General features: G+C 41.7%; 1 protein-coding gene and 1 long non-coding RNA gene across 9 annotated transcripts; one reads left to right on the forward strand and one right to left on the reverse strand.

Moving 5' to 3' along the window:
• Window positions 1–23,216: 23,216 nt before the first annotated feature.
• Window positions 23,217–37,722, reverse strand: LOC111245435 (uncharacterized). 8 transcript variants are annotated; one of them, XR_015321284.1, is made up of 8 exons: window positions 37,158–37,718; window positions 34,705–35,440; window positions 31,840–31,997; window positions 31,063–31,451; window positions 29,604–29,943; window positions 28,754–29,284; window positions 23,817–24,136; window positions 23,217–23,408 (listed from the first exon to the last, which is right to left on the reverse strand). XR_015321284.1 is itself a non-coding variant. In XM_022793806.2 (6 exons), the coding sequence occupies exons 1-6, from the start codon at window positions 34,769–34,771 to the stop codon at window positions 23,403–23,405; spliced, it is 1,491 nt and encodes a 496-aa protein (XP_022649541.1). In that variant the 5' UTR covers window positions 34,772–37,151; the 3' UTR covers window positions 23,217–23,402. The 8 variants fall into 8 exon arrangements, 1 of the variants encoding a protein (XP_022649541.1); XR_015321285.1 differs by lacking the exon at window positions 37,158–37,718 and adding an exon at window positions 36,969–37,151 and having other exon boundaries at window positions 34,705–35,220; XR_015321283.1 differs by lacking the exon at window positions 37,158–37,718 and adding an exon at window positions 36,969–37,151.
• On the forward strand, window positions 37,191–52,571 carry LOC147757694 (uncharacterized). Its single transcript, XR_015321289.1, has 3 exons — window positions 37,191–37,302; window positions 39,290–39,345; window positions 50,166–52,571. It is a non-coding gene; the product is annotated as an uncharacterized LOC147757694 (long non-coding RNA).
• The last annotated feature ends 18,084 nt before the right edge of the window (window positions 52,572–70,655 follow it).

The raw sequence follows: 70,655 nt of genomic DNA on the forward strand, positions 1-70,655 counted from the left end.
CATCTCAAGGCTAACGTGTTGTACAGACAAATTCCCATAATGAAAAGACACAAATTTGACCGATGCTGCCACTTTTACTAACTAACTAACTAGGCACCAACTTCATGGACCTCTTACAAGTCATCTTGAGAGAATCGGTTAACAATTGCCGCCAAAAGAAGACTGCTGCCTCGAGCCCGTCAGCAACTTGTTGGGTTCATTGGTGTCTAGTATCGATCGGGTGTCCATTGCTTTTCTCATAATGATTACGATGAAGCATATCACCAAAGGTTCAATCGGCCAAACTAACTATAGCGAGTTTCGAAACAACTTTCTATCCATACTTGTATGTCCAACTGCACACGTGTACGCACAAGTACTAACAAACGACAAAAAACATCGTTCTTCTCTAAAATCACTGGTTGCTATTCATCTACTATTTGAAATCATCGTAACATCGAGGCGGTAAGACCTATCTCTTCACAGATCATAATCGTCATCACCTGAATATGACAGGGAACGCTCGAGGCTTCGCACCGATTTGTCGAACGGATTCGCTCAAGACATCCTGCCAGTGCCGCACCGTAAGGGCATCTTGATTTGCATCGAGCCTTTTGGTGATTACTGTAATGTATAATAATAATAATATGCCCTTGGCCTTTTCTTCTTTTGTTAAGCGCTCTCTTACCTCAGAGCTAGCATGCTACCTGTTTCAACGAGGGTGCGACAGGTGACGACAGATTCATTTAGCCAATATGTCGATATATACATGAGCACTTGAGGTTAGTAAGCCTCGTCAAATATTGAGCTGTCGAAAAAGTATTTATCGTTTTTATTGTTTAAAAGTCACATATCTCAGTCTGTTTGGGTCGCATCAGGTTAGCGCCATTCGGCACTAGAAGATGTGCTAAAATGGCTGAAGTGCCTTAAAAGATAAAACGTCTGAAATAAAGTAAACGAAGTGTTTACAAAGCTTCGTTTTATTACGATCAAGGCGTAAACGCTTCCCACGCCTATAAAAAAAAAGTGTGCTCTGTGTGGTCTAGGTACGTTACCGGACAAAATGGCCGGCAATGTTTCTGGAAATTTTGTAGAAGCTGCTTTCTGCAGTGGCCGAATGGGAGCTAGTGAGTAAAAAAGATGTCGTCTTTTACCATTGTACTACTAGACCACGTACCTCCTTAGCTATTTGGCAAAAATTGAGAGTAATCGGATGGGAAATTTTAGTGCATCTGCCGTATAGCCTGGATTTTGCTGCGTCCGATAATCAGTTGCTTCAGTTCCTGCGGAACCTTCTTAATGGTATTAATTTAGTTTCAATGGAAAAAATGCAAAAATAACTTGTTAAAGTTTTTCGCTCAAAAACCACAGTGTTGGGATTATGGTGTTACCAGAAAAATGGAAGAAGACCGTCTTTTACAATGGCTGTATTTAGCTTCTTTGACAACTTTTCCCCAATTTTCGGATTTAAACACGGCGCAAGTGACCGTTACCAGTCAAAATTCGTCATTCATACACATGGTCCAATCTGCGTCACTCTATTCAAACGCTTCGTGGAGGGGGTCGCAATACAAGCGGAAGCGGAAATATCAACTTCAGTGTCCGCCACGTGGCATTTGCCATTCATTAGCACACAGGCCCCCTGGCTCTATTTCCCGGAGCTGTTCATCCGCCAGCCCATTGGCCGCCCAACCGCTGGGTGCCCACATGACAGACACAACAAACAAACAAACAAACAACACGTGCCTCTATGGAATACGTTGTCATACAGAAGGCCTCTCTCCTTCGCCCTTATCTCGCCATGTGTTCTTATTGAAAACTCGCAGCACACTGGACAATACAATCTCGCCACTCTCCCGAAACGGTCAGGCAGCGGGCTAAGTACCTAGCGCACCCCCTGCACCAGAGCAATGGACGTGGCAGCACGACTCAGAGGGAATTTTATGAGTCGCAAACGCTGCTGCTGCAGCAGCAGGAGCAGCAGCAGCCGCCGTAGTACGGTGGTTGTCCGCTGTTGTATTCTTGTGAGAAGACGACGACGACGGCGGCGGCGGCGGCGGCGGCGACACGCCTGTGAAGGACGGTGGGATGAAAGAGGCGTCTCGACTCTGCTTGGTGGCCAATGTCGGGCACACTCGGGCCGGAAGCGCTGCTGAATTCACATGCTGCAACGGATAACCCAAAAGAAGTCGTACTGTTTGTCGCGTTTCGGATTCATCCATTGCGTAAGTTAGCCCTATGTTTGATGCTCACCAATGTTACTAAGGATGAAAGCATTTTTTTTTTTCGGGTGGCGGTTCTGTTTCGAGGATATGCCGGATGCCGTTGTAAGACGCACTCTGTGCAGCCATCGCCAAAACTAGCCAACGGAAAGATGCAATACTTCTGCTTGGCCTTTCATCCTGTTACAGCGTTAGCTCCAGCTGACACTTATTTGTGCGGGTATGCTCACAAATGAAAGAACGTTGCCTCTTAGTATTATATTCGCATAGTGAATAAATGAAAGGCTTCGATGGGAAATTATCAATTCAGTGGAAAGACTAGCTTTAACGATCACAAATTGTACTTAAGAGGTACACGAATAATGCAGTTTGTCGTTTGATTCCGTTTCTGAAAAGATGGTCTTTTCATCCTCAGTCACGCACCACCTCTCTGAGAACTGTATCTCATGTCATGTATTAGGAAAGTCAGGGACAACCGGATGTCAACGAGTCACAGCTTCTGCATACGCCGCTATTGGAAATTGTTTGTATCGACCATTACATAAACGGAAGAGAGAGCGTAAGAGGCAATAGTCACTGGAGTCGATAGATATGGGTCAGTGGCTTAGTCGTCAGTTCGTGATCTCCTAAATGAACCCCTTCGGTGCTCTCCGTTATCAATACAACTAGTTATGATCTTCAAGCTCGTATCTGAATAATTTTCAATGTTGGGCGGTAAGAGGGACGAATTCGGCGGCCGTTATATCACGAAGCCCGAACTACGACACGGAGAACATTGATGCTCCTTGCCACTCTATCCACTACAATGCTACTATTTACTGGCTATACATTTAATTTCCAATAAAGTCTTTCCGCCTTCTTAGCAAAAAAAGGAGAGTTTTGCCCCATGCACGTTACCCGGAAGCCTTTCGCTATCATTTGGCTCGAAAACCTCTTACTGTACACTTGTAAGCCTATCTCAATTGATACTAACAAAAATGAAAGAGCAGCCTATTGGCTATAGGTGATTACCGTGATGGGTGAATACTTAGAAAAGTTATTACTATTTTAGTTTTCCAGGAAAGTGATAAGAAACCTAATCTTCTTATAGAAAGCATAGAAGCCACTTATAAGGTAAGGATCCTAAGGGAGGACAGTAACATTCAAGTCGATATTTTGTCCTATTTTAGGCGCTGGAAATATAACATTTTTCTAAGTTCTTTCCGCGAAAAGGAATTGTTGGATACATTATCTTGTCCTTGCTTTCGACTCAAATCTTGCGTTGACTATACTGTTTTTGCAGCCACTAAGATTCGCCTGCATGTCTATTTGAAATCTTTGCACATATATAAGGTGTAAGTCGGTAGCTACCTCCTAGTAAAGATCTTTTTAGCTGTCTCCAAGTGGTGAAAATTTTCAGTTTGCTTTAGAGGTGTCTGCTTCTACGAGACAAGTTGTTTGCTCCTGGCCTCGGCTATGATCGTTGTGTTGACCGGTGATAACTGAACCCGCCACAGCAGCCATGATAAAAAAATTACCAGCACGATTGTCCTCGGTGCGCGTTACGACCCTTGTCATTATCGCCGCGACGCTTTGAATGCTATGCACGGTCCTGTTTTTGGTCCTCGGCGTTAATGTAAATCTCGTTCGAAGTACTTGACATCGAATGCAATTATTGTCGTAGAGAAAGCTTCCTACAAAGCCGATGATGGCGTACGGTTGGTTCTCTTGTGATGTGTCAAGTATTATGACGCTGCTGCTGCTGCTGCAGCAGATGCTCGTTCCGCCATCATCTTCTACCCGACTTCATTCTAGTCCATTATCGTTCTTTTTTTCCAAGCTTGTTTGAGCTGACCGCCTCTGTGCGCGTTTCTGTCTCATGTACAGCATACGTGTATGAGTGTGTACTTTTGCATTGTTGTTTTAGAAATGTTAGAGGGAAACAAGCACAAGAGGTCGCCTGTCTGCGGCAGGACTATGATGTCTATCACGCGGGGAAGAAAAAGGAAAAATCGGGCCGACGAGTAAGTGTGTAACTGACCCAATTCGCGTTCGTTTCGACCAGTACAAACATTATTGCTGCCGTTGTTGGTAACGTGGCATCTGCTCTATTCGGTCCGATATGGTTATTACTTTTGACATGCAGACATGCTGGACATCATAGAGCTTGGTTTGCCCAATTACTATTGCATAAGGAGATTGCAATCTAGTGTAGATCTTGACTAGCTGCTTAACCTTTGCCCCAATAGTCCTTCAATTTTAGGGGCCGAATTCTGACAATACGTTTACTATTATCACAAGAGTGCAATACGCACGATACTAATAGGAGCACTATAATTTTTCGAACAATTTAATTGTCTACCAGATAGGATCCAGATTGGTAGATGTGTGAAGTGGAAGCATTTAAGGACACTTCTTCAACGTCAAGCTTCGCGTTTATTGTTTTTTTTTTTATAATTACTAGAGTATATGAACATTTGTTGGATTGGCATAGATATTGGTCGCGCTTTCATTAGTGCTAAGTTTTTTGTCACTTCGAAAATTTAAGGCCAAATCCAGCCCGTTCAACCAATGCTCAAAATTCACTTTCAATCATTTGTCACATATTTTTAGCATAATCTGGAGATTTCGTTCGCATTCAGTAATAGTACTTCGAATAGACATCACTTTACTTCAGCGCTGTGGAAACTATTGATAATGGTTATGATATCAGTAAACTAGTTTTCAGGAATATCTGTGTCTTTATTTTAGGTCGTTTTGCATCGATGTGGGTTTGCGTACCCATCCAAACACCGAACAGACAATCCATTCCACAAAGTATGTGTAAATCTGAGACCAAGAATAACATTTCAATACTTTGCGCCAACATTACTGCTGTCGTCTGCTTTACCAAGCGCTGCTAAACCTTGCTTTTCTCTCCAATTCCTCACCAGTGAAGGTGTGGGGGGGAATTGTGTAAGTGTGAAACAACAACATCAATCGCTTCTTCGTCCCCTCAACGTTGGTGTGTGTGGAGGCATTTCTCGATGAGTTCTCTACCTAAGACTGCGTTCTCACAAACTCGCCTCGACCACTAAAGAGGTTTTCCAAAAGGATGGGATCAGTTGCGTCCGTTAAGATCGAGGGGAGAGGTCGTCAGCGCCGGTGAGGACAGAACGGGGGGCTTGGTGGTGGTTGATATTTTTGCACAACTATCAAAATAACAGAAAATCTACTCGAGTGAGGTTCGCGCCCTACCGCAACGGAGCTGAATCAATTGGGGCACCCCCAACTCCTCTCATGCTTTCTATCCTTCTTTCCGTCACCGGGTGGATTCATCCGTCAAAGAGAATAATTTGATTTACAATCCTCAAAGGATTCGTTGTCCGCAGAGCTAAGCCGTGCTTCTGTGATCTCTGTACTGACTAGAGCTGGAAAAACAGTGAGCCATCCCAGCCGTAGAAAGGCCATGGTTGTCTCTGTACGGAGACACGATGGTACGGTAAACGCACAAGAGCGCGGGAGGGGGCTTGGAGGGGCAAAAGCGAAACAGACGAGCGAGAGCATAAGAAAAAAGGAGAGCAAGAAAGTGAAAAGGGGAGGGGGCAGAGGACAAAAGAATGTTAAAAAACGAGGACCGACAATCGTTGAATAAAAATAGAAATTTTCGACTGTTCCTTAGTGCAAATGTTTAAAACGAAATAAAAAGAAGTAGTTTAAAAAATGGTGCTTTAAAAATGACAAATACGTAAACATAGCGAAATCGTCATTGAAAATGGATACCGTCACATTTGCGTCGTCCATCCAGTACTCGTAAAAAGTCGAAAATTATAGAATGAAAAAGATAATAATGCTTTTTCTACACAACCAACCCATTTATGATGGTTGCCCGCATTGCTAGCATTTCCCAGACGTAATCATCTTGAAGCGCTTATCTTGATTCTTGCTTATTATGACGTTATCTACTCTTCACTTGTGGATCTCAATGCGGTTCGAAGCGGGTAAATCTTTAACTGAATATGTCGTGTCGGCTGTGGAATGAAGCGTGATTAAAAATGATGATAATCCCGATCTTCGCGTCAAGGGAATTGACGTTGAAGGATGGCGGTGTGTTATGCTTCTGCGATTATTTCAGGATGAACTGCAGAGCAGGCCCGCTATCGACATGCAACTTCATTTCGGGGTTCGTCTACCTCAAGCGATATTCTTTTCTTGTTTTAGATGCTTCGAATGAAATAACTAAAAACTAAAAAAATTAGCGGTATTTTTTCTTGCAATAATATGTTGATTTGTCGGCCCCTCTCGCTTGCTTTCTGTATGATTTGACAATTATATAATTGTACAAAAAAGATAAAATGGTGGCTCGTTTCGTACGCCTTACTGCATTTACGTACAAGTGAATCTGTGTAATTGGCTACACTTGATTAGAACGCATGATGTAGAAGAGCTAACCTGAAGAAGGCAGGTTGCACTGGGAAAGCGGTAATAATGTGCTACAAAATAAGCCTTGTTCAAAACCGTTGTCTATTATACCGTCGATATTTTCAGACAAAAGTGCTACTCTGAATTGCTATATTGGTTTTCCTATAAAACATCTCATATATATTTTGCCTCTCGTAAGGAAAATTTTTGAGAGGAGCGAAATAAAGGGGACGATCCAGTTGGTGACACCATAAGGCAACAGTTTCACCGAACGCAATCTTACATCAATTAGTGAATATATTTCCCTGTGATCTTTGTCGTGTTTATGTGGCCTAACTTTGACGATCTGGCTAACTACAATTGGGCCTAAATCGTTCGGCTTTTACAGAATACACAGTAAAATTCGAGAGCGTCCTCTCACAGCTTTAAAAAATGCGAGTTCATGCCTTGAATAGTCAAGCACAGAAAAGGACGTCTTTTTTTTTCTAACAAAAACTAATTCTGGCTATTGCACAGCTTAGGTTAAGCTGTTGTTATTAACTTCCTTCGTAAGAAATACGGCTTGTTAGTAATTTAGATTTCTATATCAGTTTGATAATAAATATAGCAGACCAGCTAAACAGAACCTTACAAGAGTCTTTTTATATCCCTTGTAATAAGCTCAGACCTCGGTTGGTCCCGCAAACGGACAATGCAAATGGTCTATTTATTCCACGTGTATTGAGATCATTCAGAAACCCAAATATCTTCTCACAGGCAGCATATGTATGATGTCTACTGTGCGGGGTCCAGTGAAGTTTCAATTGGACAAAACGCGCTAGTATTTAAATAACGGCAGTATCCATTTCCAGGCGGCGATTTTGGAACGCTTGACTGGTCCCTAGAAGTGTCTATTTCCCTAGAAACACTGTCTATTTCGAAGCCGTTAACGAAGCTCATGTCAAATTTAAATGCGAAATTTTTTCTAGTTTGTAATGATGATGGCACAGAACTTTTTAATGTGTTGCTTTTCAGAGACGGAAAGGTTACGTTTTGACTTGATATAATTCAGTATCAATTTCGACAATCACCCCATAAATACAAAGCGGTTTTATGGTGTCTGTCCTTTATATAGTGCCATAGAAAAGATCCAGAGAAAGCAAGCATCGAGTGGATCGGGGCGCACGTTTGATATCACGGCCCCCATCTCATCCACTCGCATAGCTATTGAACGTTAAATGATATTGTATCTTGACATTGTCAAAAAGGAGAAGATGATCAAAGAAGTTGCTGGTACGCGTCATGCGCTACAGCTTGACGCCTGTGACGCAACCTATAAATGACGCTTGGTTTTTAATTCTTAAAACTGTCTCTGTACGATTGAAAATGCGATAGCTGTTTCAAAATAAATTGCTACTTTTATAGGTTTGGTTTTTGAGCCCAATGAGATCGTTAAATCGGCATCTACGGCGCTGCGCATTGTAGTGATTTAGTGATATCGTTGTGTCGTTCGAAGCTTCCTGGCCTAACTTTATGCGCAAACCTTTCCCGCTCTCAGGATCAATCGTCTTCTGGTTCAACGAGAGGTGTCGCTACGTTTTGAAAAACACCTGCAAGGCGCTGCTCTAATCGAACCCCATTTTAACAGCCTTTCACGGAAAACAAATGTTACTGCAAGTGTTATGTTGATCTTTTGAAGTTTATCAACTCTTGCTTCCTTTCAAAGCATATAATAGAGAGACGAACTCGACTTTAAACTTCCAATCCAGCCTATAGAAACATTTTGAAGAGAATATCTCAACATTGAAGCCATCACTGCCCATCAATCTATAATTTTTTCTAGTTTAAATATTTATACGTTACCATGTCGCCATCAAAACCTGCATTGTGAAATAGAAAAACAAAATTTTTTTACGCTGTATACACTGTACAATAATAGACAAAAGCACAATTGTACCGTGCGACAAGACACGCATCTGTGACATACAAAAGATATATGTATCCATATATGATCCACGCATCACATGTGTACAATGCAGGATTAACAATATTGGTTTTCATGTAAAGGATCGCATCTAGCTAAAGCATCACAATGACATGATAAACGTAACTATTATCTATATATTATTTAACGCCGGAGTAAGTGGTAAATCCCGCGCGATCTTCAAGGCAAATTGTTATCTTTCGACTTAGGGGTGTAATCGCTGACTATTAGACGTAACCACTCATGAGAGCGTAATACGAAGTACTGATTTCGTGCTTTGACCCAAAATTTAATGCGTTGTTTCCAAGAGCAATTGGAAAGGTCAGGGAGCAACTAGAAGTGGTTACTTCAAAGTTCCCGTATAGGCTCACCGCTTATACCGCGTTATCTAGAGGCGTGTGTCGCAGTACACTGTCAATAATCGATACTTGAATCATATTATCACAGTTAACCTACATATATATATATTCTTTTATTAACTTACAAGTTCTACATATACATATAATTTATCAAAAGGACAAAGTCATCATCGTAGTTACTATCGATAAATTTGGCAATAACATTACAAAATGCTACAGTAGCAATTAATGTTTGATACTTTGAACTTTCCTAGACGGGGTCCTCCGGAACCAGGGTATAGTAACTGCACAAATTATACCAAATTAGCACCGATCCTACCAGTAACTCGGCAGAAGCAGGAAAAAAGCTCCGTTCGGTAAGGGCTTTATGACATGAGGAAGTTCTCGTCAAATGATCCTGTAAGCAATAGTATTGTTTAAGCACTGGCACACCAGATACGGAAACATGCTCGGTGCTATCCTAGCGGAAAGAAAGGAAACATAATTTTGTGATTCAACTATTTGTTTTGAGCACTTTAGTTGTAAGACTTCACAGTCGACTCATGTGCTTCAAGGTGACGGGTAAAAACGATGCTAACAGTAAGTATATCGATGAGTATACCTGTAAAATCGACTGTTACTACCAAACGGCACATATTGCAATTGTCTATGAGTAAAGGCTTATATGTTTTATATAGGATTGTAGTACGGTCAAAACCCAATACTAAGACAGCAGATAGATAGGAAGGCAGGTATTACTGAAGTACGTGGGCAGAAGGGTTTGCAACAAGTTCAATTTGAAGACTCATCACAAACTGGCTTTAAGTTCATCTTACAAATGAACAGTGTACAAGACAACTATACGATCCCTATCGAGAATAATTTTTCAGAAAATTGAAACATTCCAACGCAGATCTTCAGTCCTATGCGCCAGATTACACTGGAAAGCCGTGTTCTTTCCCTAATCAACAGTGTCAATGGTGTAATAAATATGGCCGTAAACAATAATATTACGTTACGAAGATATGTGTCCTATTATGAGGGTCAAATAGACTGAATAGCAGATATTTCTAGCGGAACAGACGTACACCGACATGCCGGAGTGGACGGTTAAGCCAGTTCATTACGACAGCTTCAAAAGGTCTGTTATAAGGGCAATTGACTGTATTAACCGGGAGCTAAACACTGAATTCGCAGACGTACATGATCAGTATTTTATTAGGACAATAAAAATATAGAACGAAAACGATTCAAGACAAAATAGCGGATCTAATGCTGTAATGAAGAGCCCATAGATGTTCTGTAATTATCCACTACATCCAGTCAACATGCAGATATTTACTCTTTTCTCTCTTTAGCATGCAGATACTCTTGTTGAAGATATTTTACGACAGGTTTAGAACCATGTAACGAATACCGTTAACCACAAAATACCCCTAGAGGATTGCTGGTTACAATAAATACAAGCCATAGTCGACAATATCCGGAGATCCAGATGTAATGGTAGAGATAGTGCAAGTTAAAATAATGCTACCCTCAGAAAAACGAGTTAGGATTTCATAGATAATTTACTCTTTTTTTTTTTTACATTTACTCGCAAGCTTTTACGTCTGAATTGGGCAAATACACTAAAATAAATTGGGGCAAAAATAATCTTTGAAACCAGTTTCGCGCTATATTTACTCTAAAGCGGAGAAGGAATTCGAACGATCATATAAAACTGGTATTTGTGGGGAAGTCACTCAGAATTGTTACTCCAGGGATAATCATTTAGAGAAAAAAAGCAAGAGCAGATGACAGTCCTCGGAACCCACGCACCTATACACCTGGTGTGAACCGGTTATGGCCTTAGAAGAGATTAACGTCGCGATCGACTGTGGGCTAGAGGAAATATTTTTCATTACTGATAATCTCTGAGGCACCCTAATTCTGGAAACACATACTATTCCTTTCGAAGAATTTCAACTTTCTTTTGTAAAAATCATTTTTCGTACTCACCCTCTAGTTATTGCTTTGACACTTTTAGTGAATACGTAATACTACAAATAACAGCGCTCTACGTAACGGCTCCGACGATCTCTCCACAATCCATACAGCAGCTCGATAAGTTCGTAAGCTGTTCAGCAAACATACGTATACTCCCCGTAGAGTGTCGTGAGCATGGATCCGCCGAGTAAATTTCAGGTGCTTCTCGCAATTCATCTCATAACCTGTGTAAATATATAGGACCTCTTAAGACCTGCGACGTTGGCTCAAACGAACAACGGGTCTCATCTCCCTTTTCAGTATGGGTAATCTTTTTGGTTTGAAGCACAGCTAACGACAAAACAGCACGCCTGCCTCATGAGGCTTTTCGTGAGCCGGCACGATTACTGCTTCGTAACACAATGATTTTGTCCAATACACGATAACGCCCAGCGACTCACCCCTGACCCACGCTTAGCCACGGCGCGTTGCGTTCCGCGGAAGAGGTCCTAAAGGATAAGATCTGAGCCACTTTGTGCAATGATATTAGAAAACCTTTGTCCAGTGCATGCTCTTCACCTATTGTCCTTGTGAGAACGAAGCACGTGACGGCGCATTTTTGCATCGCGCTTAACGCCATTTTAAAATGAGATGTATGCCCAGTTCCACGAACTGGTGACTCCATGGATGACCTTTCTGGCCTCCGCTACTTCACTACTAAACATAATTAGCAGGTGTTAGCAAATCAATGTGCATCTAGGTAGGTAGAGGATAAAATTCTGCATGCGTCAATTCAAGCACATTCTCCTTGGCCTCGCTATCGGATCTACCGGCTAATGGATAGGGTTAACGGGGCCCTGAAACCCCTAATTATCCTTCTACACTTCCATAGTGTCAAATGCTGTTCTAGTCGTCGGACTTCGATACTCACATGAAACCTTTGTAAGAGGGGTCCATATTCACGTCAGATTCAGAACAGGAAATGCCGACTACAGCAAGGCATATTTAGTATAGTTTGGAGGCGAAGCTGCAGACGGACGCTAGTGTAACGGAGTGGCGTTGACTTGGACAAAGTGCGGAACGCGCAACGGAGGGATATATTTTTTTTGCATATAATAGGTTGAAAAAAAACGCTAGCGGTCCAGTGTCCATGCACCAGGTTCGTTTGGTATACAAGGCTGTTGGAAAAGCAGTGCTGTTTCATGTTTCCCTGTTCTATGCACAAGAACCTATAGACCTGCGTCACGCAGGGGAAAGATTGGGCATGTCAGCTTCTAAAAAACATTGCACCGCGTGTATCAGCGCTTCTTTGGCGGACTGAAGCCGCCAATCAGAAAGATTTTGGCCTGATGTGAGGTCTGTCAACGATGGAAACGGTACCGAGAAATCGTTCGATGCTGGCACCAAAACTTTCCTTCAAGGAGGTAGGCATATACTTTATGAACACTCTGAAAACCTTAAGACGGTAAGGCTTTTCACTTCCTGGTGACGGTGGATTACTGCACGGGTTTCGTTTAGCTTAGAAAAACGGCGTCCGCTACAAGCCGCTTTTTGGTTATCGAGCCATGTCAGCCATGGAACTCTTCGAATGCGGGTGGACACGTTATGGCATTATTCTAAAAAAAACTGCCTCTTCAATCAATCAGCGACAAGCAGTCGCCCGCTACAGCAAACATTATAAAAATTTGTTGCAATTTATCTTGAATACTTCGGTAACATGTGGCTGTGCTTCCTTTTTTGAGTTTCTCTTACTGGTCTTCAGTGGGTTCCTCTGTTGATTGCTTTTGCCTTCGTCAAACCAAACGAATCGTTTCTCTTCCCTCGGTCTGTTTCTCTTTCCTCTATTCGATTTGTCGTGACCGTTCGTTGTTGAGGTTACCGCCTGCTCCAGTGCTTTCCGGTTGGTTACATTTTCAGCACTGCCCTTGCCCGTACCAGAAGCAGTAGCTACCTGACTAGCCTGAGGCAGGCCCTCCGCATTGGATCTCAACAGTCACCGAGAGATGGGATCAGTCACTTCATCTCCTGATTTGGCAGCCCCCAGCTTTGGTCAACCAGTTAAGGTGTAGTGTGCTTGGAAATGGGGATAAATGAGTGCTCTAGATGCTCCTCTCCATTTGCTAAAGCAGCTCCAAGCAACCAGTTCGTCAACTGGGCCTGCACAGAGAGAGGTCAGTTAGTATATTGTCACTTCCACAGAGGACTCCAAGAAGAAGAGGAGAAGACGGACAACGAGCAAGATGACTGTCGCCTATATAGGTGTACACATCGATGGGTGCGTGCGTGTGTGTGTGTGTGTGCGTGACTTGATTGGCAAATTGAGCATGCAACTCGTTCCCTCGCGCGTTTGTGCCGAGCCCCTTCGATCCGCCCTGGCCTATCTTGCTGCTTTTGACTGTATGTCCAGCGCTCTGCCTCTCATACAAACAAGCGAAGATTTGTACGACTGCTTTGTGCCTTTCTACAACCTATTGATGAGCTCTGTGACGATGTTCTGTGCGGATCTTTATGTTATTTAAAGAGATGGTTGCTTGCTAATGCTGTAGCATTATGCGTAGTTAACCTTTGCACATATTCCGTCCAAAGATAAATAATCTATAATTAACAGCTAATGGCAATCTGTCACTGTCCTTTTTATATTTCTTGATCACATGATTAGACCCTATTCCTTGTTTAATTTTAATTATTTCTTAGAAAGACGTTGTATTAAAGGAGGAGGCACAATCCTATTCGACGATCAATCGCTTTTGTTGTCTACCAAATAAAGATAAAGGTTTTTTTGTCAACTCTGAAAATGTTAACCTTTCTTACGGTTTTACACTATTTCAATTTAGTAATGAGACGCAGTTGCTGCATATCTATCTATCTGTCTGTCTGAACTACTTACATACTGTCGCGTCGAGCGCTAACCACAGCCACCAGGTAGACAGATAGGATCGGGGTTAGATGGAAGTCAGAGGTGGATCGAGCCAAGACGAGGGGATTTTCAAGGGGTAAGGGCGGCCCATCGGGTAGGCTCGCGAAATAAGTTATGCTTTTTGCCTTTTCAGCCGCCGCGGGCAAAAGGGTAGCAGAGAGAGGGAAATGACAGCCAGAGTGTCTCCCTGCGGCCTTACGAAGCAGAAAGAGAAATTCAAGGGGAAACTAGTACTGCTTCTGCTCCTTGCTCTATTCGCTAGGGGCGAATAGGAACGTCCCAGCGCAGCGGAGACAGCAGATCATTGCACGGAGCGGACGAGTATGACGATGTGACGATGTGTCTGCCCCTCTACCCTCGTCTCCTACTCGTCGTTGTCGTCTTCCCCGTCTTCATGATATTCTTCTACTGCTGCTGCTGCTGCTGTTGTTGTTGTTGTCGTGATGGCCGACGGCTCTACCGCTTTCCCGGCTGCTGATGGGTGATGTTCCTAAGGATATTGCTCTTTGCTGCCGCTAGCATCGACATCGGAGCAGGAAAAAGGGGTCGAGTCGACGACTGAGCTGCGTCGACCTCAACGCTTGCGCTGGCAAGAGACACCACTACTCTAAGCAGAGTGAACAAGTTTGGCTAGGCCAAGCCGCCCGCCCTCGTCCCAAAGGTAAGTGCTACGTGGCTAGAAGTAATATACATAGATGTGGATAGTAGTGAGGATAGAAAAAGAATACTCACATTTTTCCTACTTGATCGTTAATTAGTTGTTGTTAGGACGTTCGACGTTGACACCACTCGGTTGACATAGAGTCGCGCAGATGTTTTCACTCGAACCATTTCCGTCTTCTTTTACATACACATCGTTGTCCTGCGCGCATGAGGTTAAGAGATCTAGCCAAACACAAAGCCTTAATGCATTAGGTTTTTCAGAGCTTCGACTCTAACAAAGCTAGCGACACACCCGCCTGCTTCAATAAGCAAGCCGACAATAAGCATGCTTCAGACAACGATGACAGAGTTCGACATTAAAAGCTGTCGGTTATCCAACTAAAACGTATATTTCTGACGACTGATGGAATAACCATATTTCAATTTGTTCACCTAGGCTGCAGGCAGCGAGCTAAACAAATATTTCCGTTATGTTGCTCAGTGTTAAAACTGCCTCCATGAAAAGATCTGAGCTGGCGCAGTAACAATGACAACACGTCAGCATGCTATGCCGCGTTCTATCTTGCATGTTTTCTGTTCTCACTTTGATCTATGTATACGTACATTATTTTTTGTTGCTATTATTATTTAAAACCCTAGTTAAATATGGCGCCTTATCGCCTGGCGTTTAGGTGCCACCACCGTTACGATATGTGCCGACTATAGACGACGTTTTATCGATAAAAACGAACAATCAGCTATCCTCGCGTAATATCATGCTGGGTATATCCCTTCTGTCAGCGTTTTAACATAAATCAACGATGAGAACCTCTTATTTGTTGCAGCTTTGCTTCTGCGAGTGCAGCTAGCAGAGTTGTCGTATTGCCACGGTAACTTTGAAGTAAGTTATTTTTGTGGTTTTTTCAAAAACGCTAACGAAAATACTTCGTATTGTGCTGGCTAAGAACTTTCCCAGCGAATAACTGGCGTAAAAAATGTATAAAAAATATGTAGGCGAAACCTCCGTAAACATAGTTTTTCGTTAATTTCATGTTTGTCCCTTGTCCTGTAATTGGCCATGTAAAAACGCGTGAGATTCCATTGTAGACGAAAACATAGCTAAGCCTGACGCTTTAGCAAGCTCATTGTGTCGACATGTCGGTTATACTGTTAAACGGTTTGTTTCCTAACTTGGTTTATAGTATGAGAAAACTTAGAAAAAATAAGAGGTAGACAAGCAATCGGATAGATTGCTTCCGATGTTGTTATATCGTACGTGAACATTCTGCCATATCTGGCGTGTAAAATGTACATTCTTTTTGATGATTGAGTAGAATGTGATTTTGCGATAGCACACGTATTTGGAAGTCCTTACGCTCGAAATGCGGCTGGTTACGGGTTACATACTGTGATAATTATAGAGCCGTACAGGTTAGTACTCTTCGTTGTGTGTCGCCTGTAGATTTTTAAGAGGTACACTTCTCCTTCGTTCTTAAATCTCTATTGAATTTCCTGCTGGGCTACAACCGCAGCAATCGCTTCTGGCCGCCTCGTAGGGACCTCGGTATTGTTTGCTACTGCTGCTGCCGTTAGGCTATTTGTGCTGGCAGTTTCTATTGAAGCACGATCCGTCCGCCCCTACCGCCACACGATTCTATTCGTGCTCTTATCCTCCTAGAACATTCTTCATCCATTCTTCTATTTGTATTCGCGCCGTCCTTCCGCAAAGCACCGCCGCCTCGCTCTTTTTCTCGCCAATGCCCCTCCAAATGCGCCACAATGATGCCACCTACCACATACGCGATGTCGCGACTATTTAGCCATTCAGTATAGTTCGGCGACACTCGCCTGCCCCACCATCGATTCAACAGGTCAGCCCAGCCCATATGACACTTTTGCTGCTGTTCCAACGATTTCTATCAAGGCTCTAAATCGGAGAAATTTACAAGGAAAAAGAAAAATACGACCTGACGCGCAAGAACAGTTGTGCCGTATAGCATGTACATACATACACGTTGTTCCTTGCTTTCATGATATATTTACAAAAATCCTCTAAGTTTTATATCGAATGAAGATTAGAAAAAAATAGCGCTATTACTGGTAAGTAAACGTAGTTCATATAATAGACCCACTAGAAGAAATAGTTCAGAAACAACAGAAGCCGGTACAATCTTAGTGAGCAAACGTTTAATTTAGATAGCAGACTATAGAACATTCAGTTGCGCTGATAATGATAGTAGTTATCGGAAGCAACTCTATCCTGCAACGATAGGTAACTTGACGTCGTGATAACGGCTTGGTTCTTTCATTAGTTTTATCATTTTGGCGTATGGCGCAATTCGTAACCTCTAGCAGTGCGGTGTTTAACCTGTGTGATCTCCCAAACCTCTTCTTCGTACAGATTCCTTTCAGATTGCAGAATATATGATGGAAAGCTATGGATGTTACCCAAAAGTTATGGTACGCAGTTGTTTTAAACGGAGGCTGCTACCGTTCTTAAGGTATATTTCTATAAGAACTTATCGGCCGCTAACAGCAAGCAGTTTATAGCTCGTTGTATATGCAATGCTTGTCACTGCCCCCTAGACCAGGTAGCAGACATGATAATATAATCCTTTGTCGAAAAATCAACGGATTGCTTGATCTTGATTAAATAATCATCCTAACTCAACGCTTCTGCTACCATTTTTCCAGGCTTCAAAACATTTCAAATTCAGTTGTCGGCATAGCGTTGAGCTCGGTAAGCGATTGCTTTGTCCTTTTGATCGTGTCGAAACGCTTCCTCTTCGGACTAGCTTCTAGTTTTGAGTATAGGGGGTGCGGGGATTGGGCAACATAGATCGATGTTTTTTTAGAAAAAAAAAACCGCTGTACGAATAGTGAAATGTGAGCCGGTGCATTGTCGTAATGGCAAAAAAACAGGACCTATTGTGCCACAATGCTGGCCTTTAGCGTCAGACAGATTCCCGTTATCCTTTTCAAGTTTCTTAACGGTACCATTTAGTGGCCGGGGAGTTGGTTCTAAGCTTTCTGGCGCATAAGCTGTTGGTTAAAATGGTCGCGCATGAGCCAAGTTCTGCAAGCTCTTAGGTGGCGATTTAATTTTTCGATCATTCGTCCACGATAGCTGACACAGGTTTTAGGATGAGGATCGCCTTCTATCTTGCCTTTGAAATGAGCTCCTGATTCCCGTACGCATCCGCAGATTGCCTATGCACTTGAATTCATTTTGCATGTAAAACCTAATCCAGGTTTGTTTCTCTTGGTGTGTAACAGCGGCCCTACTCTTTTTGCCTAAGCTAACGTCAATCACATGATCATTCACATTTTTAAACAAGGGCAACTATATAAAATGTTACTTGACTAAGGCTGATCAACTAGCTTTAGTGAGAGAAAAGCTTTGGAACGAAGACAATCTTAATAATAGATACCAGCGACGTCGCTTAATATTATTAAGCTTGATCCGAACAGAATCTGAGCTTAAGCGAAGCAAGAAATGTTCTGGATGCCGTCAGCTTGGCGAGTGTATCGTAAGCAGTCACAGTATATATTGAAATGATTGCTGAGAAGTAAACAAAAACGCGTCCTAATCTTATATCGGAAAAAACAAAATTATTCGTACTGTTCTGCCACTGTTTGTCAGAAAGGTTTTCGGTAAAAGAGATAACGAAGCGTGTCGTCTAAGTGTGTAAAACAGTAAACAGGTTTCTCATAATGTTTTTCTTTACAGTCACCCCTTGAGGTTCTCTGACAACATTGGCATTGTATATTAGAACATATTTTTCCCATTGCACCCGCCTGGCCGCTTGAAATACGGCAGGCGTTGAACGTGCATGTCTGGTCCCTTCAACACAACGTAATGACCATCGCTATTGGTATAATTCTGAGAATGACGTACGTTCGACGATACAACAGTCGGACCAACATTCAAGATAAAATTCAGCGCCTGCTTTGGAAACCTTGCAAGAAACAATAATAAAAAAAGGATGTAAATTATACGTAGTTATTTGTCCTCTTGACCTGGGCTGAGCTGTAATTCTGTGCATACAACGAAATATCGTTGTTCTACTAATAACACAGTATATCCAGTGTACCACTTCTGATCCCTGATTAAGCATTGTAATTATCGATTTATAGAAAAAAAAAACACGCAATATAGATGAATATGAACGGAAATCCTTCTTTTGGGCTATAAGTTACGCGTATGCATATCAATGACTCAATGGCCTATTTAGACGTATGAATATGAGCGCTACTGGTGTTCTGTTAAAGTTGGAAATCAAGCCTAAAACTGAGTCAAGTTAGAATAATTGCGCGCGCAACTTAGTGCTGTAGATAGTTATTGATTTTTTATATTCAAACGTTGTGTGGTTGTAACGGTTAATACAGCAATCAGAGTTGTTTATTCGCCAAAGAACGACAGGTCTGCAAGAATTAATTATAGCTTAAGACTAAAGCCATTCCCTATTATCATCTGTCAGTGCTGTTTATAGATAGACGACTCAAACTACCAGTCATAGCTGGACTGAGCGAGGTGAATCGTAGCTTTATATCGGAGCCCTTTTCAGTCTGTCAACAGCAGATTCAGCAGAGCCATATGACTTCTCAGAGCAGGCACTTTTCTGCTCTTCCGTTCAATTCACTTTGGCGGCGGTGCAGTCGTAAGCGGGATCGGATGCATGCACACATTCGCAAGAATATACAGGCATATACTCACAGCCCCCCTCCGCTCGTCATGCCCACGTGAGCCTAAGAGGAGTGACGCACGGGCCGACGGCGAAACGGACAGAGTGGCTGCTCAGGAGTCCAGCAGCGCGGCTGTAACTGCCGCTGCTTGTGCATCTTTTCATTCCTATTCTAGCTAAGTGAAGACGAGGAGGTGTCTCTGGGCTGGCGGAGCCAAACCACAACCCACGCAACAACAAGAGTATAAACGACGGCCGCCGCCGCCGCCGCCGCCGCCGTCGCTGCGGCCGCCATCTGCTTTGCCCGGCTTTGACTTGCTCTGATAAGATAAGATAAGCTACTTTGAATTTTAAATGTAAACTCGTCGCCCGTCGCCAACCAGCCCCTTTCGTCCGTCTTTTCCTGCCTGGCTTCTGCCGTTGCCGCGGCGGCAACAGCTAGGTAGGACTGTTGCGCTACTTCTGGGTAGCTCCCGTTACCTTTATGAAAGATCAACTCTGTCCCGCCAACTTGAAGTAGCATGACTCTGAAAGGTTTGAGAGGTCTGACGGAAGAAAGGCGGCGTACCAAGCGCGGCTTTTGCCCCTTTTAGAGTCTTGGTGTGGTGACTTAGACATCACACATGGCCATATCGAAAACATTCACCAATAGCATCTATCCGAATAAGCATTAGAAGGGAAGCGTCTACCACCTATTCCCCGATGTTCTTAGATTACGCATGAATGGCTCACAGCTTCAGCAGTCGGCAATGCTACCGTTAGGACGCTATTTACAATAAAAATGGAAAATCAACATAGAAGATTTTGTCAAGAGAACATTCCGTCAGCGTTAGCTGAGGCGTACCCGCCTTACTGACGCGCCTGTAATAGTTCCTTCCGTATAGACAGGCAAGCTTCGGCTTAAACGTTTAGTACATATAATTGTTTGCGTTTATTATCTGCAATCGTTGCCAATTTTCTTGTCCTTTAGCAACAGGGAAGTTTCCAAGTTCCAAAAACTACCCTTCCAGAACCATACCCTTCAAAGATTGCCCATTGAATTTCATTGTAGCCTTCTAAATTATTAGTACTTTAAAATCAGTTAGATAATTCTATATATAAGCTAAAGGTATTAATGCACCATTGCGACACTCAGACGCTAGCTAGTGTGTCCTATCTCTTTCGGATAATAGAATAGCTAAGTTTTAAAATACTGCATTGTTACAAACCTATTTAAACGGCATAATTTACAAGTTTTGTACATGGACGCATAAGGGCTTTCGCAGCAATGAATTGGTCATTAGGTGGAACATCCGGTACCGTTTACGTTGAATACCTAGTTGACGCTACTGGGTTGAGTAAGTAATGAACATTCAAAGTTTCAGTAACGGAATATGCCTCAATCGTCTGAATTTCACTTGTCTTTTTACTACTTAGAGTCGTCCCCGCCGGATTCAATGCTTTTGTATCACAATTTTTTTTTGGGCTTTTTAAAACAATTTTGGAATTAAACGTAGAGGTTAAATTCTTGGATTAGATTGATCTCTCAAAGTTTTTCTTTTAAATTTTTTATCTCCTTTAACGGAAATAAAAATCACAGGGGACTATATTTGATACACACAGGGCATCACAGGCATTGAAGGATTGCTGTGAAGGAACATGATCCAAATAGCGAGGCGTAAGTTTGTGGTGAAAAATTAACGATTCACTTTCTTAGAGTTCAGCACTGAACAGTTTCCCTGAAGTATCTTGATGACAATACAATTACTTGACGTAGATCTATAACGCACAATTCCCGGATAGTCAAAAGCTTTAGCAGTAAGAAGTTCTATTTTATTCGAAATGGGTCGTTTTTGAAGCGATACTTGAACATTTTTTAACCACGTCGTATATCTTATAAGTTATGACGACGTCTCGAGGCAGATCCTTCTCCTTAAATGAGGTTATTCTGGGGCAATTGTTTACAAGTGTTCATTCTAAACTGGAATCCTCCAAAAAAAGTTGTTCAGACTGGTCCAACATGAATCAGATCACATGTTAGATCGTTTTTCAGTCTTCATTCAACTGTCTTTCCCTAACGATTTCATCCGCACCTACTGTAACATATCGCCTACAACGAAAATTATTTTCTAGGCTCTCTCATGCATTGGCTCGATCTGATTCCAGAAAGAGCACCAAAGATTTCACGCGCTTCGAACACTTGATAAGACTTTATGTTCGTTCCTTTTCGCTTGAAGCAACAAAGCAGGGCCAGGGGCACCTGCGAAATGCAAAGCGCATGCTCGATTGTAGGCGGGTAGGCGAATATGACGCCGTAGGTCCGGCTACGGGTCAATCTACAGACAGTAAAAGCCGGCCGTTTTGTCGCTGCTTTAGGTAGACTATGATTCGTTTAGTGTTCTATTCGAAATTGTATTGCTCATCTATATGGTTTTGTAAGCTACTCTTCATATCGTGGCACTGGCTCCACTTTACGAAACTGACAACGCTTAGGATCCTTACGGAATTTAAGCTTGACCTCCAGATCGATATCCGTGAACCTCATATTTAAGCTGCTGTCTCAACTCAAAGCAAGGCAAGGCAAGGCTTACTTTGGCGAATATTCCGCCTCTCTTTTACAGAATTTTTTGATGTTGGACCCATGATCTTCATTTGCACTCTTACAGATCCACAGACCTTATCATGGTGTCATCCTAAACCTTTTCCACCAATTTATTGTGACAGCTATATTCAAAAAAGTTTGTAAATTAAATATATAAAATTACCGCTTAGTTTTCCAGTACTCGATTGCCTGTTACATTTTTTACGTATTGATTTTTCCAAAAGTAAACTACTGGATCCTGCCCTACAAGGCTTCGTTATCCACCATGCCCATTGCAATTGTTCAAAGCGACTTAGAATCGGGTCGTGGGCCATATTACCGCGTTGATCTTGCCAAATTGATAGAGTTGATCATGGGATCCTACTTGGGAAATAGGTTGACCTGGATATCCACCGATCTATTTTACAATGGCTTTCCGCTTACCTAGTTGCTGGCTCGTTTCATGCTAACGTCTCTTGCTGCCTACCCTACCTAGTATCCCGTAGAAAAGTTATATTAATTCCTTGTTTGATGTTATTTTTCGAACTGATTTACAACAATATATTATAGCTGAGGTCAAGGATTTAGAATAAGCAGATAATCTAGTATCTTTTCAATCTCAGAAGCGAATACGACAGCCTTCATGCTGTTAACGCGCTCGGGTGTGGGAAGTCGGAATCAAATAAAGAATGTGTATTGTTGAAAAATGCAGCCCTAAATCTTCACTATAGAATTTAGATTATAATGTTTCCTACCGTATCGGATGCCTAATATCGAATATATAGGTGGCCTCCGTATACAAGTTTCTGCAACTCTGGACTTTAGTCCGTCAACATATATACACATATCATATAGAGCACAAACAAATACAATTTTTTTTATATTTTGAGTTATTAATAAACAAGCCTTACGCGCTATAAATAGAGCTTTACTTGGAAATCTACAAGAACAGTTTTTCTCGCAGCTGTTCTGATTTAACCTGATCAGTTTCCCATATCATCGATATCTTAGACGCAAATTGTTCGAACCCTGTCACAGCTGTATAAAGGGTATGTTATAATGTTCGTAGCTCATGATAATCGTAGAAAATGTACCAAGTGACGTTCAGAACACGGCATATCTGCTTTTTTGTTTAATTCATTGTATGCTACATGATGCTTGCTTTTGTATAACACACAGTAACTAAAAACGCTTTTAATTTTAACAAAAAACAATTACATAATATAGACACCTTTATTGGTTGGACAGTTCGCTAGTGTTAAAGATGTGGTACCAACTTCCTACGAATTTGTGGGCGTACTTATCTTTCTGCTCGAGAGCTTGCCTACATAGGAGGGTACTGGCTTTAACTTGGCTCGTGGAGAAGTGTTTTCAAGGTTTTAGAATAGTTCTACCTAGAGTTAAGTTCAGAAACATAGTGTTTTGTTTTACGTTTCACACCAATCAGTATCGTCGTGGAACATCGACACATGGCGTGACGAAAGTTTCACGTTAAATTTATTACCTAAAATCTCTCAAACTATCTATAGCTATGGTTATGCTAGGTAAAATAACGACATCAGATATGATACTAATCAGTACGGTACTACTTTTATTGGTCTACGCTAAATGACTAGGTGCACCATGAGTAGATTCACGGCCATCCTATCGAGTCCTTAGCATTAGACTGCCAGGTGCGCTTCCTGTCAAATACACCGACGCACTTTTTCGGCCTAATCAAAGTACACAAAATCAACAAGAGAGGCCGAACTTTACACCTGAAAACCAATGACAAATAAAAGAATATGCAATAAATTATTGAGCTGGTGTTTAACTGGAACTTACGAGCTATGCTTTCTCATAAGTGATAGGCCCAAGGGTAAAACTTAGTAACGTTAAAATTTTGCTCGGGTATCTTTTCCATATCGTAAATGGTACGCGCAATATGCCTCGAGACAGGATACACTATAACGGATTTGACGTTCTGTCCGAAGAAATTGCAGCGAAAATCGCCAGGGCCGCAGTTGGTAGTTGCTCTAGACTGGGCTGATAAGTTCATTCCTCCAATAAACTCAAACGGTATAGTGACTAATTTATTTAAAACTAATTTATTAGTTTTAGCGCCATCGTCATCATATATGCATCCGTAATAAGTTGATGCCAAGGACGTATCGGAATAAACTTACTAATTAGATTTCTGCTGAAGTCGTTATCCATAATATTCAAATGATTCTTAAGTTAACGATGGACAGACAAAAGCGCACAGTAGAGCTTGAAAACTTTCCCAACTGAAGTGCTCGCCATAGCTTTTTATTTCCGCCGGTAGTAGCTTAAGCACCGGCCCATGATACATAACGACGAAGCGGCTGAATTCGATCTTCAACATTCTTGTTGCTGCCATTTCCTCAATCATTTAACTCAGTAAAACTGAATAACTGTATAAAAGTGAAAATTCAACTCCAGACGGGCAGCGCGAATTGTCCTTGTTTTCTATACGATAAATTGACTATTTGTGAGAAAAAAAAAACAATAAAAACAAAAGGTCTGTAATTAGTTCGAGTATAGTAAAGCATAACATCCAAGTTCGTTGCGGTGAACGGATACCAGTGCTAACTAACATCCCGGTAATGGGATTGTTCCACAATGAAAACCGACGATAGCGCATATGGAATAAGGCAGGCCCGACTATAAAAAAAATTGACATTATAAATCTGTTGGTTTAGTGTGTTTTTCCCAGCGTCAGCAATCATCGTGCTCGTTATCAGTATCTTTATCAGAAAGCGAACAAAGCTGAATTTACAAATGAAGTAGTTCATAATGAGCGAAGTTCACTAGTTTAAATGACAGATTCCTCTGGAAATGCAGCTAAATCTATAAAACTGTTAACGCTCTTAAATCCCGTTGCTCACCACTTCAGAAACGTTCTCCGTTTCTTTCTCTCTCAACGCGACTTTTCCCAACTCCTGAGACAATTTATGTAGAAGAATGCGCTTCAACGTTCAAGGGAATCCTGGTTTCTTTGACAGGGCATACCCAACGCCACCGAGGCCTGACTGACATCACACGCAAAATCAAGCGACGTCAGAACATAAAGCAATCAGTAACCCGCACTGCTCCTACTCCAGGTTTTCTCGAAGAAAACTCTCCGGCAAGCTGTAGTTGACGCACTAAACAACTGCTCCAACCACAGAAACGACAGATAAAAAAGACGTTTGCAACCCCCATTAGCCGCCACGAAGAGTAAAAGTAGTACGTCGGATCGAAGCGAGCCTTCTTATCTAACATCTCAGAGAGATCTAAGAGTGCCCTCGCCAATCAGTATACGACAGCTTCAAAAATTGTCCACAAGCAGCATTCATAACAACTACTATCGCTATTATGTTCGTCAGTCTTCTTTAGAAAGATGGCCACTTTTTGGCAGAGTCGTATGACACTTTACCGTCCGTGATATAGAAAAACAAATCATCTTATATAAACCTGAGCAAAATTGTCCTATTGTCGTCCCGTTTCGCGATATGGTAGCTATAGTTAAAAAAAAGCATTGAATAACGTAGAGTATTTCACAGTTTAGTTGTACAAAACCTGTATTCAAAAGGTGCAATATTCAAAGGAATAATCAAGCGCATGAATGAGCTGCATCAGATATAGGACCTAATAAAACGTTGACAAATTTTCCAATAAACTTCGGGATGATTTTCAAAATAAGGTCGCAGCTATAGATGCATTAGCCCGAACCAGTAATTGTGTAAACTGTCTTACTTAATAAGCCCTTTTTTGAATCTAGAAACTTTTACTGCACATGGTGGTAGTATCTTTTTTAGAAGGTAACTAAATGGAATTAAATTGAACAGATGCAGAAGCCGCTATTAGATAGGTATTTCCGAGTATAATATAATATTCCAGTTTCCTGTATGACAAGTCCCTGATAATTTAAAAGGAAAAATAAATTTGGAAAAAAAAACGCAAAATCCACAAATACTTAAAATATGTTTATAATAATAACAATAACAATTATAATCGTTACTAAAATAGAGGCGAAACTTATCGCAACATGTCCATAATAGGCCTCCGTATGTCTTGATAGACAGTTGCGCGTATAGAATACGGTAATAGTCACCTTTGACAGGTTCAACTGTAACTCAGCGATAAATTAGGAATTATTTTTCATTTTCCTTTTGCCTACCACAGGTTCCTCGCTTACTTTCGCGACATAATCATTGTAGCAAATAGGATCTATAGAGACTATGTCTCTGCCTGCACACATTGCGAATATTGCCGAGCGTACGATATGATTTCCCTGACGCCGTCTGCTTGGCCACCCTCCCTCCACTTCAGACCAGACCGACTGAACGAACTACCAGACAAGTTGACCTTAATGCTCATATCCACTTACCGTAGTAAGCGATGCGAGTATTATCCATACAGTGAAAAAGGATTTGCAGAAGCAAAAGTTGATAAATCGCGGCCCATCTGGGAAATTCGTCTTTTTTTTATTATATGAATGAACTATCCACTCCTGACGAAGACAGAAAGTACATCTAAATCCCTCTCCTTAAAAGATTACATCCTTTCGCTTATTAAGCGACTGTTGTTATACATGCATGCATGTATATTATCATTGCTACTGCAAAGATAGCTATGCTAGAAAGCCTGCGCAGAGAATAACTCATGTTGTCTATTTGAAAGCGACAAAAAAATAGGCGAAGGAAGAGATTCATCTGTTAGGCGTGTCGTGCTCACCGATTAGATATGGTTTACTTCAAACCCTTTGAAGCCAGTGTTTTTAACAAAGGCCTGTCTTTCGTTCTCGCCGCTCATCCGTATCATCGTTATGGCTGCAGTAGCTTTTCGCTGACCGCACCTCTCTATCCCCACCTGTTCATTCCATTTTCTCAGTTGTAGCTTTGTAGTCCGTTTGTAGGGTCGTGCTGGGTGTCGAAGCAACACGGTCGGTCTACAGTGGCCTGACGGGGCTTCCTTGTTCATTGTGCAAACGGCAGTACACATGCGAGGCGTCATCGACACAATATAGCAGGTTAGCCGTCCGCCGAAGGGAAAGAAATTCCTTTAAAGGTCCTCACTCGTCTTACAGAGACACGCACATAGGCTCCGTGCGCACAGGGCGGAATCAGACAGGAAGATCGGTAGCCGTAGTGAACTAAAACTCCTTTCGGAAGACCTCGGGTTCGGTGCGCGAGTGATCGCACAGAGGCAACGCTGCTTACAATTGCGAACACTCCAGTAAGGTGAGAAAGAAGCCCTGGCCGGGGAAGTCTGAGGTGAGTCAACCTCCTTTCAACACTCATTCAACTACTGTTACCTGGCTCCCTTTTCTTCTCCCTTTAGGGAAAATACAGCGTCTGGTGGAGCACACGCAGCAATGGCTACACCATGCGTAGCAGCAGTAGCTGTAACAGTACCAGCCTTCCTTTGCCTCCTTGTATCCTCTGTTCTCCTGCATCTTGTCCTAGAGCTTCGCCTTTCTTTTCTTTCTTTCTGTCCTTTTCCTCCTCCACTTCTCCCTTATATTCTTTTTTCTGTCCTACTAACGGCTGTCGCAGCAGAGTAGTAGGTTCATTCTTCTACTTTTTGGCCTGCTCTCTTTCTCTAATATATATGTAAAAAAAAATTTTTCCTCTTCCGTCTTTCCTTCTCTCTGTCCGTCTTCTTCCTCGCCCTTTTTCGAGTGGATTTTTCAATTGGGATTCTAGTACGATGGTGAAGAAGAGTCCAAACAGAAGCGCAAAGGACGCTACAGAGGGCTGGCTTGTCTCCTCGACCCCAGCTCTACCCCAGGTATCACAGGCGCACATACAACTCTCGGCGTCTCCTGAGGCCACTCGCCTCATTGCTCTAGCCAGAGTGATGTGTTATCGCGGCTCCGCCACCGCTGCCTCTCTGTCTGTCTCTATATGTCCGCCTGTCTGCTAGGCGCCCAGTTGCTGAGTCTATTCAGTCTACTGGCATTACTATTGCCTACACCTTTTGCTGGCAGCCTACAGGTTCCTATTCGACCAAAGAGAGAACCGCCGCTTACTTGATCCCGGTACTATAGGACACGACCACCAGTTCACAAAAAAAGAGGGACAAAGAAAATACACACATACACACACTATAGCGACACCATTCAAAACCTATTCAGACTGTGTTATCAATGTGATGACAAGTCCTGCCCCTTGGACTTGCTGCTGTTGAACGACCTATTAAATGCGAACTGAGGAACGAGTGCCATTGTACGCAAGCAGCGAATGATATATGGTGAGTACTTAAACAAAGTTTGGGCAATCGTTTTGCAATTGTTGTCGACTTTAAAGCCGGAAGTGTCGAACGAGAATCGTCGAAGTAACACTGGTTAGTGCTGACTGTACCGTCCATCGAAGTTCATGCAGACTTCCCGCCGTTTCCTAGAACGCATAGGAGCTTCAAAATCAAATAATCTTCTTCCATAAGAAAAGACAGCGGACAGTAACGATTTGTCCCACTTCAACATAGCGGACGACTTCGCCGTAGGTAGTGGAGAACCAAGAGGATAAACGCCAGTGATTCAGTATATAACAATGTAGTACTCAGTGGAATTTTTTGTTACAAATTTAATGCCCATACTGGCCCCAATTTCCGTGGGCAGGCGCTTCCGTGCCGTTCGATTGTTTAATTCTATAAAATTAGGTACAACATATGCCCCTGAAAACAGTCTGTCCTGTATGTATCTAACTATCGACGCAACTGCCTAAGCCGCTAGTGTGTTGAATACAAAAAAAAAGCCGTTAATTGACCGGCTGAAAAAAGACGATCATAACTTACTATAACAGGCACCTTATAATTGTATGCTCACTTGAGGTCTGTATTTTACGAGATATCAACCTGCGATATATTTATTAAACCTCCACCCACATTCTGAGCACGAACGTTACAGTATCTTTTCAAATATATAAACATTCTGATTTAGCTCGAAATACTAAGGTGCTAGCTAGTATGAATTCCAACATCGGGAAGGTATGGAATCAGATAGCTTTTTTTTTTGCTAGTCGATTTTTTTTGTAGCGTATTCAATGCATTATAAGCTTAAAAATATTAGTATCTATGCATGGTGGCTGTAACTATTAGATCTACCTTTGATCCTTACCTCGACTGTAGTCGTTGAGGGTAGCCCGTCGTCATCCCCAATATTATCTGTGATGTCTTTGTTGTTGTTGTTGTTGTTGTTGTTGCTATTATTATTATTGTTATTGTTCAACAGTTGTGGCTGTCCAATATTGCCCTCATCTGTATTATCCGTAGGGCGGTGAACTATCGGCAATGGTGATTCGTTTCCAGTGGGGCAACTGTTTGCCGGCACTTCGTTCTTCAATATTTCCGCACATCCTGGCAGTGTTCCTGCTACCAAGGAACCTCCGACTATCATTCCTCCGCCGCCTCCTCCTCCATTTGGGGCTGCAGTACTAATGCTGTTTAATGGTTGAGCGTGAAAATTGAGCAGTAGGGGGTTAAGTGACAACCCTAGTGGCGGCCCTCCAAGGCCGTTCAGGGGGTTCAATCCGTTCAAGCTGCCAAGACCACTTAGGCCATTGAGGGTTGGCAACAAAGGTGGAAGCGGCGTTGAGGCCACGGACGCTGCAGCTAGCGCAGCTCGATGTAGTGCTGACGAATATAAACCCTATAGTATGAAAGATTACAGAAAAAGGAAAACAAAGTTGTAGAACAAGAGCTTTTCACAAGAAGCAAAGCAAAGCAACCGTTAGGAGAGTGTACAGTACGAGCAGACTATATTCAAATATGACAGAAGTACATACGTTCGAGGAACACTGATATAAACAGAAAACACTAATGAAAACATTCAATTCAACATAAGGGATGCGTGAGTGGGTGCAGTGAAGTCAGCGAGAGGACACACCGCTACGCTAATTGCCGTGATTTTCTAATAGGAGTCTAACAAAACGTTTAGAAAAACTGAATAATTGATAATACGCACAGACCTGCAATAGTTGATGAGCTGCAACGATCTGATCCGTTGATGCTGTATTCGAGTGCGCGTTCTGCTGTGTTTGATGTTGTTGTTGCGGCTGCTGTAACTGGGATGTTTGATGGTGATTCACAGATAACGGATTGCCGCTTGGATGGTGTTGACTCTTACAAATAGGTGAACTACAATGGCTAGGTGAGTGTGGGGAGCGTGGTCCTAACGATTGCACCCCCCATGGCGACGAGTACAGTGCAGCGCCATTATAAGGACTTGATCGACAACTCGACATAGGAGCGCCGCTGACAAAATCGCTTTGGTCAGCCTCAGAGCGATTGTCTCTTGGAGACGGCACTCTGAAAATGGATTCGTTGATACGTCAATAAAAATAGAGTGTTTGTCGCTTATGTATACATAATTATTAACGAAATCGAGTCAGTGGTGAGTGGATTTCTATTTCACTATAACTGCTACATGGCGGTATATGCCAGATCTGAGGCGTTCCCTGGAATGCCCCTTTGGTTGAAACAACCGAACTCTTCCCCTATCATTATAAGAAATATCTCAAAAACTATACGTGAACTGTGATTACCATCGCCCTGCTTACCTAATATTATCGTTTTTCTGGAGCTTAAGAGTGACCTAACTGTGTCGCGCCTTGTAATCAACGATTTGTCGCCATCAATACCACAGGGCATATATACCGTGTGGTAAGATCTTTATTATATATATAACGAAAAAATCATAAGTTGTCAACTAATGTGAGTCTTTCGATGCTTCGCACATCCTTAGATAGAAGATATGATTTCATCTTCTGATTATCTCCGATTTGACTGGTTATTTATCTAGTAATAAATTCTGTAAAAATAAAGTTTTGGTATATCTTTAAATTGTTTAGAATACTAATGTTACTGATCACCCCAGTTCAGTAACGTTGGTGTTATAAACTTGTCTGCATATCGCACTATTTATTTATTATTTGTGCTAAATTATCTAGCTGAATTAAACTAAAAACGCTGCAGTTTTTACTACAAATAATAACTAGATAGATTTCGGAAAGTTACAAGCGTATAATTTCCATTTTGGAAAATATTTTCTAAGGTTCGGAAAGTATCTATATTTTTTAAGAAAACAGATCTTAAAGGAACAAATGTCCGTTAACCAGACAAAGCTTGAAATAGTCGACGACGATAAAATTGACGAAAATAATATAGCATTGCATTTTGCCTTGAACTGGATGAGTTTTAAGTCGCTTTTTCAAAATAAAAACAAAGTTTATTATTATAATTTTTCAATGAATCCACCTATCAAGAAATCACTTAGATACGCGCGCTACGCCTGCCGATAAATTATGCATTCTATTTTCCTCCATAAATCGTATCGCTACAGAAAAAAGTACGAAAAATCAATTCGTATTCGATCAGCTTGTGGTTTGTTTTTTGACAGAGAATTATATCGTGCGCACGTATATTAACCTGTGGTCAGTCGTGGTGTTTGGGGCACATAATCGGCCAAGAAAAGGTGGAAGAGTGGATGTAGGTGCTAGCCTTTTATCCTCATCGCGTAGACATAGGTATTCGTAGAAAGGAGGCATAAGTTGCGAAACTTCCTTCTTGACCATGGCGGGCACACGATCAGCCGAGGCAGATGACATCGTTGGTTTTGGTTTTCTTCTTGGCTTGTATTTGTAATCGGGATGTTCTCTCATATGTTGTGCTCGAAGTCTTTTAGCTTCCTCGATGAACGGCCTTTTAGAAGCCTCGGAGAGCCGCTTCCACTCAGTTCCGAGTCTTTTGGAAATCTCCGAATTATGCATCTTTGGATTCTCTAACGCAATTTTACGTCGTTGCGCCCGGGACCATACCTACACGGAGAAAAAGAACAGTTGAGGTCTAATGTTATTCAATAGGCTCCAACAGGCAAACTATATGTTCTTGCTCGTGATAAGAAATTCACTCTTATTCTGGATTTTACTAATGGATTGCTAGAGCACTGCGTATAAAATAACCGCCATAGCAATCGAACTGACCGTCTACCAAGATACTGCGGCTACTTAGCTAGAGACGATACACAAATGTGAATACCTCAGAATCACATCGACAGAATACTTCAGATAAGTTTCAGTTATTGCTCATATCTCAGCAAAGATGACACCGAGCGCCTGTGAGCCGTGTACATCGGCAAGAGAACATTGTCGTACGTACTACTTATACGAAACTGATTCGGAATCATGTCTTTCTTTTTCTACTTACCATAAACGCATTCATTGGCCTCTTAACATGGTTATCATCTTGACAGGCTGCATCCTGTGTTTCGCCTGCGATGAGAGGGCTTTCATCTTTCACTGGCTGGAAGAGCTGACTTGAAATTGATCGATAGTCAAACGATGGATTAAACGGCAGCATGATTCCTGTGTTAAATCGTCAACCAACGTTCGAACTTTAGATACGTCATAAAATGGTAGGCAAAGAGTAAATGAAAATGGAAGGTGCCCACATCTTGACAGTCCCAGTAGACTTCACGCAATTTAGGCTACTGTGCAATGAAAAATCTATTTAATATAGCACATAGAATAAGGTACCATCTAAGCCTTCACACACACTAATCGCGTAAAATACGTTCAACGCGTACACTCTACGCGTTCAACTGGAACACTCTGTTTGTGTATAGTAAACACCACCTGACCACTGGGTTGTGTCGAAGGTCTAAAGCACAAGAAAATTTATTTGCAAATCTGTACCAAACGCGAAAAAACTTGGATACAATGGAGCTGGGAGAGGTTAGTATTCATTCATAAAAGTCCAATATACATATATAAAGGTGGATTAGCGGATGCCGAACAGTCTAGGGCAGTGCAGTTGATAACTACGGGAGAGAAATTGGGAGAAATCATACGGCTACAAATTTAGCTATCAACACAAACGTTCTGTAAGTTCATAAAGGTCACGACAAGTTTCTGATAACAAGTATGTTACGGAGACATACCTTCGGCCAAAAGTCAATGTATCAATCCTCTGCAACGACAAAATAGGTCACTTTCCCCCTCTCTATGATGGGATCTGCCAAGAAAGCTTTCCTGCTACTGGAAGTACACACTTCTTGACTGGTAAAAACTCATATTGCCGCATTTAAGGTTTCTGACTTAACTGCCGCGGAGTGGTTTAGTGCGACTCATCGATACGGCCAGAACGATTACTTCGTTAGAATTAAGAATAACCTTCAGAACAATTCAGCTGAAACATTGGGTTTGCCCAAATTGAAATGCAGTCGGTGAATAAGTTTTCTCGGAACGGACGAAGTTAGAACGAAAGTTGATACTTAATTTTTTAGCGCCATTTAAACGTTAAGGAGTGGTGAGCCGGCAGAACCTTACGAGCCAAAGGACCCGAGGCCGAGCTGCGGACTCGGGTGTTCGGGTAAGCCATGCTTGTCCATTCGATGCGCATAATTCATTCGATCAGACTGTGTGACTCACTTAAGTGAGTCCTTCGGTCTATCTTGCATTTTATCGGGAGACTTACTCAACGGACAGTTTATATTTGATTAGTATGTTATGTAACTATATATATATATATATATATATCGTTCGGAAGTATAGAATGGGTCGAAATTTCTGATATTGGGTTCCTTCCTCTTTCTTTATTGCTTTCAGTTTTCCTTACCTGCATCGAACAAAAGTTCTAGAGACAAGTGTTTCTCATCGAGTTGTATCGTTAGAATTACATTTATAGACACATATTACCTCAGCTATTTGAAATACAAGCTTACTAGCAATAGATATTTTTAGAGCTTTAGGGAATTTTCTAGAATAAAATGTTGACTCCTGTTGTTTATGTGTCTTCTTGTTGCTGTTGTTACCCTTATTTGGGTATTACGAGGGGCATCCGTAAAGCGTACCCAAATAAGACAGGCAAGTGCTGGGGTGAAGAAACAAATATCTTGCCGCAGTTACCATAATTGTCGTTCCCCGCGCAATTTTGAATGAGGAAATTTCACCAACAAAAAAAGATGCCAAAACGGTTTTTTATTTGGAAGAAAGTGACGCGCTATGGTGAGAGGAGCGCTGATATAACGACAAATGCCAATATTTGGATAAATTTTCCGTGGTATTGTTTGGCTTCCTGATTGATCGTAACATGAACTTACTTACACCATTCCCTATGCTATCTTATAGGCACATAAATTAAGTAAGTAGTATTCTGAGTTAATATTCTAGCGCAGCTAAGGCCGAACCGTTTCGCGCACTCGCCCCAGCAACAGCCCTTGTCTGTGCGTAAAGATTATCCGCTGTGCTTAAACCAAATTGGCAAATCACATCGAATTTATTTATGGTTTATTTACGGTACCGTCTTTACGGGGTACAGCGAAGCGCGCTGTTATACACTATGGCATTTCTACTGGTTGTCAGATTGAGATTGACCATGACAGGTATCATTGAATTTCTTCGATGCATCAGATAGAATTCCATATAATCTATATATCTCATATAAAAGAAGTTCACTGTGTCTTCATAAGCGGCCTGGGCGAAAAAATCTGTTCTTCTCACCATTGGATGACTGCGTAAATACAAATCCAACCTACTACTACTACTGCTAATACTAATGCGATTGTAGATTGCCTGAACGATGATTGCATGAGTAGCTATGTCGGCTGACTCTTAAAAGAGAGCTGAATATCTGCTTGACACGGTGGGACAAAGCATGTATTTTGTCAGTGAAAACTGTAACTTATGATTCTCATTGGTTGTTTATTGCGCCTGTTGTGGCAGCAATATTTCACTATATTTGTTATCTAACGACAAGCCTTACCCGCATTGTAAGAACAAAAGAAGCCAAAATGTTTCCAAACTATCACGTCCTTATGGAAAAGCAGTATTTGACAAAAGCGCTTCCTCGTTATGTGTGATTCCTACTTATTCCGACGGTTTTAACGCACCTAGCAAAAACCCATAATTTTAATTAACATAGCCGCTATGCGTAATTACTAGCTTCTCTTGACTAACCAAAGAAGCGTCTCGTGAATTACTGTAAAAAGGAAAAATGCTCAGTTTCTTGTAATTCCGCTGTCCTTTAATAACCATAATCTGAGGAGAACAAATTTAAGAAAATAGAACTTACCCGCTCCTTGGCATTGTCCGCCATCCTCTGGAACACCAGGTACACGACCCTCAAAGCTCATCATCATTTTTTAATTTCGATCAAGCGTCAATTTCTTATATTTTCTGTCAAAGACTCGCGGTCTCATGAGCTGGTTGGTGCAACTTTTCTCTACTAGATACTATACACTTTGAAAGATGCTCCGGTAAACGCGCACTCACTCCACGTGTCTGTCACTGCACTAAATAATAGGTTACGACCGGCAAATTAAAGCGGTCACTTTTGGCCGTTCTGCTACGCAGTATTACAATCTAGCCCACTCTCTAACAGCTTCTCACTGAAACGTGTCCTGTTCTGCACAAGTTGGTCACTGGGTAAGCACGAGGATGTACTGAGATGTAAGAGAGGCAACGAGGGATCCTACCCTCATCGCGGTGGCAAGGATCGCAAGGTAGGCCTCAACCTCACAGAGACTCGGAATAGCGCATGCGCGAGCCTACACCTTGGGCGGGTCCAGGGGCGGAGCCAAAACGACAGCTACCTCATAGCTCAGAGAAAACACTCTTTGTTTTAGCACTCGAGTCAACTAGGTTAAAGGAGGCGGCCTTTAGGGGGTTGGATCTCAAATACACCCACCGTCGCGATACCTGATACGGTGCTTCCTTGACACCATGTGTTCTTTACGCACAGGATGACATCATGCTCATCAGGGTACGCGGCAGTAACCGGCCGGGAACGGAAAAGTGCATTCGGAGGCCTAAAAGTTATTAGAGCGAGTCGGCTCCGTTCTTCGGGCATCGGAATATTAATTTATCCGATATTTTACATCAGTTCAGGAATTCTATGCATCACATGTATTGTATATAGCTAAAAGCTAACGATAGAACTAATTTATAATGCGTTCTATATATTATATATAGTACAGCACAGATAATTGGTCTGCTTTTGTCACTCTTGTGGTGAAATCCCTCGGCGATTTTACCGATTGGCTCGAATGAACTGATAAAGTGTTTTTTTTTTGGTAAAAAATCCACAAGATAATAAGGCATATTATTTTTGGCATATGGTTTATTTGTTTTGGTGCACTGTATATATATTTATGTTAAAAGAAGTACCGGTAAGCCGAACTGTGTAACTGACATTTCTCAATGATGTTTTGTTTTGAGCGACAGTTACGTCTCGTGACTTTCAATTGTTCCCCTATATCGAAAAATGATACGTCCATGGTAGATGAGGCTAGACCTTAGCGTTTCTGTATGTTAGGCGCGAGAATTTTATGTAATCGCAAAGAAAGGACGAACTGCGGCCTTTGACGCAGTTGTAGGGGTTATACAACTGTTTCTCTATATAGACGTTATGTTTTACGTCCTCTGGACAACGACTTATTTTTATATAATTTACCGCGACTAGTCACGACTGACTCATTGTGAGTGCCACACTGAATAGGTTCATTTTTCGTTAGTTTTTCCAAATACGATAATCATACAAAGCAAGCTATAGCATATCAGTATGCATTTGCTGCCATTATTATATGCAGCGCTTGCTGGAAACTAATATGACTCATATGTAATAGATGTACATAGACAAGGAGTCAACCATGTATCGGTCATGCTATCACCTGCTCTAGGGGGAGTTTGAGGAGAATGATCGGATAACGGGCACCTTTTAAGGTAGCGTTTTTAAAATGATCCTTATTAAACATTTCCATAGGAACAACTGTACATATTTTTTTAATCGTTTACGAACTGCAATGCGCTATCAAGCCTCTGGATGCTCCGTTGACTTAGTCGGAACGCAAATAGATAACGTCTCATAAGAGAATAGGGAATCACCGACGATGCACGGTGTTTTCGTCGGAAGAAAACAGCCTGCAATTATCCTACTTTGTTTTATCTTTCCTATACACCAGATGCTATTGTTGATGCGTGCAACTTTTCGTCGGGTCCTATTTTTTTGCACTCTTTGCTCTGCCTTTACACTACATATATTATTCTAACGTTAGCCATATTTTCGTTAACGTAAAAGCGTTGTCAAGTTAGCTCATTAACCGCGCATCGGCGATGCGTAAACAAGAACGAAAGGTTAGCGGTTTGTTAATAAAGTAAATCGCTCCCATCGGACGAATCAGTAATTCCTATGGTGTAGCTAGCCGGAACAGAGTATTCAGATACCCATTCGATAGAACGTATCCTTCATATATTAAATTGGCCGAATGCTTTCGGTGCTCGAAATTTAATTTATATTTCGTTTAGGGTATTGAAAAAGATAAAGTTTTTTATACATACAATTAAAGAAAATGTTACGACTTTTACGTCCGGTGTTGCTATCAGACACATTTGCATGAAAATACACGGACAAAAAATAGAGCACTATCCTATGTTTAGGTTGAGCATATTGCGACACTTTGTCTCTTAAGACGTAACGCAAATTCTCTTTAATGCTATTGTTAGCATATGCGTGCAGCCAATACGTACGTTTTGGATAGTGAGCTACAGATGCAAACGGAAGCGAATGTTCCAATGCGTGCGCTTACAACAACAGTCAGTCTTTAGTGGATGAGACTCCTCACAAGAAACGCATGATTTCAGCTTACTTAGAATTTCATCGTCATCGTACTGAGTGCGTGAAAATAATAGTCGATTGTTGGTTTTGATATTGTAGGTACAGCCATCTCATGAAAATATAGAGAGAGAGATCAGATCTCAGCAGAAAGCACATTGATGTTCCTGTCTGTGCGGGGCCCGCGTGTGTTTGTGTAGATGGAGTGGATCATTCATACAGAAGGCGAGATGTTTGCTTTGTTCCGTCCGGCGAATCGCCGCGGATAAAGTGATTGATTATTTGAGCGTTAACAATCTGGTTACTTTTCGTTTCCCAAGAGTCAAAGTGCTTCTTAAAATCGCGTCCGAGGTGGAACTTCGAACGTCACCCCCAGGCCCAACGTCGAATTTCTATAACTATCACTATAACGTGTTATTTCTGGTTCAAAAGCCACAGTTCTATGAAGTTTGTTGGCCTAGTAGTTCACAGTTCGAACTGTGAACAGAACTTCCTTTCAGTACTAACGTGGCAAGTTCTCAGTCGCTCAGAAAGCATAGTACCTGCATATGTTACAAATACACTTTTCTATATTAGTCATTGAAACTACATTTGATAATAGTCGGCAACTTCTCTAGAAGAAAAATTAGAATTTAAGACCTTTATCGATGCACTGTGGCCATTGTGAAACAATTACTTTGAAAAATGTTTAGCATAGCCATCAGTCTGGTCCAAAAACGGTACTAGACTTATTTCATGTAGGTATGCATACTAAGCCTTTTTATAACAATAACTTAACTAGAATCGCCTTCTCTGCGAACAAAGCCGGCTTCCTACAGCTACCACAATATATTCTAAGTGGCCCCTGTCCATATTATCAATTCAGTTTAAAACATTGCACATGTTTACAGCAAATATGTTATTTTCACTTAGAATACTCAACTTTGAAGCACTGGAGATCGAGCAAGGCATTCGGAAGACTTAATAATAAAATGTACACTAAGTTCACTAAGGCCAAATAGAAGTTATATGAAAATGCAAAAAAATAATAATTAAAGTTTAACTGAAATTACTTCTCCTTTGAGTATCTGCAAGCATGATAGATCTCATTTCCAATTTACATTATCCTTTACGTGTTCTGGACTCGACGTCCGTTCGTCGTCGTCGAGGCCGTCACGTCCTTGCTCTTCTGAGTTGGAGAATGGTCATCCTGAAATCATTTTTTAACTTAGATCTAACCTTAGACTTAGCTCAATGTTTCTATTTTGCTTCGTTTCACTGTTTACCATTTACTTATTAGTTATCGGGATGATGTATGGCAAGTACAAATATATCTGGGGTATGTAATTATGTTCTAGACATCCTTGTGCCTTCAAAGTGGATAATTGCTAATTAGAGAAATGTATTCGCAGCGTGGCTTTTCATTGTAACAAGCGCGTAAGTTATCTATCTTGCTAACTGCTTCCTCGGCTGCTGACAATTCCATATACGCTAAGTAAAGTGGATCTGTATTGGCTTGAAGACTGGCTAAAGAAAACGAGCTCACTCCACTAGTCAGCGTGATAACACAAAGTCAAGGTGGCGAAGTCACTATTGTTTAAATGCAACTGGGCTAGTTATTCTCTCTAAAAGTAAAAGCCCACTTTGAGCTATATAGGAGATGGCCACGTGCAACGCCGGTGCTTGCATATTTTTCCCATAAAGTTGCAAAGTGGGCAACACGATAAACGTTTCTGAATGTTTATTCTCAACAACTCGATAGAATTCTTTTTCTTTTTCGATAGGCTCCGCGATGGAGCCCGCAGCGATCTGGCGCTGCTCCCTCGTCGAGCTCGCCAACTTCCCACTCTGCATATTGCCTTTTACTAACGCCTTGGCGACGTTAATGGTCTTCCGCTTTCCTCAACCAATCAGTGCTTAAAGATAGCCGACCACTTCTATGCGCTGCTGTTACTTAATTCTCTGAAACTACTTCTCAGCAAAAGGGAAATGCTCCGTTTGATAGGCAGTGGTCAATCCAAATTTATCTCCGCTAAAATCAGTTAGACATGATTGTGTGCCATTTCAGGAAACAGGTGTATTTGTTCGTTATTAATCACAGATCGACTGCTCTGCTTTAAAAAGGTAACTGGAAGCCTGCTACACCCGACGGTAAAGTCCAGTTTCGAACCCAGACAACAATGTATTTCTAGGTTTAGTAGACAGACACCTCACGACTGCATTAACCCATACTATGCTATACTCATGGAGCAACTGCTTCTAAAAACTAGAAACAATAGACTGAGCTAGGCTTCCATATATGTTCTTCATCTAGGATTTTTTATGTCTTCCATGACGTCGTTTCGAGTCTTACCTGAGAGTCATGCGGTATAAGTAATATGTGAGCGACAATAGAATCATTAAAGTCAATTTAATTTGAAGTGGTTTAGTCGCGACACATTAGTATTGACACTAATTCAGCTTTTGCTGTACACCTCATCCTCATGTAGCATAAACGACGGGCATATCCAAGATTGTTGACTATCCACCTGTGCGCTGCAACATATAGTCTAGAACCGTCCGCCCTCCGGAACAGTTCTTCCCTGAGAATTTGCCCTCGCACGCGTTCCATTATATGTCCAAAACTGTTCGCGCTCTGGATTAGTTCATCCTTGAAAAACTACCCTCGGTGGTCGAACTAACTGTTGAGATTACACCCCCTGACGCTTAAGGCTACGCATTTCGGCGTTCTCTGAAACTTATCACTTTTTTAAGCGAAGGTACTTCTGAATCGTGACAAAAATCGCAATACATGCCCTCGCCCCCTAGGTTTTGCACTTTGGGGCAAGGCTTTGGACTTTAGCAACCTTCACCCTTCACATCAAGCTATTACTTTCCTTAGTTGTGGGTGTATGCCAGGGGCCATATCAGTATCCGCTGTAAAGTATCCAGTTTTGTTTCAACGCCTGCATGTCCGCCTGTTTTCCCGGAGTGACCTCAGTTGTTGATTACGCAATCTACAACAGCGCTCGTGATTCGAAACAGGAGCGTGCTAACGACTATGTATTCCCGAAGGTGTGCTTCTGCGTCGAGTTCAGCTATTCCCTTAAGATGAGAATCTTCTGTTCCGGGACATTGCAGTCTCCTGATATCGGTCGCCTTAGGGTCTTCCGAACCCATAGCGTGTGTCAACAGCAACTCTGCACCCAAATCTAATTCTTTCTTCTACACTACACTATTCCGTCGAGTCCGGCTGATCTTAAGACTGCGATGCTTAGCTCAGCAAAGGCGTTACATGCCAGAAAGTGAACCCAGTGTGCACTTCGTCTGACTTTGCCGACGGTTCAAATTCACATCGTGGCTGCATCCGATAGGCGCTTACAGATTTCGCAAGAGTCGTGAAATCAGGCGGCAATGCTGCAGTAAAGTGGTTCGCAGGGTTGCAACACCGACACGGTTTTCTTGCGTTGCTTAAGAACTTCTTATTCTAATGGCAATCCTGACATGCTCCAACAGAAATCGTTTCTCCTTGATGAATACGTATAGGTTTTCATCATATTTTCCGACCGGACTTACCCATAATGTTCTGCGCCGTGAGGTGGTGCTTCTCGTGGCAATTGCTCGAACATACGAGCCTTAGCCTTATCTCATGTCGCCTTGTTGCCCAAAACGGGTTCGAATCACTAGTGAGCTGGACCTGGCACAAGTCCATAATTAATCCCGAACAGACGCTTACGCGACGAACTGTTGACGCTCCCTGCTGTTTTCAGAGTCCCGATCCATTACCTATGTCTCGAGGAGCCAAGAAAGGCCAGTTTCGGTGCCAACATGGCTTGTTCCAAACCCCCTGTTAAACGCTCCATCACAAAGTATGACTTCGCAGATTCGTCCGCCGTTTATCTGACCTTCATTTTACTAGTGGAAAAGTTCGTACCAAAAATATCAATACAGATTTCGGTCACCAATTGTAGTGACGACGACGCACCAGGAGCAGCGATTTTCTCGCTTTACACTGGATCGTTGTATGGGATTAAGCATTATACGTGCCGTAGTACTGTACAAAAACAAAAAATATACAAAAACACTTACATTGACGATATTTACTGAAAGGATCTTTAAAAAACAAGGTTTCTGTAATTCGCTGCCCAATTATATAGTTCTGATTAGAGATTTCAACGTAGAAATTTAGGCTGAGTGACGCTGTCTGAGAACGTTCATGATTTAGTGAGCATTTAAGGAGGAGGCTAAAATACTAATAATAATAATAATAGGTAATAGTTCGAACCATCTGTTTTATTATAAATGTCGGGCATGAACAAGTGTACGTAATCTATTTAGTGCCACACTGCCACGTATCTCAAGAATTATACCGTGCGAAACTCCTGCAGGGTGCTGGAATGTTTGAGTTCCCTAGAGGAACAGCAGCTACAGGAGGACATATCGAGCTTCCCAATCGACCAAACGACGCGGTTGGTCAGACCGATTGAATCCTGTCTTTTACGGTACACAATAATCGACAAAAGTCATCATTCCGGGTCATTATGCATGGGCCGAGATTCTCTTCGCCCCTGGCAATACCAGTTATTAAACAAAGCTTGAGATATACCTGAATTTTCTTCGCTTTGACATACTTCTATCACCAAAATGTGGATGCTTCTTCTACATAGACAAGGCAACCTTATAGTCTCGCATCTGTCCATTGAAGAGCTGGACGATACAAGTAAAAATCGCCTCTCTGCCTCGAAATTTTCACGATATACTAGTACGCCGTTCTATGCGCCCCATTTTTTTTTCCTATTCGATAAGCCTATTATTGTCACGGGTAATAGTTGCATAAATGCCAATTATCGAGTAGTGAAATACTTAAAGAATCCAACGGTCCAGTCCTTGAAACAAACCGATTTCTACATGTTGCTATTATTGTATATTCTTTAGCTTACGCAATTCGAAGGAACTTCGCCTAGTGAAATAGGGCCTGTCGATCTCGGCAACGGCGAGCTGATATCGTCGTGCGTGATATGCTGGATGCTTTATTACTATCATATTATTAAAATAAACCGTTGACCAGTCGCCGTCAATAGCAGTATTGTTAGGGCTTTACGTGGATTCGGATCCTGTACGTTCTAAGCGAAAGTATTGTACGGTAGTCATCTGAGGGGACGAGCTTGGCAACTAGGCTTCTGCTTAGCAATAGTGGGCGGATGCGTAACATTATAAAAGACAGAGGAATCAGAAACTTGATTGCAGAACTCAAAGTTCTTATCCAAATGTGTATACTTTGTCTTTACAAGTATAATTTAATTGATCTCACATTTCGTCGTCCACCCTGAAATTACTTGGACCCAGATTTAGGGTTCCAACTGAGACTATACGATCCGCGTTGAATTTTCCACGTTAGGAATTTCAAAATATCTCTCTACACTGTTCCTCTACGATTGACCTGCAGAACTTAATAAGTATAGAAAATGCAAGTCTATTACGTTATCATATGCTACATAGCCGATGTTTGATTAAATACAAAGGGACTTCATACTTTGCTGCGGTACCCGCAGAAAAAATATTCAAAGCATTTACAGGAATGAAACCGAAGATACAGAAAATGAAGGTAGTGCTTGGCCGCTTTGCCGAAACACCCTGTGCATCTTATAATGTTTGCGGAAACCTTTGTCAAAGACTGGCCCATTAGGGTTGGAGCTGAACACCGGCGCCGTCGCATTAGTTACCAAAGATTTTGGGTGTGTCGAACTTTTTTAGAAACCCAACAACGGCCATTCAACGTGAAGATTTCGGTAACTATAGCATATAATTAAAAAATTGTGCATATATTTATGTCGTGTGCCGATATGATTTCATTTGTCGTCGTCTTCAATCTATTTTAACATGTGGTGATTGTGCACGATAGCAAATGTCCGGATAATAGTTTATGACTGTGTTCAGATGGATCTGACTGGATAGGGCCGAAGCATTAGTTCTTTTCGAAGCTAGCTCTCTTTCCGGCTGAAGATACATGGCGAAACTAGTAAAAGGCATCACCATGCTCCAATCAGAGGGCAAGGCTTCCCAAAGGAACCACTCGAAAGCCGCCCGGACTCCAAAGCCACTGTACTTAGAATATTAGCTGTGTCATTATCTTCACCCGTACGGGTATTCATACAAAATCTGGCTTAGTCGTTAATATTGTGCTGACTAGGAAAATGTAAAGCTTTCCCAATGACCCTTACTACTTTACCTTCTCAGCTAACATCAACACTGAACTATGTAGATAAAGACGAGAGTATAATGCTAGTGGTAGCTGTTGTAATACTTACACAATGACTTATAGCGGTGGGCTGCTCCGCACTAAACAGGTCAATCCAATAATAATGTCACAATCAATGCTGCCCTGATGCGCCGATTATAGGTACATGGATACATGCCAGGACGTCGAACTTTGTTGTAGGCGGACGCTGCATGGGGGATCGTCGGTCAAAACAAGTGAGCTTTAGAACCACAGCTTGTGGCACCAGAATAAAACCGCTAGACTAAGAACAGGCCAGGAACGGGAGCTTTCTCTGAGCTGACAACATACGGCTGCCTGTGGCCGCTGGCGGTCGTCATTCAACGTATTTACGTTTAACATCTAAGAATGCGACTATACAATAAAGAGTGTCTTAGTGCGTCAATGGTAACGACGAACGAGAAGGCCTGTCTACGAAATCGATGGTCCATAACAAACTGGGCGTCGTTCCTATGCGTGACGTGTACCCGACGATACCTGCGGACAGAAGGAAACAGTTCTATGCCGTCGGAGTAATGGAAAAAATCTTGACTCATCCTGTAACGTATTTGAATATTTATGTACAAATATGTTGTTCGCTTTGTTTGATAAGCAGTACGTTTCGATATAGTTCCATCGTTTTTTTATCTAATTTGTCCAATGGTGTACGCTCTGCGTATATAGCATTAAAACAACGCATATGGAACGTGTTAATAACGCGTCCGCGCCAGCTTTGGATCACAAATATTAATCCGTTGAGTGAAGGAGGTTTTGTATATCATTGTTGGGCCCAAAATCCCTCTCGCAGCCAACTATCGCAAAAATGAAATCTAGAAACTCGTCGTTAACTGACACGTATTTGAAGTTGAATCCTCATGTGAACGCCTTTAAATCTATAGTAGTAATACATTGTAAGGCGAAATGCTCTTATTATTACTATTAAATGACGTTAGCCCATCAGATAACCGTGAAAATTTGATGGCAATAAGTTTACCACTGTGTGAACTTCCGGGCCGCCGATTGAGATGACAGGTCGAACCGTTATCTCGATTGTCGATTTGTGTCATAGCAATTCATAAACTTCATAAGCCAATGTTTCCTAGCGGACACGACGTTTGCGTACAATACTTTGTTTACGAAATCATCTAAAAGTGAAAGCCGAAAATAGCTGGGTGGATACTTGTCCATAAGCTTTTGGCCACCTTCAATTGTTAAGCATTATGGAGGCTTGAAACAGGTCTATCTATGTTATCCCGATTCCGGTCAAATATGGAACCGGACGTTTCTGTCAAGAGTCCCTCTTTTTCTCTGAGTATAATTGAGAAGTGTACAGCCGATGGACTCTGGGTTTTTCGAAGAACCTCTATCTAGCCGCTAGTGCCCTTCCTCGTAAAGCTGCCCGATGTCGACTTCATCGTGCTTTTCCTTTCCTTGCTCGTCTTCACTTAAACCCAGCTGCAGGCAGCAGCTCCGACGAGACGACGACAGAGACGCTCTCAGTCGTTCAGTGGACCCTTTGTTTGCACCACTGTCACTCTAAGGCTTCTTCTTTCGTCCGTTCGTTCGTTCGCTCATCCGTTCGCCCATTCTGCGTTGCTTGCCTCTACTAGACCGACTCAACTGTTGCCGACGCTATAGCTGCTACTGCGGCCGCTTCCGTTGCCGTCCTTACTCTTTGCCACCGGTGGCAAAATTCGCCTCGTTCGATCATTCCAATACTAGGCTACATGTACCTTTGCACGTATTACCTAAACGGCCATTGTCATCTTGTGCGAGAAACAAGGATTTCCATTTCCGACCGATTTATCTCAATAGTGTAGCAGACACTCCGATGCGTTAAGCTATGAAAGATTTTGTACTTCGAATCGTTCGAGATCGTGTATTACTACACGCATCATAGGGTGTGTATCGTATTCGCTAGATTTATAACTCTACTATGGCTACCAGTTGCCGTTAAGTTACGTGATAGCTATTAGCTTATATTCTTCGGGAAGAACCGCAGAGAGTGATCTTCAGTCAATGAACGATCAAGATTTTTTATTATGTATTGTATCAAACGCCTACAGTCTTCAACTCCGAACGAGATTGTTGTCAACAGATAGTAGCTGAACTAAGCGTTGCGGGCCGGAGTTGAGAAGGGTCGCTTCGCTCCTTTTTACACGCGCCTGCTTGCAATAGCCCTCATGCGGGGGTCGTGTGCCAGTGGCAGCGGCGCTGACTGTGGCTACACATGCGACCGAGCTAGCGCCGCGGTTGTTGCTTCCAGCTACTGTCCTCTCAACAATAGCGAGAGAATTGGGGAAGGAGCATTGAGTTCACCAGTCAACCTCAATACTTCAATTCAGCTTGCCGCAACCACCGGCACTCCCCGGTGTCATCGCCACCGCGCAGCCACAGCTGCTATACGCTGACACTATTATAGCATCATGGGTCTTGCCGCCCCTTTCCCTACTCGCACACGCTCTCTTTCCGTTCGTCTTTCCAGTTCCTTCCTCGAGTGTTGCCGAGCCACTATCCCTACTATCACCACTTTGCGTCTTCGCCCCCCGCTGCTACTCCCCGGCCCCGTTTCTTTTGCTGTCTGTCTTCGCTATAGTTATGCCCCTCTGTTTCCGCTTTTTTCTCTGCGACGAGGCAAAAACAGACGCCGCAGTAAAAGTAGTCCTCTGCCACTCACTCTCGAAGCACCGGCCTTTCTGATCACTGCTGGTCCTGCCGCCACCTCAATAACTGCGACTATCCTCAAGTTCACTTGCTCATTGTCTATCTTCATGCCTGTTATACGTACTAAATATAAATACGTATATCGAAGGTGGAATTGTAGTACTTGGAGAACGACACGACCGTCCTCAGAATGTGGACGAATGAGACAGACTTAGGCCGGCAGGCCATTTTATCGCGGTTAGTACGTTGCCTCGCGTTAGGAAATGCTAGGCTTCAAGGCGACGGCGTAGAGTTTATCGCACGCATCGTCAGCGGCAGCTTAAGGGGTAAAATCGAGGGCTGATTTATGGGTGACCTGCAACACAACCGACGAACGCAGCGTCGCTTCCACCGCTAATACAAAACACTACTAGTTATATTTTAAATGAAAAAAAAATTAACGACAGTTGTGACGATTACTACTGATGGGTTTAATACGTGCGATGTAGAGCATCTGTTAGCAAATGAACAAATTCGTGTTGCGCCATATATTGCATGTAGGTGATCAATAGAATGCACACGAACTAGGCTATTTAATAACGAATACTTTTCTCCATCGGATTTCCCACCAACTGTCAGTCTACGCATACACATTTACCCAGTTAATTCTGGCGAATGGCTCAATTTAACTTCTGTCGAACTTACGAAATTCATTAGAACACTTTGCAAGGCCGGATTGTTCGCATGTAGCAAATAAGCACTCTTTCGAAATGGCTGGTTCTAAAAAAATTGATGACACGCCATGGATTATGACCAGTGCAAGACGTGAGCAGCGCGCTGCCTCTGTCGTGTGACTTATCTACGGTAGGGGTTTCCACAATTTGTATTCCACCTTAGCGAAGCTGGCCTGATTCGCTCGTGTCTTTAGTAATTTAGCGCCACCGCTGCACTCCGCATTCCCACCCTCCGAATCAGCTATTGGAGCAGTGATCGGCTTACGGCAAAATGTTGTAATTGAGCCTTCTGTTGTACACTTTTACTAATAGAGTGAACAACGAGCGGATTGGGGTCGGATGGAAGCTGGGCGTCGAGGGCACACAAGGGAGCAACACAGTGGGCTGGGCTGCCACTCGTGGCAGAGGTGACAAAATCTCGAGCTCGTGCCTCTCGTCTTGGCCATGGCGAAGGAATAAGGCCGTGAAAAGGCAGCCAACTGCTGCCTTTCCTATTGGACACTTTGACTTCGTAGGGGATACAACGGCAGGAAACCTGCTCTTGTTAGCAAATTTTTCCGGTTTCAAAAGCCATACGTTCAGATACTACATAACACTTCTTCCTTCCAATGAATGTATAGGAAATCGCTGAGGACGTATCAGAACCAACGGTTGCATATGTCCCTGTCGCCATACCCTGCTCCACTTGAACTACTGGAAAATTCTCATTATACCGCGAGTTTGCTGCAGTTATATACTTCGCTACTCTACAAAAATTGCCCTATTCCTCTTCATCCGTTAACTCGTCTTTCTTTTTCAACTAATCCGTCACGCTGCTACTGTGAATGCTCTAACATATTATCCAAGTTACACCACTGCAATTATTCCATTATTTCGAGATTAAATTATTCTTACGCTGCGAAATGCTCTTCAAGAAGCCAACTACGATCCTTTTTCATTTGCGACCCGCCGTCCGAGAAGATGTCCAATGCGATCGCACAAAAAACGCAGAAGCCAAACTCTCGCGCAAATATGCTTCTCTAATACGTAGGCTCCATTGGAATAACTGGCAAAAACATAGGCCTAGTACATAGTAAGGCCTAAAAAAAGTGATCTTTATTGCTCTGAGCATCAAGCCACTCTCTTGCTAACATTTCGCCTAGGATCATCGTGTTTTCTCATCAAGACAGAAATCGCGCAGGAACCGGTTTTTAACTTAGGGGATTATATCGATAATACGGCATTAGAAAATAATGCTTTGACAACTACAAGACTAATTCGCCGCAGAAGAGAGCGGCTATTTGTTTGCGTTGCACTCAACGATTTCTACGTGCAGTGCTGCAATTTTTTAATATTAATCTAGAAATTAAGCTTAATGACATATAGTGCTATTGATCTCGTCATATAAAGTCGCGTGCAGAAGAATTTAATGGAAATATCTATTGTGCTCATTGGAGGCTGAGATGTTACGGTACCCCCATGCGATCTTCTACCTATGAGCTTGAACCTTCGGCTGTAGGGGAAGGAGTCTCTGTGCGAATAGAATTCTAGTCGGTCGTGTCTGGGCCTTTCCGACTACAATCTTACCAGTATTGTAAATCCTAATGAATTACCTTGAGTTCATGTGAGAGAAAAGTCTAAGCCGACCCGTGAGTCGTCGTGTGTCCGAACGACAACAAGCTTAACGACGATGACAATGATGCTGGGTCAAGTAAGAGCGCCGTGTATCGAGAAGGACGGAATCGCACGGGGATGGAGCCAACCTAGCCATGTGGTGTATATAACACAGTTCAGAATGGGTGCTATGGATTTGATTGGTTTTAACTGAAGTTTAACTGAACACCCATATAAAAATGAATATCTGTTGTTCATGCTGATGGACGTCTATTAGCCAACGTGTTGCCTCTGGCCTGTTTCTTTCGAGTACAGTCCGTCGGAGTTAGGTCGAATTGTTTTCCGCAGCTAAGTAATAGTCATTGTAGTGAATCGATGCTACAAACGAAGGATCTCTGCGACTGCCAACGGTAGTTGGCTTATGATCATTGGCGATCTAATTGGTTAAAATGAGCGCGGTAGGTGGTAAGGGTTTCCTCCCTTGCGTAGCATGCGTCGATCTAGTTAGGAAAATGCTACCACCATTTCTATTATGAGCGCTATGCCCTCCCCTCCGTTTCCCGTAACAGATACTTCATTACCCGCAAATTTATTACCAAGTATTTCCGAAGAGGTACTCACGTCAATAATTTGTTGTGAGCAGTGTTCTTCAGCAATGCAACGACTAGCATATTTGTGTCGCCAGACTTTGGTCGTGATAGCGATTACGATGGACGGAGATATAAACAAATTGATTAATTTTTCACTCCTTTCGCGATAAATAGCATATTGCTCTTCTATAAATGGAACAAAATATGTTTGTCGTATTTACCTGTTGTCCTTCAGCACTGGCAGAATTAAGACGTTCCTATCGTAGGAATCGAACTAATACATTTGGACTATTAGGGATACGTAATGATAGAGTTCTTTATTTTTTTTCCTTATCAGCTCTTTTAATGGATAATAGGAATCGAAAATAAAATGCCTCAATTAAATTAAGTATTGGCTGTTTGCCATCCGTTTAAGAACGAATGACAAAGCATTTTTTATAGCAATGGAACAAAAACACATTTTTGGAGATCAAATGGTCAGTACACCAGTTTATCGAAGTTCGACTTAACGAGCTGGAAAATGCTCAGAAATTGAAGGATATTTTTTTCTGACTTTGATATTTCATAACGTAAACTAAATAGATCGACTTATTTGCTTACCACTTAGGAATCAAACAGATATTACGGATAAACACCCGTTACGGATTTCTATTAGATAACCTCTTTCGTGCAATCCAAAATGAGGGGCACTGACAGAAGCGAGGTACAGTTTCTTTAGGCTTCTGCTGAAAACCATTTTTGTGTATCCTTTTTTCTATTTGAAATGGGGGTGAAGTGAGTCGATCCGTATCTGTTTTCCGATTTCGGCGGTAAACGGTTTGGTCGAGAAGGACATTGCCGAAAGGAACAATATGGTCCTTTCGTTTCCCTCGAAAACCCAAATTTTACAAGAGTTTGGCCATTGCGTCGTACACAAATCCACTAGCATATACACGGTCGCACCAAGAGCTACCCGGGCTTCTTTTCATAATAGACAATTCTATGAAGTAAGTGAAGATTCTCACCGCGAAAAGGATAAACGTAGCAAAAGAGGAACACAATGAAAAAACAGGAGATAAAATTCGCAAAAAAAGAGAACAAATGTCGTTGTCGTCTTATCTTTTTCACAGAACTATTACTCTATTGGATAGGTTTTTTTTTCTGTTACAGGTATTATCCACGGGTCGATCCGTTGTCTGGACAATGAGAACGAAACAAAAATACGGCCGAATGGGTCCAGATTGCTTGATCTGCCAGGAAACTAACGCACACCTGTTTACCTAGTTTGTGTTGATACGAACATACAAAAATAGTGAGTTTCTACTTTTGAAACGAGGAAGTGACGATTCGTACTGATTCACAATTCCAAGGGGCTTCAATGGCGACAATGCAGAAAGGGCAGGGGAAGCGCGGTAAGAGCGGAGGTAACTGAAAGCTATTGTATTGCAGTACTATAGTACTAGTATTCGACAGTTCTTGAGGGCGTCAGAGCCGTCCATGGCTGCTGCCAGTGCTGGTGCTGCAGCCGCTGCCCGAGGGCGCCTTAAAGGCGACGCAGCAGTCGGTATGGGGCGGCGTGGGGGTAAGTTCTTTTGAAAAATGCTTCTCAACGCCACCACCTCATCTAAGTCGTCTTCCTACATTCCCAACCGACGTTCAACGATTCTCCACAATTCTCCCAATACCTTCAACCGTTGCCCTACAGCCGCTCGAGGAGCGGCGGCGAAGAACGCGATGAAACTCCTTGGAAATGCCACAAGTCTTCGACGGCTACCCCTAGCTCCCCTCTGTTCCTCTCTGTCTTTCCCACATTCTCTTCCTAGTTCGCTTCAATCTTTCTCCTCAACAGCTTCGTTTCTTTTTACAACTCGCACAACTCTCCCGATCCGGGCGGTTTGCTCAAGATCCGCGGCCGCGGCTGCTTCTCGACATTTCTTTTCACCACTAAACCCCGCGTACCACGTAGTCCCCTCAAAAACCCGCCCAGGTCCCTCTCTTAGGTCCCCGTAGTCTCACTTTGAAGAGTGGCGGATCAAAGCGGCTGGTCACAACAAGAGCACTGTTGGTACTATTGCTGCTGCTGTGGGAAGTGTGTTTGTGTGGGAATAATACTCCAATCTGTTAAGTGGGTAAGCCTTTGTATATCCTCCTGCTGCTACTACCGCCTTCGCTGTGGCTGCCAGCGCAGCACGGCTACTCTTTGTAACCTGGTGTCGCTGCGCCAGCGACCCAGAACGAACGTTGTGGGTCTTCTGAGATATCTGCGACACTTTGAAATGGAATACACGGAAACACTTCTTCGTTTTCTTCAATGGAAACGGCGGCGGCCGATTCGACGGAAAACGCAGACCTATATAGGGGTCTAAAGTGGTAGTAGTACACAGGCAAGCACGCAATCTAGCAAGGGTGCTAACGACTCGTGCACAATCGCATTTTTTGTTCGAGTTTCATCTCTTCCGAAGAGAGTCTAAAATGAGTTCATAAGCTTAAAAAAGCAAATGAAGATCGTTGGTAGCCGACAAAGATTAAGAGTCCAAACATTTAAGATTCCAAACGCTCAGAATATAACTTTTTAACCATAGTATCATTGAGTTCAATCAAGATGTAAGCTTGACAATATGGTCGTACGAGTTTCATTGAAGAAAAGAGTATTGTAATAGCTATGAAGTTCTTTTTGGAAGTAGAACATGCGGTGACAGGATGTGTCATTAAGCTGCTATTTAAAACAGCCCATTTATAGCTTCTGCTTATAGAGAATCGGTGGCAAACTACTGGTTCATACTTCAGTTCTTACGAAAGGTTGCTAATTATACCAATGCCCAGAAGCACAATCGCGGACATAAGATTAATATCAGAGCAACTATAGTGCGAATGATTTGGTATTAATTAGTGATGGAATATTGTTAAACAGAACTGTATTTAAAAATACAAAGAGTCCGTACTTTTAGCTGTATAGAGACTATTACCTATTGAACTTATCTATGTAACTTCAATAATAATAATAATAATAATATGCGCCCGAATGCGAATCTTCGTGATTATAAACTACTTAGAGAACACTCCGCACAGATTGTAGATAACTGACTAAACCTTGGCTTTATGGGATAACTTTCCAGATTACTATCTATTTCTTAACAAATCTTAAGTCCCCCCCCCTTGTGTATGGGTACTGTTTGCACAAGAACATGTTCACTATAGGATGTCGAAGCTATCATTAATTTAGAATTTTCTTTGTTATACTAAGTAAAAACTTGGACGTATGGATCAATCCTACAGCCGCAATTAAAATTTCTACAGCTAATCGGCCGGCTGCAGACATTTTCGTTCATTTTCCAAAAAAGTGCGCGTGTCTGTTCACAGATATATGCAGTATTAAAGCTGACATTCGTCTCGATTACCCTTAGATTGGGTTTGCTAAATCGATTGATCCATACTAAGTAGTAATAGCGTACAGGTTGCTTATGGGATCAAACTTTTCTGCAATAAATACACCGTTATTTTGTGTTTAGTTTTGAATGAGGTCTTCTTTACAAAAATAAAGCTGTGGGCCATCTTTGAAGCAGTCTACTACAGCCATGGCTTGTAAACCCACAGATAGCAACTGTGATAACAACATATCTCTCTCTGGTAATTACCAACATCAACTGACAACAAGGCTCGACCGCTGTCTTATCTGCTTGCTGTGTATGTTATAGTCGCGGCTATAGTATGTAAGTGGAGAGAACCATCGATCCAGTCAACAGATCTATAGCTATATCAGGGCTATCAAATAGTTCTCTACAAGGGATCCTTATTCAGGCCAAGAACCCATACTGGTGCTTGATTTACGAGGACCTGATGGGAGTCCATTGTCCTATGTTCGCTTTGGTCAACTGTTTGGCCTGCTCAATGTAACGAGCAGGGAAGCGTTACAGCACAGCACAGTACTATTAGGAGGAGACTATGGCCTGATGGCCGCTGACACACGACTTCGTTAGCTGCTGAGCGACTGCTGACGGCAGGCATAGTGAGTTATGTTGTACCGCTATATGGTTTACTTTGGCGGCCAATGCTCTCAGCGGGTGATCTGTAATGAGCGAGAAGTTATTCCTTTATCGGTGCCGAAAAACTACCGGTATCCTTTTCCCTTTGACTTATCCCTTGCCAATTGCTATAGTCATGATGAATAGGTGCGTCTCACAATGTTAGGCTAATATACGAGATATATGTACAGTAACGAGCATATGCAGGTGTAACGTGGGTACATCATAGTGTACCGTGAGATGTCTCTTTGGTAACTGCAATTGTTCTAAGCGCTATATATACGTATAATTTCGCCGGGTTGTTTGTCTTCAAAAGCATATATCCACTATTCTTCCTTTTAGAGCACTGTGCCGTTTTCGCAATTTCAACGAGAATATATTATTATTCATTACATTTTCACTACAGACCAACTCTTTTAAAAATAGGAAATTTTTTCTTTGCCCGAAAACAACATTATTGTCAATCTTCAAGCGGCTTTTGAGGCATACTGGTAGATGCTTAGTGTACCTTAGAGATAAGAGTCTCAATAATTTATCAATAAAATGGTTTGAAGGGCCGTTCTTTATAGATCTTAATTTTTATACAAAAATGAATGGCGGTTTTAGAACGAAAAGTATCAGTCGTTACACTCCCAATGTTTTTGTTTTTGAAGCTGCACACTTTTTCGCACCTTGAGGTTTTTCGGCCGTTTCGTACCCTTGCATTTTTGCAGCTGTTAGCCAGTTATCAGGCCGAACTTTATTTCCGGTAAAATTTTCTTACCTTAGGCCTATTTGAGCGACTCTTCGAATATTTTTACCTACCATTTACCTATGACTCGATGCAGGATTACTATTAAAGAGTTATTTCTTAACTAAAGAAAGAATCTTTTTGAAAATAACTTCTAAGTGGTTTAAGTCCCAAATTAAAGCACTGTAATCGCAGTGAGTGGTGCTTCGATCGACTAAATTTGTAGCACATGTGAAGCTTTTCTTGAAGTGTCTTTGTTTATGTACATAGGCTTACATCAGAGACAAAGCATAAGAAAAAAATTCCCGATTTAGATGCTTCACCCTATCCATATATATATAACTTTATTTACACAGATTGTGTCGTTGGCAAAACTTAAAGCAGCGATCCCTGATCTCTTTCAACGAGTGGCTTGGCCGCTCAAGCCGTCGAAGATATATATATATATAACGTTAGTGTAGCTATTTGGGAAAGCGCAACCAACATGCTAGGCAATAAGTGCCGGCGGAAGTCCTGGCCTGGAATCCGCGCGGCACTTCTCATTCGTCTGATGTTTGAACCGGAGACGAGGCATAGCTTCCAACTGGCTATGAGTGGTACGACGGTTTCGCAGTGGTCGAACAAACGACCTGGCAGTTCGCGAACGCACACAAAATTGATCTTCAACGAAGACGAAGACGACAAGCATCTACGAAGGATACGAACGTGTGTCGTACATGGCTGGCTGGCTGGCTGGCAAAGTGACGCCACTCGCAAGAAAGAACTATGAAAGAAGTTGCCTATAAAAGTCGAGCGGGGAGGCGCTCGAACAGCTCGTTGCAAAGCCCTCGTAGAATAGACAGCCTGGCATCGCTGCGCGCAATAGGTCACCACCTACATTTCGTTGTTCGAGTCGGTAGAGCACGACGACTATCTATTGAATAGGGTCGAGTACATGAACGAATTGGAAAACGATGGATGAGCGAGGGAATGGCGTAAACTAAACAAACAACATCTGTCTACTTTCTTGGTCGCACCGACGACGGCGATCGTATGGAATGCACTCAAAAACGCTAAAGGGTGCAAGAAGAGGCCGAAAGCAAATGATCCTCAACGGCCCTGTAGCCAACCCCAGTAAGTCGGAAGGTGATCAGCAGGCATAGTTCTCTTGCTTTTTTTGCTTCTTTTACCTCTTTCCTTATTTTTTTCTGATGCTATTGCAGGGCCAAATGAGCATCCTATCGTTGCTCTGATTCATTGGACTTAATCTTGACACGAACATTCTCGATAAACCGTATCTGTGAAGTAACACCATTTCATCATCAGTCATTTCCGATGATGAAATGATTGACCGGCATATTTAGTGTTATACTTTAAACAGTCAATGCACATGCGTCTGTGGTTTAATTAGACTTGCAGAGGTGTGAATAGATGTTATATATTTTAAGCGGTGTATGCTATGGTATGTTATGCATAGATTGGGTTCAATACCACCTCCATCGGCTTGTCTAGGATATTAGTGGTACCACGATCAATTATGTAGTAAACCGACGGACAGTGAGTGTTAGGTTATTTTTTTTACTTTAGCTATCGCTCGTCTATGATAAACCTGAGACTCAGAAAATGTCTACCATTCAAGATAAAACACATGCGGTCCATTAGATGGAAGACGTCCCATAAGAGTAGGGGTTTGTAGAATGCAAAACTAGTACATTTGTACTTTTGGTGCAATTTTAAAGGGCAATTAGGCAAAAGTCTAGAAATAACATAGTAAAAAATTGATGAAAACTTTCGGAGTAATACATGCGGTACCTAGCCTCATGCTGGATTCCCTTGCTTTTGATGGCATCTGTGGGCTGTAAACTATATTACAGATAGTAGACGGACGAGAGATGGTCGGGTGGTGCAGGAACCAGCGGTAGCCTATGTGAGCTTTCGCCTAAACCTCGTTGCAGCTGCAGAAAAGTCTATAGCACCTACACAGAACAGACCAGTTGACTAAACAGGACTACTGCCTGATCAGCTAAAGGGTTATTGGGTCTGCGCAGCGGCGGAAGGAAGAAGGGATAGTAGCAGCAGCAGCTTTTCACATAAACAATCTTGCTACCGCCTGAAGATGTTTTCGTAGCTGTCAGTCACTTCACGAGTGTAGCAACGATGACACTAACCTCGGTAGCCGACGCTGGGAAAGAATAACGACAGTCGAAATAATATTAAATATCTGAACACGTAGAATACACCTTCCTAATAGTGTATATATACTATCTAAAGTAATGAATGTACTTCAAAGGCCATAAAACAAAAAATATTAGCTAGTACTGTATTACTAACATATCTTCTTTCAGATGGTAAGTATGTGGCCTTGGTGGCCTTAAGCGGAAATATACTGAACGATATTGCTAACAGGATTGCAGAATACAACAAATGTGCTGCCTAATGCAACTAGACAATGGCTTTTAAGCGAATTATTGCTTTTGGAGCACCAGCTGCGAATTTCACAGAGAAACACTTGTGGCTACGAGTTCCGTATGATTAAATAAAACGGACTATTAGTGGGGTCAGAAAATACTGGGCAGCATATTTGCCTCCTGTAAGAAAGCAATAGTTCGCTTTAAACATATGACAAGTAATTTACAGAAAATTATTTAAATAGTTGCCCATGTCCTGTTATACGTAATAAGCTGCCTTTCTTTTTTTATATATTAAATCCATAGGTATTTGACAAAAACGAATCGATCACTTCCTTTAATCAATTTAAATGACGTTGTTGCGCCTATGTTTTGCCCTAGAATATCTTAAAAATCAACTAGAAATACGTTGTCCGTCAAAGTGTTGAAAAAAGATCGTTTATAAAAGTCTATAGACATGTTGATCACCTCACCCTATCTGCTAGGTTTGTAATGTTTGTTTGAGGAATGTAAAGCTGTAGGTTGCCTTATTGAACAAAGAGCAAATTACGCAAGTTTCGTTCGAGTTACATGGGAAGCGTTTTGCCTTTCTGGAGTAAGGCCTAACTAGTCGCATAGATTAGGAATGGCAAAAACAACCGTCTAGAGCTTTAGAATTTTTACAGCGAATAAATATATTACGAACTCGAATTGCGCAGCTTTTTAATCGATAGAAGAAGCGATCTAACAGGCAAGTTTAGACAAAAGAAACTGTCGTACGACTTTCCACTGTTGACGAAAATCGCAAGGGCCATCCCCGACAGAACCTCTTCACGCGTATTCCTTTAAACACTCAGGAGGCGTGCCTCCCTCTTGGACAACTTGAAATGACTGTTCTTCGTTTTACACACCAGAAAAACAGCTAGGAAAATTCCTGTTTCGTGATAGGCCAAAGGCTAAGTCAGCAATAAGGCCACTGCCAACACTACCGGCTTTAAGGCTATAGGCAGCCCCCCAACATTGCTCCATAAGTGCTCCAAGAATAATATAGAGAAAAAAGGAACCTAAAGATAAAGTCGAAAGCCTCTAGAAGACAACAAGCCTTCTTTTTCGCCTACTGATCATGCAACACATGGATACTACACAATTTACGTTACTAAAGATCATAGTTGAAGTAAAAACTGCCAAACGTTAATTTGTCTAAGTATTTATAAGGTGGTACAATTTTTTTTAATATACCGACAGCCTTGCGTAAACACAGGGGATACGTTTACTGTCAGTATAGCTAAATCAGCTCCTGGCACTTTATTCTTGGATCTGACCAATGGGACAATATAAACAGTCTGTTGAAGAAATTAGAAGACCGATAGTAAATACATAATTGTAAGTGTTGTATAACGTAATTATATCGTGTCGTATAGATTACTGTTAATATTTTCAAGAATAAGCAGCTCTTTAATCTGATACAATAGTCGCTTAAATTGAAAGAGGCGAATAAGGTACGTCATTGAGTATACAGTATAAATCGCTTTTGTTCAAAAAAAAGCTAAACAACAAGCATTTGCTAAATATATAGATACACAAATCGAATCTACCGCTTCGAGTTTAGGGCAGTCAGGCACAATAGATGACCTAACTGCCTTTAGGAAAAATGCCAATGTAATGAACGCTCCTTCTGAGTTTACGGAAGTTCTTCCCCGATATGAATAAAAGCCTTCTTTTTAGCCTCATTTTACCTGAAAAGAATATATTTGCCATAGTATAGGCCGTATTCAGATAGGACCACTTAACCAGACTGAAATTTTACTGAAAAACAAAAGTCAGAGTATTCGGCAAGCGAAAAAAAAAACAATTTATATCAGTTTATACCACCTATCTATACAGCTATCCAACAACTATCTATCTCAAATCTATATTTCGAATTTTTTTTGCCCTGTCGCTTTCACCTCGTGGGCATTGAGAGCAGCATTAGCTTTTTCGCAGTTATATTAACGGGTCGAGAAGCTCAAATTGCTAGTAAATGATGCACCTCTTACACAGTGACGTTGGTAAATATTGATATACAGTCATTAGATATATACAGTCATAAGCTGACTGAGTGCCATCAGAGAATTTAGGGGCAGAGACATAACTTAGTTCTGATAAACAACGTTCAACGATTAAATTTGTTACTTGAAGATGAGAGCGTTGGTGGAGTCTATTAAAGACTAACAAGAGCACTAAGTGGCGACCTTTTCAGCGAAACACTAATTTATTATTGAAACAGAAATTGGGAACTTGAAGACAATCGAACTGAGAGCTACAACTTAGATCTTAAACAAACTTCGTACTGGGAGCCGTCTGATGTAATGCGTAACGCTGATACCGGACGTGAGACCCGAAAAACAGAGGACCTCAAACGGAAGGATGAGTTGCTGTGATGATGAAATTTCTTAAGACAAAGAGAATATAATAGTGCACGCCATGTTTGCTCAATATATGATGTCTCGGGCTACAGGTTATGAAATTGTAACGAAAACACTGAAGATGAAAATTGGGTTTTTCACGATGCGAGTCGAAGATGAAAGGAAAAACGTCTAACCAATTTCAGAAACATTTTGCGGTATTATTATCAGTAAAGAAAAAACAGTTAAAGTCGTCGTAAACGAGACATTAGTTATTATGTGTTGTCTAGCGGGAAAGGATCTGGTGATAGAAAAACATCGAAGAGCTAAAAAAAAAAGTGATTTCAGAGCTAGTTCTGAAAAGGAGACAGCGGATGCTGCGGGATATCTCGAAATGCCTTGTAGCCGTTTTGGGCGGTAATCGAGAGTACATAAAATAGACTTTCGCTACCCGATAACAACGCACGACGCCACTGCTGCGCTTCAGTCATATTTGGACTGAACGTCCTAACGTATCCTAACATCAACTTTTTCAAACAGGCTATCAATAACGAGAGAAATCCAAATCACGTGTACCCGGCTGTTAAAAATCTTTTAGAGCGCTGGCTTCAAAAGGGTTCATTTAATGTATATTGGAAAATTATTACTCTACCTTAGATGAACTTGAATTTGTTGGAGTTTTTCCACTCGCTGAACGGCCCTGAACAACCTAAGAATGGTCAATCTTTATTTTAAAAAAATCTATAAAATTCAAGCTAATTCATGAACTTTGTAAACCACCTGTATACGAAGATGCTGGTAAACTCAGACCTGTTTTTTTTTTCTGGACACTAGCAAATTTCAGTCCTAGAATTTGAAATGAACGAGCAAGAGATTATATCTTAGAACAAAATCGGCCAAAAAAGCCAAAATAAATGATACTTGGTAACTTGAACGAGCACATTAATAATGCACGTTTTCGCTTGCGATATCGAAAAATTAAAACGATGGGTGACCCATTTTAACTTTTACATATTTATTACTAAAGGAGCAAAAAGGCAATTGTAAGGCTTATTGAAGGAAGATGTTTGCTGTGATGCACTCGTCACTTTTTCCAGCAAGAACCGACTGGCGTCACTAGCAATGATGATAGATTTTAGCTCTTGCAAAAGTGTCGGTACCGCAGAGCGCAATTTCCTTGTTTCGTCGCCCGTATCAGGCCATCACTCTGCCGGAAGTAGATCCACTCATGCTGCTCAGACAACTCCAGGAGAGTAGGCCGACAAAACGCCAGCTTCGACCCTTTCGCGTGCGACAATAAACAGTCTTATCGTTTCGAAGAGGACACCCAAGAGAGATATGAGAAGGCGCGCACGTGATGCCCATATTGAGATGTATTGACATTTCGCGATTTACTCCCAACTTCTGTCGTGTCACTTTTATTAAGCTACGCTGGACAATATGATTTTACATAGCGTATTTGTAAAACGGCTTAGCAATTTTTTCTCCCTGTGAGTTTATAACAGTGACTTGCTGTAAGGGGGCAAGATGATATTTTGCGTCACAGCTACATCATAGGATCCAAGGTAGGCAATTTAAAATCAACGAACTCGACTTGCAGTATCACGTCGAAAATGTAAACTGGGAATGTATTAATTGCATTGAAAACCCCTCAAGTGCTAGACCGTCTATGTTTCGCGCAATAGGTTATCTTAGGCTGGTCCGGAATTCTCAAGGCTTCACCTAAATCGGTCAACTCATAGTGCAAAGGGTGAAAGTACACGCCAGTGTAAAGTGTCCTGGACTGCTCCATTCGTCACTCGGCGCAACGTAAACTATAAACAATTATATATCCAGATGATATGGGCGAAATTTCTTGTTTTTTGTTATAATATTAACTGACAAGTTACAGCGCGGTACGAGCACTAACAGCAACTACAAATGGAGGAAGAATTTTATAGTCCTTACAAGTCAAATACGAACCAAACGCAGAAATGTATTCCATTGATAGTATTATAGGTGCAAGTCGCTATTAGGGATCCTTTTCAGTTCCTTAAGGTGAAGCTCAAAACAGCCGGAGGTGGCGTATGACATTTAACAGTGATTTATTGGCATTGATAAAAAAAAATACTGACGAGCGTCAACAATTGAATGAGCGCCATTAGGCTTATCTGATTCATTAACTATATTTAACGTATTAATCCTCTCATTTTAGCAATGTCAGGAAAGCGTTTTCTCTGTTCTTAGCCATAAAAAAAAAAAAAAAAAAAAAAAAAAAAAAAAAAAAAACAGGGAGCGCAGAGAAAGAGCATCGGCACGGGAAAGACCGTGTGTCTGTGTCCATATCAATTTTTTTTCGTAGACATAAGTATTTTTTATTAGGCAAGTGCGGCCAATGAAAAAAAACTCCCAAAAGTGCTTGGATTCATTGAACGAATGCCTGTTGAGAAGATAGGACATTATAAGACAGCGTTTCTCAAACATACATCACATAAGAAAGCATTGGCTGTTTTCGTTTCTGTCACTGAATTCTTCGCTCGTGAGCCGCTGTCGATTTTTCTACTGCTCACGGGGTTTCATCCATTCCAGTCGCTGCTTATAAAGAGGTCTGTAGACAGCATGGTGTCCTACAATATCACTTGGCGTATATGTGGTGTCCATGTGAAGCCTTTCATTCAGAACAGTTGCCTTCACGGTTGCCGCATTGCCACTACTGAGGAATGGGTTCCGCGTTTGCGTCCATAAAAATGCTCCACCCATAAGATTTCTTCCACCTTCTCCTTTCCCCACTTTGAACTCTGTCATCATTGGACGACTTGCACTGAAGGATCATCCCGAGTTTGCCGCTACATGGCAGCTACCGTCGTGATAGGAGGCTCTTTTCCTGTCAGGTATCCCCTGTCCTGCTCATTGAATAGATCTACGGAAAGCCCGTAGAAAAAAAAAGCTATAGGGGACCAGGAATGTTGGATGACACCATTAGGATCGTCATGGACAAATTTCAAAATCGGGCGCCATCAGCAGTTTTCATGTGTAATCCAATTGCAAACAACATGTCCAGAGAAGAAGTTATGTCGAAACGGGCAATCGCATGTTTACCTCATTAACTGTTTCATGGTTCTTAAAAAACGTCATCAAACCGTTTGGTCCGACGTATCGACGTATAAGAGTTGGTCAAACTGGAACATGCCGATTGCCTACCGCGATGAGTTGTCGGTGGGGGATGAAGGCCATACGGTGGTCGCGTGCCCAGTGCGGCGTACAAGTGGAAGAGGATTTCGACACTGCAGCGAAAGAAGCAAAAAAAAGATGCACGAAATGCGACGAAACCCGTCCTACAAAGCACACATCGGCATCAACCGGCGACAAGGACCAGCTACTACAGCTGCCATCAGCAGTAAGCATCGTTCTGTCGGTTTTCAAAAAATAGTGGCGCTAAACGGACAAGACGGCATCAACAGAATTGGCAAGTTGGCGAAAAGTGAGATTCCTTCGGAGAAGATTTGCATCAAAATTCGATTTAAGCCCCGTGGCAAATACGGGTTTCATATAAAACCCAAGTGCACTACTTCTATTATTACCGAATGCATAACAGTGGATGCAACCATATTCGACTTCTCCGTTCCCCATCTAGCTCCGTCATTCCAGAAAACAGTTTAGCTTAAACTTATTCGCGCTTGGAGTTTTCGGTGAAGCTGGGAAGAACTTCAGAGGTAACATGTCAGCAGTGGCAAGAACTCCATTGTAATGTATTATAAATATTTTTTTCTAAAATGTTTTATGGTTATTCACAGTTACTATGGTCCAGCTAATATTAAGCCTTTTTTATTAAAAGCGAATTTACTATTATTAGTTGCGTCAGTACATATATGTATACTTGCAGTTGGAACAGAGCCCGGATTCTTCCATCACTAGAAACTTCAGACATATCTCTGTGTAATGCTATTTCAAAAACAGTCTTGAATTTCTTTATTGTCTCCTTTTAAAACCGCGCCCTGCACAACATTGACTTCAAGTGAGAAATTATTCCACTTCATAGGACACGGAGGGATTGCTGTTCACTAAATAAACGTTGAAAGTGCTGTTCATAAAGGATAACTGCGTTGGGGCCGAGCAGCCCAGCGAGTTCGAGCAGTGAGTGCACTATAAAGTTTATCACCAAAGCAACAAACGGGCATACTACCATCGTGGCCTAAGCGACCTTCATAGATGTGTAAACGCGAATGTATGAGCGAACCGCCTTCATCTACGACTGAAGCACCTCAAGCAATGGGTGGTATTATGTTATCACCAACTTCCGGCATCAGCCTTCCGTAAAAAGGCGCACTTGGGTCGAGTTATGTTCAGCGCAGTTTGGTTTACGGTAGCCTAAGGTACCCAGGACATGCGGTGTTCGTGTTAGGTCCGGTAGTTATTCCCTTATACCCACCTCTACACGTCTTATGACGATGCCCAGTGCGTCTCGCTTTGATCGGCGGTAGGACAGCAGAACTAGCGACGCGTTTCGAATGGAGAGAGCCGTTGGCCATATATTGCTGCTGACGCAACGCAGCCATATTGCCCACCACATCCTCGAACCCAGCAGCCAGACAGGTAGATAGATAGGCTTCCGTTAACCATATCAGCTCACCATACATCGTGCGTGTTTTAGCGTAGAAAAGCCTCAACAACTGCGATAACATAATATGGCTTCCGGTTTCCTTCAATGCTTACCGTCGTCGATGTCGCGCTGGATACATACGAATTTAATTTAAAACAGCTATCGACCAGACTTTCGAAAGGGGTAAACAGAATAGTACAGTGTGTACTATCAACAACATCTCCTTTACATTAAAATTTAAATAAGGACATGTTTGATACAGAATCGAAAGAGATATTGGGGATAGTGGCCTCGGTACCCAAATATGTATTCATATTTCACCTAGTAATAAGTAGCGCTACGCATGATAATTGAATTGATGGTAAAAGCAGGTTTCCTAATATAGATGCCCCCGTAATATCCCTTGTAATTTCGTGTGATGCGGACCCGTAGTTACAGTTGTTGACTCCGAGCATTCTAGTGCCAACATCGGCTTTAAATAAAGGCCTGAAGAACTTTTTTCTTATTAAGCCGAAAGCGGACTTACGGAAATACGGTTTATTAACAAATTAACAATATAAAATAAATGTTTATCATTTTTTATTACTAGGATTTGTTTTTTGCGGTAACGTATATACTCACAGTAGCAACATCGTACGCCAAGAACAACGAACATTACTTCAAGAGTACAAGTTACTTAACTACGATATTACACAGAGTTGTGGCTTTTCGTGTATATGATACATTGAGCGAAACCCGTTGGTTTTTTCGCTAGTGAGAGTACGCCAGAGGAGAGTATAGGTGAAAATGCCAGTCGTTAGTCGTGTCTCAGCAATCATTTGTGACAAAAATTACAATGAATTTCGATAATAATGAGTATTTATCCCACTAAGATTGAAAGAAGATACGATTTCTTCATATCATCACAATCACGGAGTTGGATAGAGTTGTCAGCCAACAACCAGTTTATGAAAACTGGCAAAGTTAGTTTGTTCCTAACGCTGCTTTTCGAATCACCATCCCCAAGTCAAGGAGGACAACTGACGGGACTGCAACCTCCTGTTCTGAGCATTTATAAGCAATCAGGTACCAGGTGTATAACGTGTTTCGTATGGATAAAAAAACGACTCTTATGAGAAAATCTTGGCCGTTTTAATGTCGTGAGATCGAATAGAGGTCACTCGAAAGTCAAAAATAAGGAAAGCGGATTTTTCCAAAATGGTAGGTCTCATTTAAACTCTTCTCAGGCTGGTCTGTGTGTCCGTAGAAAAACCTTTGTCTACTAACTGGGTCAGTTCAACAATATGAAAAAAGTCACAAGTTATATTGCAAGTTTTTCAAGTCAAATTGTAGAGGGCGTCGAGATTATTTAGGAAGTATATATTGATTCAATTTAATCAGTTGACTCAGACTTTTTTGCACGTAAACCCTTCAAACTTGTAATACCACCGACACAACCAAGTGGCAAGAAAGCATCGCATGACGATCTCTCAATAATACGAAGTAAACACCTTTTCAAACAAATCATTTCAAAACAAAGATAGGCAATTCAATGCAGAAACAAAAGATAAGTTCCGGAAATTCTGCTGGAATCACGTTAACGTATGGATAAACTTACATCGAAAATAAAACTGTCCCTTTGGAGATAAGTTGGTAAAGCTAAAGCATGCTAAAAGTGTTTGACTTGAACCGGCAACCGTTAGCCTTTAATAATAGCTAATGTACCCTTATTTTGAATAAGAGTTTTGGAAACGTAATAAGTAACGTTATAGATATTTGCAAATGTTTATAATATCCAATTAACATTACTGAAATGCGCTACTACCTACTCTCAGTAATATATAAATGATATATTTACAGCATTCAAACAGTCATGTAGGGTAATCATATGAACGCTACCTCTATTGAGGATAACACCGTCCGGCAAACCAAAGGTTAGGGTAAATTACCAGGTTCTATATAGCTTCTCAAAGTTAAAAAAATCATGACGAAGATTCTCCTCTTTAACGTAATTTAGATTTCTCAAGAGTTGGTCAAAATGGAACGAAACTTACCGTGTCGACTAGAAGTTACGTTCCGAACTGAAGCTGCAATTGAGAGGCACGACCATTATATCGAAAAAAACATGGCCGCCTGATCTAATGTTTTTATACTTGGTTGAATTGTCTGCTTCTATTTAAGGACAGGTTGAAAAACAAACGATAACTCTGAATTTAGACAGATCACATATATATATATATATAGCTCGATTTCAGTTACATGAAATTTGAAATCCAGACTAAAATTTACTGTTGTGCGAGGATCACGTGTAGAGTGCCTTTATTAGCACTTGGTTATTTGTATATACTGCAATGAAAATACTATTTGTTGCTTTATTATCGAGGAATGATTGTCTACGAACACCACCGTTTTCTGTGTATTCTTGTGATTGTTTTAAATTGAGCGACAGTGAACGGCTTATTATAACTCTAAGGCCAAATCCATATCTTTCGTATCCTTGCCTAGGTGGCACCAGTGAATGACCCTTCTTCATTCAACGACGAGTATCCTACTTGATGCCTCAACATAGCATTAATTAAAGTTATTGTATACACAGAGAGTGAGTGATATTTATGAAATTAATTTACATATAAATTGATGAAACACCTGTTGGGGGCAAGCTATATTTTACTCGCCGTAGTGAAAAACAAATTAAAAATTAAGCTGGATTATAGGATTGATATTTTAAAGTTAAACAGATGAAGTTTTAGTGTAAATGTCAAGCTTTTATTAAATTATAAAAGAGTAAAATCTAAGCTAAACTATTAAACAAGCCGCGTGTGGTCGATGTGATAGGTCTAGTGGAGGCAAAAAGTTAATTAGACAACATTTATCTGCAAACGACGTGCAACTGAACGATGCATGCAGCCCCCTCAACGATATGGGCAGCAGGTGGATGGGTAGCAGGGACAGTTCCTGGCGGCTCGGCAAGTATTACAGACGGCGCCAACGTATGAAACAACTGCAACTACCTAACCGCAGTTGAAACGGGCAAAACTTATCGAAATGTCGTATTGTGTTGAGAATCAACGCTCGAACGAGTGACTCATTTCAAGTTTGTTGAGTTGCCCTTTGCAACCGAATAAATAAATTCATTATCTTGTTAAATGTAAAAATAAAAAAGGGGGCAGCGAATCCCAGGGTGCCTACGTAGAGTCCACCATAATGTGCATTGGGTCCAGACACAGTATATGATGTAAAAGTACCATACATCGAGAGCACGTAACAATGTAGTAGGCAGTATTGGCGAAACGCAACGGATCAAGCCGTACGCTATCAATCCCCGTTCGACATTTGAGGATCAGGCCGAAGAGTGTGCAAATTCGATTACGCATTTTAAGGCAGTATATTCGATAGGAGGAAGTGGAAAAACAGGATTTGACATCCTCTATAGTTTCCTTTTAATAAAATAGACTTTACTCACTCTTCGCATGGAAAAAATTGCACAGACTTTTATACTGTCCGCGTTCGGTGAATTTCTCGTAGGGTCGTCTAACAAACTTTCGGCTAGCTCTCTACCTTTTAGCGAGAAGACAAAATTACACAACGCGCTCCGAAACAGATGAAATTTGTTTGGCCCGATAGTTCTGGTTTGTCGGATTATATTTTGCCATGCTCGCTTAGTACTGCTTTTGGCAATAGCATCTGATGCAGTGTTTTTATCAGTTTCACTCTCGAATAACTGGAACTTGAAATATGGGTGATGGCCATGATATGGCTGGCTTTCTATGTGCAATCCTGTTCGGCTGAAACCGAATATGCAAATGCCATGAGAACTTTTACTAATGAGCCCCTATGTGTATTATCGTTTGTGCGCTTATGATAATTATAGCTTTATACAACCGGAACCTAAGTTGAATAATATCTTGTCTATTTTATGATAATATTATTCTAAGTTATATTGTTCTGTTGGCATCTATTTCTATCTAGCTAGTTCGTGTTATGGCTGTGTATCGCAACGCAATAAGGCCCTTCGTCCCATCGTAAGGGGAAACACCCGCCCAAAATAATTTGCCCGACTTCCTGTCGTCTTGCCTACCGCGAAACACGAGTGTGAACCAATAATAATCACTACCATTTACACGGTGACGAAGTGGGCGCGGGACCTCTAACATATGAAAGGATATTCGAAGATTGCTATGGTACACTGAAGCTTTTGTTTCGTAATTTGACTAAATTCGCGCTGCGAAACGTTCACGTTGACATGAAGTAGCGGTGAAGTAAGCAAATGTTATATATTCGAGAGGGATAAATGCACTTCACGGACTCCGGTGTTTGTTTCAAGGAAAATCATGGAAATCCAATACGTACCTTCAAGCCTGATTGTTATGTAAGCCTTTTCGCCTACGCCTCACCCAAGTGAACCTTACTCGTTTGCGTAATAATAATACGTTATTGAAGTGGAAAATTTGACTCTCCCTAATTTCGGAGTTATCCGAAACGAAACATATAGCATGCTATAAAAAACATGTTGATCGAAGCTATTTTCGATCGCACCTCGCCATAACAACTCTTCAGTAAATTTTCGTAAATTTGATGAACTTCAAAGGCGTATGGTGGAAGCGATGCTCTTTATCGACAATGCGCTACTGCATCGAGTATGATTCACTGAATAACCTATAATGCTTATCGTCCATTGAGTCACTGTTAAACATAAGGCACATCCTTCACAACCTTGCAGGAAGGTAAGGGTTAGAATATAAACCAAGCTCCAAAATCAAGCAGACAGATACGTTTTCTTATCTCCATATTCAACTAACGTTGGCCGCTTAATAGATTAAACATCTTTCTTTTTTTCTATTCACACACGTCATGGACGAATCATAATATTAATTGGTCTCTTTTTCTAGATCTTGCGTAGCGCGACGATTGATACGTTAGATATCCTACTACCCTACCAGGTCCATACGCAGTATATGTATTTAGGGGATAAGTCGGAAAAATTGATCTCATGGCTTGTTTGATCGATAACAATCAATTACTCGATAGAATATCTTATTATTATGTAATAGTTACATTCCCTTTATATTTAGCACAATGGATTTTATTATACATAAACAGCTTAATTTCCAATTCAAATACATAACACCAATCACTTCTGTGTATATGTCCATGCCGAAGAACCAGTATAGCTTATAGCATAGGTATAGGTCAAGCTAAGATTCCCCGATCATCTCGACGGTGCAGCATGCTATTGTAAGAGAAAGTTATGTAACGAAATGAATGAGTCTAAGTTAAACGATGTATATGATGAAATTATGTTAATGAATGAACTATATAAATAAATTAGATCCGTGACCGTATTATATATATAGACAGATATATATATAGACAGACCCATTACGCCCAACAAAAGTTTCACTAACAACTTTAAAGATTGAAAAGCTCCCATAGCGATATGCTAGAAGGATTGTTCATTTAAAAATTTAGAACACACACTTAACTAAGTTTCTTATCAATAGAAACATTCTCTCAATGGGGATCACCCAAAATCTATACTTGACTGCATGCTTTGTGCTATTGAATACGGTTCCTGTGGCGCTCTAAATGTATCTACTGATACTTGCCCTCACCAGGGTATGGTAATTAATGATTCGATCGTTCACGGTTTTTAGCGGACACTGACACGATACGAAGCCGCTGGGGGCGCTATATACGCATACGATCACGGCTCAGAAAATACAGGAACGTCTCTATTATTGTGAAATAAATCCTGAATATTTGTGAAGTTAAGAATATTTGTGAAGAAGAGATTGAAGCAGACGCTTGCCCCTAGGGCATGTCCTATTCTTTTTTTCCGCAAATAGCAATACGTTGATACAACTCACAGACCTCGGTCAAAAGACATGCGATTCTTCGAACGAGTTCGCTGACAATATTGTGAGAATAACCAGCCTAGACCTCGTTTTAACCACCAACACAACCACATGTTGTCGACGAACTTACCTTCATTTGAAGTCGCATAGCATCTGACCACAGCGATTCCGTAATGCACCATACGGCTAGTTGTTCTGGATTTATGGAAGCCCCGAACGGTTCGGCAAAATGTTCGTGAGTACAACTTGAGCGCAAAAACGGGATCATAACAACATTAATAGTAGTCATGCCCTTTTCTCTTGGTTCATCGGATCTGCATGGCACTGGAATGCCGGGCGTTAAATTGTCCATTATTATGTAGTTCAGGGGGCTACAATCCTGCTGTATCCACCGGTAATGTATGAGACATTACGAAATGTCAATTATTCATAGAGGGCTTGATGCGGATCATTTTGCCCCTGCCTCCAGTGCCATTGAAAACATCCGAGGGCCAACTGATGAGGGCCAAAGTAAAAGAAGGGCAAAGTAGAGGCTAAATACCTATGAAGGCGATAGATGTCGATGCATGTTAAGGTCTGCGGTCTGGAACAAGGTCGTCACGCGTTTGGAGAATTTGCAATCACTCTTGCCTAAGCTATGCGACAAGCTAAAAAAGATATCCCAGTGGCAATATTCCGGGCGGAGTAGGACAATATCAATATGTGCGAAAGGATCGGACAAAGGTTGTCAAATCAATTCTGGCGTAGTCAGTTTATTCGCAGTGGCGGTCACTAAAAGACACCGTGGCACAGACAGATATAGGCCACGTATTCCCGCAGACGCCGCTAATAGCGTTGCAGTCGTCAAGAAAGGTTAGATTTTATGTGTACAACGATACAAGTGCCAAGATAGGACCGCTCAGGTGAAGTGGAAACACGCCGACCTGTCGATTAGTCCAAACATGTTGTCGGAAAGCGACAACAGGTTTAGGTTAAGTAGTACAGCAATACATGGCCCAAGGCAAAATTTAAGTTTTTATAAAACAACATGTTTGCGTCTAACTCTATTTGTCTCGATTCACACTTTGTTACGGATAGAAAAAGAAGCTTTATGAGCAAAGCTTGGAGAATACAGAACAGATAACTACTAAGCTAAGTACAAGCAGAAGGTTGAAGGACATCATACTAGTTAGCTATAGAGGCTCAATAAAAGTATCTGGTATAGCTGCTATCATGCAGACTCATCGTGCGTCTGTATTCCTTGAGAAGCTTCTGAGTCAAAGGCCTAAATGTAGACATTTGATAGCTGTTCTGGCCATGTTTACCTAAGAGTTTATGTGCGTGTCGTGTAATGGAAATTGATTGCGTGTAAAAAGCCATTAGCCACAGTGAACGTATGCTTTCGCTGTCAATCCGGCGAGCTGACCCATTATTGGTACGGCTTTTTGATGTACCGTCTCGCCGATTCGAAATGAGGACACTTGGAAGTATCGAAAGTGTTCTCAGAACAGAACGATCTGATATGAAAGAAAGGCTAGCGCAGTGCTGCGTGCAGCGTTTATCTAAACACTCATGAGCCGCCGCCGCCGCCGTCGTCGTCGTCGTCGTAACAATGAATGGGTTACTGTCGAGGGTGATGCATTTCGGCACAGATGAAACTACCAATTATGCGCCTGATGGGTCTTCGATCGTTGCCGTTCACGGTATAGAGTGTGATTTTACAGAGGTGCGTACCACTAGCAAGGATTATGCGCCGTTCTAATATC

Source organism: Varroa destructor, unplaced genomic scaffold, assembly GCF_002443255.2.
Source record: "Varroa destructor unplaced genomic scaffold, Vdes_3.0 BEIS01000002.1, whole genome shotgun sequence".
Classification (NCBI taxonomy): domain Eukaryota; kingdom Metazoa; phylum Arthropoda; class Arachnida; order Mesostigmata; family Varroidae; genus Varroa; species Varroa destructor.

Coding starts and splice junctions, on each gene's coding strand:
- LOC111245435 (XM_022793806.2), bottom strand. CDS start 34,771: ATGATGATGAGCTTTGAGGGTCGTGTACCTGGTGTTCCAGAGGATGGC. Junction 29,944..31,062: donor AACACCACGACTGACCACAG/GTTAATATACGT, acceptor ATCCATTTTCAG/AGTGCCGTCTCCAAGAGACA. Junction 29,285..29,603: donor CAGCTCATCAACTATTGCAG/GTCTGTGCGTAT, acceptor TTCATACTATAG/GGTTTATATTCGTCAGCACT.